The following is a 72,089-nucleotide window of genomic DNA, read 5'->3' on the forward strand; positions in this document are numbered from 1 at the left end:
CATCCATTCATCCAACAAAGCTTTATCGCACATCACAACTCTGCTGGGAAGCAGCACATTTAAAGGTTATTGATAGTGTCGGTGGCATTAGAGCACAGAAAGGCTGAACACTCAAGTGCAGCTCTCCTCCACAGTACCACCAGTGTTGCCTCCTAGTGGCTTCCTTGCTGGTTTCATGCCTCTCGCTCAGGCAGTAGGGAGTCTAGAGAAGTGACCTCCTGTCTCAAGATGTGGTTTATAATTCCTTGAAATGACAAATTCATGCTCTCTTTCAGGGTGCCTCGGAGGCAGTGGGATGCTTCAGGATGAAGATGAACATCTCTTTCCCAGCTACTGGCTGCCAGAAACTCACTGAAGTGGATGATGAACACAAACTTCCTACCTTTTATGAGAAATGTATGCCCACAGAAGTTGCTGCTGACGCTCTGGGTGAAGAATGGAGGGTTATGTGGTCTGAGTCAGTGGTGGCAATGAAAAACAAGGCTTCTCCATGAAGCAGGGTGTCTTGACCCTTGGCTATGTCCACCTGCTGCTGACTTCTACAGAGCAAGGAGGACTGGAGAAAAAAATGTAAATCTGTTCAGGGTTGCATTGTGGATGCCCATCTCAATGTTCTCAACTTGGTCATTGTAAAAAAGGGGAGAAGGATATTCCTGGGTTCACTAATACTACTGTGTCTCGTCACCTGGGGCTCAAAAGAGCTAGCAGAATCTGCAAACTTTTCAATCTCTCTAAAGAAGATGATGTCCACCAGTATGTTGTGAGGAAGCCGCTACACAGAGAAGGTAAGAAACCTAGAACCAAAGTGCCCAAGATTCAGTCTTGTTACCCCATGTGTCCCCCAACACAGGTGTTGGCATATTGCTCTAAAGAAACAGTGTACTAGGAAGAATAAGGAAGACGTTGCAGAGTATACTAAATTTTTGGTCAAGAGAATGAAGGAGGCCAAACAAACCCACCAGGAACAGATTGCCAAGAGATGGAGGCTGTCTTCTCTGAGATTTTCTACCTCTGAATCAAGTCAAAAATGAGATTTTCTGGGGCACCTCAGTGGCTAGGTTGGTCAAGCATCTGACTCTTGATTTCGGCTCAGGTCATGATCTCACGGTTCATGAGTTCAAGCCCCACATCAGGGTCTATGCTGACAGCACGGGATTCTCTCTCTCCCTGTCTCTCTTCCCCTCCCCTGCTTTTGCTCACATGCTCTGTCTCTCTCTCTCTCTCTCTCTCTCTCTCTCTCTCTCTCAAATAAATAAATAAATAAATAATAAAAAATGTTAAAAATGAGATTTTCTAAGAGTAACAAATAAGTTAGATATTAAAAAATGACAAATTCATCTTATTTGGTACCTTGCAACTTAATTAAGGAGTATTTTCCACTATGGTGAAACAAACCAGAACCCACATTTGAAAGAAAAATTCTCTACCCGATGTGCAATATTTAAAAAGTCATATATAGAAATGCCTGACCTTGACCACTCAGTCCCTCATTTCTCACTTCACTGTCTTTATCTTATGCATTACCATATTTATGCTTCCATTTGAGTCTCTGTGGCTTAAGGCTGCATTTGATTTTTTTCTTAGCTCCCTTTCCTGCATAATGTTTTTTTTTTCATACTTCTCTAGGCTATGTGATTCTGAGTTAACACCTTCCATATAACATTCCTCTCCAGACACAACCCAAACTCTCATCTTGGAGGGCAGTTCCTGCTCAGACTGCCAATATCACTGGGGTAAGTTCCACACACATTCCACACCACTCTAACAGCTTTTATCACTTGTCCAGTATGATAGTATTTGTATTTTTGTCCGCCCATCACTCTTACTCTCCCTGCTTCTTCTGGTAACAGAATCCTACATAGGAATTACCAAATGATGCAATAAGCTTTATGGTCACAATGGACCAGAGTTTACAATCTATTTTTTAATGTCTGCCAGAGTCATGTGAAAAAAGATAAGAAAGGATCTTATTTATTTTCTGAATATCTCAACCAGTTGTATGCTTCCTTCATTTAAAAGAAAAGCATAAATGGAAATATATAACACACTGAGTTTTTCTCTTTTTTTTGCTAGAGAAATATCTACAATGTTCTATGTGCATACTGTGACTTCAGGGCAAGTGATCCTCAAGTAGTTGGGTTTTTTTTGTTTTTTTTTTCCTACAAAAAAGTGTACATAGTTCACAACATTTTCTCTTTTTTTTTTTTAATTTTTTTTTTTTTTAACGTTTATTTTTGAGACAGAGAGAGACAGATCATGAGCGGGGGAAGGGCAGAGAGAGAGGGAGACACAGAATCGGAAGCAGGCTCCAGGCTCTGAGTCATCAGCCCAGAGCCCGATGCGGGGCTCAAACTCATGAACCGTGAGATCATGACCTGAGCCCATCTATTGTCCTGGCATAATTTTAACAATGCCACTTTCAATCTCAGAAGAGTTCCAAAGTAGTTACTTCAACTAGATTAGATACAAAAGGGATCTTGTGAAAATAGAAGATAATTAGAGGTGCCTGGTGTCTCACTCGGTTAAGTGTCTAACTCTTGGTTTTGGCTCAGGTCATGATTTCCCAGTTTTGTGGGTTGGAGCCCCATGTCGGGCTCTGCAGTAATAGTGTGGAGCCTGCTTGGGATTTCCCTCTCACTCTCTCTCTCTGCCCCTCCCCGGCTTACTCTCCCCCCCTCTCCCGCTCTCCCTCCCCCTCAATTAAATAAATAAATAAATATTAAAAACTACAGGATAATTAAATGTTGAAATGGGGTGGGGATATCAGAAAAGGTTCTGTAATTTTCTTTACTGGACACTCCTAAAATTAATAGTCAGCTGAAGGTTCTAAGAAAATTTGTCTATCCAGAGGGTGGACAATGAATTATGTTTCTGATGCTGTCAGAAACACATAAATTTCAATAGAGGTCCTGGGTAAACTGATAGTCATAGGGATATAAGTTCATGTTAAATAATTCCAGAAGTTCCTAATTTATGCTAGAATTATCTTAACATTTGGCCTAATGTCTTCCTTAGTTATGTTCTTGATTTTTTTTACATTTATTTTCTCAAACCGCAGGTAGGTATCAGAATCTACCCAGTGTCTCTAAAAGTCTCTGAGTTGTTCTCACTTACCTGTCATATTTTCAGGACCCCCAGGAACAAGTCACAGAGGTTGTTCAGGCAAAACGATCCAGGAGTTAAAAACAACATGGAAGGCTTTCACCGCCCCTTGGCTTCTGATCCAACAGCTTTTCGCTAAAACTATCTTCACGGGTGTCAGAATAACACCTAGCTCATACATCCTACTTCTTGGTGCTTCATTTCATCCTATTGCTTAAATAGAAGCTCCTGCCTTCTTGGTTTTTGTGGTGCAGGCTGCTAACTGTTCCCCAGTATCCGGTCTCTCCCTTCCCCATGGTGATCGCGCCTTTCCCCTCTATTCCACACTTTGTTGCTGGTAATGTGGCTGCCAGCTAGAGATTAAGCACATTTGCTAGCCGCCCAGGCTTTAACTTTTTAATGTAAACAGAAGGTGTGTATATTATTTCCACATTGTTTGCTGAAAGGAAACTTCTTGCCCTGGACTTGTCCTCTTTTTCCTTCCTGAGAACTGTAAACAAGATGTGCCAGCCACCCAGCTTTGACCACGCAGATAATGACAGTGCTCTAGGGCTCTGCTACCCAAAGTATAGTCCTTGGACTAGCACCATCAGCATCACCTGGATCCTTTTTATTTCTTTATGATGATTTTTTAAGTTTTTTTTAAATTTTAGTAACCCCCCCCAACGTGGGGTTCAAACTCATGATCCTGAGATCAAGAGTCACATGCTCTTCCAACTGAGCCAGCGGGTACCCCCCTCACCTGGATGCTTTTTAGAAATACAGAATCTTGGGCCCCATTCTAGGCCCACTGAATCTGCATTTAGCAAGATCCTCAGGTGATTTAAATGCACATTAACATTTGAAAAGTACTGCTCTAGTAGAGGATGATGAATCAACAGGATAGAAGGAAAGTAGGTCTCAATTATTTTGTTAGAGCACAGCTGTCTCCTCACCTGGTCTGCCTACCTGTAGACTATTATGAGAGAGCAGATAAAATTGTATCTTATTTAAGCCATTGAATTTGCGGGTCCCTTTTTGACCTCTACCCTAACTTATATGGTTATTATTCCTTGTAAGAGCAAACCTCCTTTTTAAGCCTGGGCTGAAGTCTTATGGAGAAAGAGATAAGAAAGGATATTTCTTGGGGCGCCCGGGGGCTCAGTTGGTTGAGCGTCTGGCTTCATTCAGCTCGGGTCATGATGTCACCCTCCGTGAGTTCATACCCCGCGTCGGGCTCCGTGCTGACACCTCAGAGCCCAGAGCCTGCTTCAGATTCTGTGTCCCCCTCCCCTGCTCGCGCTGTCTCCCTCTCTCTCAAAAAAATGAATAAATGTTAAAAAAAAAAATTAAAAAGAAAAGAAAGGATATTTCTTTTCTGAATATCTGGAGTACTCACTCCACCCCTTAGGAGAGTACCTATATTTAACTCAATCTACGGTTGATTTATCTGGGACTGGGAGAGTGGGGAGTGCTCTTACCCCATCCTCCAGAGTATCACTCTGCACATTGCAATGATCATTTTTGGTCTCCTTGAGGATGCTGAGTTAAGAAGTTCAATATAAATATTAAATGAACTGAATACACAATGTCTCCGGAGATGGTTTCATTATTTTTTTTCCAGAAGACCCAAATTCTAACTAGCAGCATTAATCAAATAGACCACATTCATCTTAAAGTACATTAGGGCAAGCATGCTCTCATTTTAATATATAGACTCTCAGACACTATTTAATTTAACAACCACCATTTCTTCTTACTTCTTCCTTTCCATCTCTAGTTTGGTAAATGTGTTCTCTAGACTTGCAATTCTCCTGCTTTAATCCAACAAATATTTACTTAATGCCTCTGAAGTGCTAAGCATTATATTAAATGCTGGAAAAACAGTAGTGAATTAGATAAAACAGATCTGGTCATGTATAGCTTACAGTCTAATTGGGCAGAAGACCAATGAACAAGTAATTACACAGCTGAAGAATGTTAAGAAATGGAAAGTACTTAAAATACTTGCAGTAATGTTCATTGACTGAATAAATGAAGAGATAAATTAACCATTAACACCTTCACTCCATGACTCCATGGAGATAAAGAGCACAGTTCCTTTATTTTTCCATTTCTTGCCTCCCTCATTGCTTTGGGTTCATATTGGTCTTTGGGCCTGTGCAAGAGAAGTTGGATAATTAACCAGCTAAAAATAAGGGCTTACAGTTAATGGGCATGGAAAATGACTGGAAAGGAACTTGGCAAATGGAGATAGTTGATTGTGGCTTATTTTATTCTTTTCCTTGTCATTAAAATATTGATTGTACAATACATTAAAACTGGGAATAAAAAGGGCATGTTTGTGTGTGTGTTAATCTTCTTTATCATTTTATAAGGGAAGTGTGGTTGTATTTCCTGTGCAATACCAATATCTCATTGGGGGCTACTGAGACTGACTAATGTCATTTTCCTTCTTCTTTCCTTCCTTCTTGCCTAATGCAAGCAAGCCACTGTGATATCCGATTTCTAGTATTTGGTCTATAAAGGGCCCGTCTTTTCATTTCTCTATTGCCAAACAAAGGAGTTTTACATGTTATCTCCACCTACCTAATATTCACATCTGGTAGTCTTCTCTGAGGGCATTAAGGTCTTTTGTACAACATCACTGATCTTCCTTGAAAATCCATGGATAATAGTGGGGTGCCTGGGTGGCTCAATCAGTTAAGCATTCAACTCTTGATTTTGGCTCAAGTGGTGGGGTCGAGCCCCACATCGGGCTCTGAGCTGATAGTGCAGAGCTTGCTTGGGATTCTCTCTCTCCCTCTCTCTTTGCCCCTCCCCTGTGTACTCTCTGTCTCTCAAAATAAAAATACAAACTTAAAAAAAAAAAGAAAACCCATGGATAGCAGATAGGACAGGTAGTGGAGTGGCAATTGACAAAATAAAGAGGAAGTTGCTCAGGACATGAGATAAAAACTGAGACAAAACTGTCTCTATTGGATAGCCCCTTCTGAGGCTAGAGTTCTGCCCAGGGAAAACCACCCTGTTGATCAATTGCAGACTAGGGAACATCCCCCAAATTAGTGGCTTAAAATAACAATAACCATATTTTTGCTAATGACTCTCCAATTTGGGCAGGACTTGGTGGCAGCAGCTTTATCTCTGCTCCATATGGTTTTTGCTGGGATGGCTCACCTGGGCTGGATGATTTCAGCTAGCTTCACTCACATGTCTGAAGCTCCAGCTGGGGTGGCTGGAATGGCCAGGGATGGCCAGGCCGATTTCTTTCCATATGGCTTCTCTTTCTTGTAGGGTACATGGACTCCTTTACATGGTGTCTCAGGACTCCCAGAGAGTGAGAATACAAGCTTCAATGCTTCACAAAACTTGGTGCAGTGTTATTTCTGTTTCATTCTCTTGGTCAAAGCAAGTCACAAGCCCTCCCAGATTTAAGAGAAAGGAAAACAGACGGCTTCTAGATGAGAGACCCAGCAGATGTGTGGGAACAGGAAGTGTTGTTGCTGGCCGTGTTTGCAGATAATCTACAACACAGTGTCACCCTCAGTACTGAAAACCCACTGAGCATCTACAACCATTGTGAAGATTACAGTGGAAAGGGGAGATCAACGCCACCAATGGTGTGGTGTGTAAGTAGAAACATGAAGTTACGCTACTCACCTTTAAGATTACGATTATGACTACAACAGCTAAAAGGTTTAAAATGTGTTAACCTTGAGGTGCCTCGGTGGCTAGGTAGGTTGAGCATCCGACTTTGGCTCAGGTTATGATCTCATGATTTATGAGTTCGCGCCCCATATCGGGCTCACTGTTCTCAGTGCAGAGCCTGCTTCTGATCCTGTGTCCCCCTCTCTCTCTGCCCCTCCCCCGCTTGTGCTCTTCCTCTCAAAAAAAAAGAATTGTGTTAACCTTAACAAGTTAATATCACATGCGATACTCACATCAACCTGTGTGGCTGGTGTCATTTCTTAACTTACAAATGAAAAAACTGAGGCTTTTTTCTTTATCATAGCTTCTCATCTAACCTATATTTTCTTAGTACTTATGTGTATGAATATGTTTTGGTTCATTTTATGTATTCTTATAAGCTGTCCTAACCATGAGATGGATATATAAATAAATCAATAGTTTGGTACATAAATGTGTTACTATTTATCTATTTTAAATCAGGTTCAGGTTTAATGACTTGATGAATATTGCATACGTAATGCGAGACAGAACCTAACTCAGTATGTATCTGGACCCAAAGACCTAAAATAAGAAAATCCTAAGTGTATTCTCCATTTTAGATTTTCTTAAACTCCTGGGTTACACAAGGCTCACATGATTATTAAACACAGAGAATATGGAATATACTAAGTAATTTTATAAAGTAATATCTTCTTTCAACTTCAGTTTAATTGAATTATATTCAGTAGATATTTATTAAGTGATTGTGCAGGGATCTGTGTGCTTGGAGCACATCGGTGCACAAAACAGATATTTTTGCTCTTGAAGAACTGAGTTTCTAAAAATGGCATCTTGTAAATAGAAAAAAAAAATCATTTCGTTGTGTGAAAAAGGATTTGCAAATGCACTTGTGTAGGAGATTGAGTATGAGTTTACAATGATGATTTTATTGTATTATTTTTTTGTTAAAAAAATGATGTCAAAGGAAATTGAACTTTGGCCTGTGTTCCCAGGGATCAGTGTGAGCTTTACTCTTGGCAATAGTTCTCTCAGCCTTGAACTCCTCTGGACATTTGAGTCATAGCAATGATTTTTACGCATACTGACAATTCATAACCTAAAGATTTCTTCATGTCTCCTACCACCACTCTGTCCATTTTGGCAGAGCCTGAGAAGAGATTCCCAATGTTTCATGATAACCTTGCATTTTATTCTTATCCTCCAAAGTTGAATGCAGATATAGGCTGAAGTTCAATGAACATTCAGTTGAGGATATAGATCTGCCATTTAGGTGATGTCTTTTATCATCTCACCATCTTATTTATCACTTTTTTTGTCACTGTTTTGCACTTGATATAAAATTAGAAGGACAAATGCAATAAACTATGCATATAAGAGAATAAACAAAAATGGTCGTCATCCTAGCAAGAGACACCACCATTTGAGAGTTCAAGTCCTTGCTCATTGGGTGATGTGTAGAAGTCTAAAATTAGCTTAGAACTATCATTTTCGGAGTGTCAATGTGTAGTGTATCCAGTTTCATACATTGAAAAAAATACCAATTTGAAAATTTGAGGACCACCTTCATAAGAACTGCTCGTGATCCCAGAGTTCCTACAATTTGGCTAAGAAGGCCAGACAGATACTGTAAACTGAGAGGTAACAATGCAGGGCAGCATAGGACAAAAGCCAAATAAATGATATAAGGGCTAATGGATGGGGCAGGAAACAGGATATTTTGATGCAGATGTAGTACTAGGTGCTTGAAAACATTGTATCATCTAATCCTCCTTACAATGGTTTTACTGATTAGAGAAACACAAGAGACATTAGAAATGCTTATGGAGACATGATTAGAAAAAAATAAATCCAATCAATCTAACTTTAAAGCTGAAATTATTAACATTTGAATTGATCAACAATTCAAAATGCACTGAATTCCATTGAATTGAACATTTTCCAGGTCTAACTTTTTCATAAGGCTTTGAAGATACCATAAAGGAATGTACTTGGAATTAGAAACACCTGAGCTTAAACCCTGATTCTGCCATTTCCCAGCCCTTTGGGGAAGTAGGTTTTCATATCTTTAAATAGAAAGGATGATTGATACTCATCACATATAGAGCCTATGGGCTTAACGAGACACCTTGGTGAATGAGACGTACAAAGTGCTTGGTAAAGAGAAGGTCCTGAGTAAATGAATACAAAGAGGAACCTGGCATGATTGTTATTCCCATTCCATCTGAGTCTGGAAACAATAGAAGAAAATGAATAGTTATCCCAGTCTGGTTCTTACATGTTCACAGGCTCAAGAAGGAGCTTGAAATAGTTTTCTAAATGAGGTTTGGGAATTCTTTGTGGATTTTAATTACCCATCCTATTGCTGGACCTCATTAGCGGACATAATTGAAAACTGACTCCGTGTAATAAGGACGACTGGAATCCCCAGCTCCAAGGCAGTTACTTTGGTGTTCCACATTCCCCATTCTCTCAGAACACACCCGCAGCCACCCCTCAAACACATCACCTTAGAAGTGGGGGAGAAAAAAACTGAAATTCTTCCAATGCTGTATTTCCTGTGATTTCAGCCCAGGTAGGAGCTTTTGTTTCATTTCATGTTTTTGTAACAGGTGGATAAACAGTGGAAATATAAAAGGCCTTGAGAAATTCTTGATATCGGCTTCCTTAGAACCTGTATTCTTAGCAGAGGACATTATTGCCAAGGAGGTAAAAATTGGTTCTTGGAGAATGAGACAACCAGATACTACAATGGTTTGTGTCCCTGCCCAGTACATAAATAGGTAAACAGTATATCTGTAGTATTAAAAGTTTCCAGGGGGGCACCTGGGTGACTCAGTCAGTTAAGCATCCGACTTCCACTTAGGTCATGATCTCACAGTTTGTGAGTTCAAGCCCCGCATCAGGCTCTGTGCTGACAGCTCAGAGCCTGGAGCCTGCTTCACATTCTGTGTCTCCCTCTCTCTCTGCCCCTCCCCCACTAGCGCTCAGTCTCTCAAAAATAAAACAAAAACATTAAAAAAACTTCTTAATTAAAAAAAAGTTTACAGGGAGGGGGAAATTAGGAAATAAAAAAAGTCTAAAAAGGCTCCTTAAGGGACATGATAATGAAAAAAACAAATGTTCAGAAACACTGCCTTTGAGAAAACATAAAAATTCTCTAGCTCAGCTCTGATTCCAGGAAGAAGACAGGAGACAGGACTATGCTAGGTACTCTATTCAATGATGGCAATTTCCGTGGTTCCAGTTCATCATGATAGTAGTTAAAGAGGAGGGCTGTGGGATGCGTTGCTTGGTTTGAAGCCCTATTCAGTATATACAGCTGTGTGATCTTGAGCTAGCTAACTTTTCTGCACCTCATTTATTGGTTTCATTTGTAAAATGACTATTATAATACCTGACACTTAAGGTTGTTGTGAGGGATATAGGACCCAGGCTATATTTTAAAAAAGAGCCAGCAGATGAATGAATGAATGAATGAATGAATGAATGAATGAATGAATCAGCAGAAGCCACTTCTGCCTTTATGAAAGAATTCTGGTGCCCTTTAGTCCAGATTCTCTAGATGAACAAATCTAGGCAACATCCTCTTTGTTTAATTTTGAGAATTTTTTGAAAAATATAGAATATAGAAAAGAACAGACATAATATATATTTCCACAACATGAAAATATACGTTAGCATTTTGTCATATTTCCTTTTGTCTTTTTTATGCGTAAAAATTTTCAATTACATAAAGAATATATATATATATATGTATATACATACACACACACACACACACACACACACACACACACACACACATACACACACATGTTCCCTCTGGCCCTACCATTGTGAATCAAACCTTTAAAAAGTGCCTACTACCTGCCAGGTATAATTTCTTTACAGGTTTTCTTTCTAAACAGGTAGCCTGAGAGTCTATCTGGCCAAGCATGATCTTCTACCTAGATAGGTAAATATCTTCATTCAGGTTAAGACCCCAATGACATTTTCTTCATTAATTGAAACTGTTTCTTGTGTATCTACTGTGTGGGTGATGTTTTTGAACTGGGAGAACTGTAGCATCAGGCCCAGAAGTCAGCTTTTCAAAATGAAAATCCGGGTAGCCATAAGACAGGGACCACGGGAACAAGCGCAAACTGAAAAACATTATGCACCTAAGGCACTGTCTGATGGCTGTTATTGTTTAAACCCCTTCTTTTACATAGCAGAACGAGAAAGAGGCCAGAATGGGACCCTATACATCAGCTGGACTTCATACAGAGGACCCAGATATTGACCAATCAGAACGAGGCCCTTCCAACCAATCAAGACAAGGTTTTTTTCTTTTTCTTTCCCTCATTGGCATATTGTGCGGGAATGGGAACCTAAGGGAAGTTTCTTTACATAGGTAGGACATCCCTGCTGTTCTAGGAGGCCAGCATAACTATTTTGTTATTGTTGTGTGTCCCTTCAGCTCAAGCTCTAACGCCAATAAAACCTTGCATGTGCCTTTGATTTTGGGGTCCAGCCTCATTTCTAACGTTGTTGTTGGTGACAGTTGGAGTGAGGGGGTAAAATCAAGTCTTCCAGTTTGAGGTGGCAGTCCAGATGTTTCTCACAAATGCTAATAAATAATCCACTTCCCATACTAATAACAAATCCAACGGTGGCATTTGCAGATGACTCAGACTTTGCCTTTACAGTGTAATCTCAGCAAAGGAAGATGTGAGCTGCTGGTTTAGGATCAGACCTGGGAACCACACTGGTTTGCACACTGGCCAGGAGACCTGGCAGTGGGGAATTCTGTGGTTAGCAATTGCCTGGGAGGCAAAGGAGTCAAAGTCGTGAGTCCTGAGTGAGGCAGCCCTTGGAAACACTGGGTTTGCTTGGGTTCCTCAGGCACTAGGCTGTGACCCAAGGGACTGGAATCTTTTGTAAATAGCAGAGGGCCTGACTGCCCTGTCCTCAGGTGTGGTTATTTACTAATCCAAACGTGGAGCCAAGGAGACAATTTGTTTAGATAACAGAGGTTTGCAAGATAATGGCCACTGCCTGGAAAGGCGTGCTCTCTCCTGGGGGTAACTCTTAGATCTTGGAATTTGGCTAAAAGGAGGAAACAATATGTAGTGCTCTTGCAGAGGTCTGGAAAACAGAGCTGTGGAGTGCCCCACATGGTTTTAATTATGGCCTGAATGGTTTTTCTTTCTTTTTCTCTCTCTTTACTGTAAAAGCAAAAATAAATATTTTAAATGTTTTCGTATAATCCACTAAACTGTTAAGTATTGATATTAACAATACCACCTACCATGTATGAAGTGCTTCTCAAGGCCAGGCTCATGGTAAGGCTACTCTCACAATAGCACCGAGAATGAGAAGGAGGTATCTCCCGTCTCCAAATGAAACCATTTCACTAATTTACAACATTCGGACTACGTTTTCTGAGGCTTTCCTGTGTGCTAGGTCCTGTGCCAGTGCCTCGGAGTCTACAATCTACCACAACTGACAAGGGGAAATGCTGTAACTCAAAGACATTTTTATTTTGCTTGCTGGAAATTGGTGGAGGAAAAGAGAGGAAAGAGCCAGTACATAGTACTGGCTTTTTAGCACATGTCAAAAGGCAGGGGAGGGGGGTGCGGGTGGGTGAAGGTCTCACTAAGTTTGTTTCTATTTCCAAATGAATTCCTGGGGTGGGGAGGGGTTGAGAAGGGGAATATATGAAGCTAAATGTATTTGTAGAACCTGCAGAGAAAAAACTCCCTGTTTAGAACTTCTTTCTTTTCCTGGGTAAGTTTCCTAGTGCTTGGTGCTAACTTCTCATAGAACAAGACCTGCAAAGCATTTACTCCTTTGTCTCCAACAGAGTGTAAACAAATTGTAGTCAGACTCTTACAGGTGGAGGATCTCTTATTTATCTTCCCCCTCCCCCACTGCCAGAACTTGGGGCATTTTAAAAAGCTCATTTAATTTGATGAATATGAACAGAAGAATGAATGCATGAGTGCATGGATTTCTCTTGTGCGATTCACCTGCACACATGAACATGGACTCACAGGTTCACGTAGAGGCCAAAATCACATACTTCATGTATATTCCCAGAGAAACCAGGTCACTGTTCTCATTACCATAGACCTCCCTTTGGTGGCGTAGCCGACTGGTATGGTGACCTCTTCCATCCCTCCTTTCCCCAGCCCCACTGTACCAGCTCAACCCATTCTACCACCCCCACCACCATTCCAGTCCCCTCTCTTGGCTGACCCAGGAGACACTAAGGTAACTGATAAGCTAATATAACAGTATGCCCAGAACAAGAGCTCGGCAGTTTCCAGAAGTCCTGACATTTTGACTGTTTATGGCCTTGGAAGGGATTTTGCCTATCATCCATTGCCTATTAAGAAAAACTCTTATTTGGGGAATTTTCACTTGGGTAGGAGAGAGGGTGGTTGGATCCAGATGTGAGGACAGCTGAGCTTCCTCACTGTTCAGGTGCATGCTCAGGAGGTGGGAGGGATCAGAGGAACTAACTTTACAGCATGTCTTTGATGTCCTAGACTTTCTGCTAGATGCCTAAATGGGATGGCTCTTCTAATCGCTGGGTTTTCCACGCAAGTGCTAGGATTCTTATTTTGCAAAGGAGAAAGCTGAGGCTGAGAATGAAAAGGGACTTGTCCAAGCTAATAGTTAAGAACTGACCACCTTAAGAACTACTCCAATTCATAATGCTAGGGCCCTTAGGTAAGTTTTCTTCCTACCTGATCTCTATTATATACACAAAATACTGTCTTGGTATTACTTGTCACCCAAAGATAGGCTAGATCTAGTTTTTGTCTTTATTTAAAAAATTTTTTTAAGTTTATTTATCTATCTATCTATGTCTATATCTATATCTATATCTATATCTATATCTATATCTATATCTATAGAGAGAGAAAGTGCAAGCAAGGGAGGGACAAAGAGAGAGGGAGAGAGAATCCCAAGCAGGCCCTGCACTGTCAGTGGAGAGCCCAGCCTGGGGCTTGAACTCAGGAATCTGATCATGACCTGGGCCAAAATCAAGAGCTGGACACCTAAGTAACTGAGCCAGCTAGGTGCCCCTCCTAGTCTTTGCGCTTAAAATACATAGATTATAATATGAGGGGGTAATACAAGTGTATACATAATTATGGAAAATAAATGACTTTTAGGAAAGATAAATGGGCCCTTATGAGAATAGATAGGGGATAAGACAGTTCTATGACAATATCTGTTTAGATGTGGTTCTGATTTCTATTCACCAGTCATTAGAGTCATGTTTTCCCCAGTGCCTGGCTGGCTCAGTCAGAAGAGCATGCAACTCCTGATCTCAGGGTCTTGAGTTTGAACCCCACGTGGCATGTAAAGATTACTTAAATACAACTTAAACAACAACAACAAAAAAGAGTCAAGCTTTCCTGGTTGCTCCCAAGGGTTAGGGGATTTATGACAACTGAGTCCTCTTGTGTTCTTTTGGGAGGCTCTGCTCTTAGTCACATAAGGGAGTTAAGGAAAAAGGCCTTCTCAAATGACTTCAGTTCAACATAATTTTTATGCCATAGTGAAGTCTTCTAGGCCCCTTCAACGTAAAGAAAGGCGATAATGTCTTAATACTTAATTTTACTTTATGAAAACTGTGCCAGGGACACACCTTACCTTAAATTAAGCAGGATGTTTTCACAGGGCACTTTTGGCTCCCTGGCATTTGGAGACCTGAAAAAGTTAACCACTAAGTTCATAGCTTCTTCTTCTCCTTCTGTTTATCATCTTCACCGTCATCATCTTGCTCACTCTTCTCTGAGCCTGAGGTCAGAAGAGAACTGAGTGTGAGAAACAGCATAAGGGCCAGCATTGGGTTTGCAGATGATTACTGGCACATTACTTGATTTTTATTTATTTTTTATTTAAAAAAATTTTTTTTTGAAGATTTTATTTTTTAAAGTAATCTCTACTCCCAACATGGGGCTCGAACTCATGACCCCAAGATCAGGAGTTGCATGCTCCACTGACTGAGACAGCCAGGTGCCCCTGTCTTCCAGAGATTCTGACCTAAATGTAACATCCCCAAACAGAGTGGCAGGACCATTTAAAATAAAATTCTGCAGCACCTGGGTGGCTCAGTTGGTTAAGTGACTGACTCTTGATCAGCTCGGGTCATGATCTCACTGTTGCATGATCGAGCCCTGTGTTGGGCTTTGCACTGAATGTGGAGACTGCTTGGGATTCTCTCTCTCTGCCCCTTCCCTGCTCGTTCTCTGTCCTCTCTCTCTCTCTCTCTCAAAATAAATAAATAAACTTAAAAAAAGTTCTTAGAGGGATGTATCTAAGGTTTATAATCTAGATAGGTTTATAAAATAAATATAGGTGGTTGGATATAAGAATGAATGTCTGGGTTCTCATATCCAGGAGCCATGGTCCTGGCTTCCAAATCTCAGGCTCCAAAGTGGAATGATGAATTTTCTAAGAAGAAACACAGGTTTAGATTTAACTATTGGAAATGAGGGCAGAAATACATCAAAAGGGACCCCTGGAGTGAGAAGCATTAAAAATAAATTTTTTTCCGAAACTGTAAGAATCTTGGATTTTGACATGTTCTGCAACTGACACCCAATGAGCCCTTAGGGTAGGGAGATAGTACTTTTTCCCCTCAAATGTCCTAGACTAATTTGGGGAAAAGAAAAATGTTTAATTATTAAATTAACATTTTTTTATATTTAATAAACTCTAAAAGAATAATAACCATTATAATAAGTATGATCATTGATATTTTCATCATTTCTGAAGCCTTTTCATGGATATTTTATTTGAAAACAGTAACATCAGCTTAGTATATCATATCCACGGATGACTTCTAAATTGGCAAGTCTAGGGGCGCCTGGGTGGTTCAGTCGGTTAAGCATCTGACTTCAGCTCAGGTTTGTGGGTTTGAGCCCCGCATCAGGCTCTGTGCTGACAGGTTGGAGCATGGAGCCTGCTTCGGATTCTGCGTCTCCCTCTCTCTTTGCCCTGACCCCACTCACGCTTTGTCGCTCTCTCAAAAATAAATAAATGTTAAAAAACAAATTAAAAAAAAAAAAAAAAACAAATTGGCAAGTCTAAAGAAATAGGCCAGTTTGGGATGAGCACTGGGTGTTGTATGGAAACCAATTTGACAATAAATTTCATATATTGAAAAAAAAAAAAAAAAAAGAAATAGGCCAGTGCTTGAAAACAGGTTTTGCAAATTAATCTTTCTCCCCCAATGACAGTGTTTAAACATGGATTTGTAACACAAGCTCTTTCTTGTAATAGTGCAAAGTGAAGAAAACAACAAAAATATTTTACAACAAAGTGAAAATTAAAAATGAAATAAAAATACACACTAGGACCACTGCTAGCCTCAAAGGAGCATTTGTGGAAATTTGAAGAAAGCCTGTTTCTTTAGGATGTACAGAGCAGGACCACAGAGCATACAGCTTGGCCAGGGAAGCACAGTTGGATTCCAGCCCCCCAAAAAACACCCTTTCCACTGGGTGCCCTTGGTTAAGGCACAACCTGCCCAACATGATGTGCCCACCCTGCAAAATAACATGAAAGTATACTGCCATTTGTGTACATACACACACACACACACACACACACACTCACACACACACACATATCCACACTTATACAGACTATCTCTGAAAAGATATGCAAAGAATTGGTAACATTGGGTGCCTCTGGGGAGGATAACTGGTGAGGAGGGTAGGAAGCAGACATGTTTCCTCAAATATCCTTTGGTGACTTCTGAACTGCATGATTATTGTATGTATGCATTACTTATTAAAAATATAAAAAATTTAAAGGAGTTTTTATTTTGAAGTAGGGGATAAAGCAAGTACACAAATGAATCTTGGAAACCATGGGACAGAGTAATGAGGCTGTGGCCATCAAGAGAAGAGTGGGCACTTCTATTTGGGAGGATCAAGAAAGGGGAGTGACATTGGTCATCTGTTTTGGGGCCTGGATAAGATTTCAGTTAACAGACAGGAGGGAAACTGAAGGAGGTATTTTAAGGGGAGAGAGAATGGTAAGGGTAAAAACCGGAGGTAGCAAGGAGACTCATCCCCAGAACTCAGTAGGCCAGTTTGTAGTGTAGTGGGTCTGTGTAGGGAGGGGGGGTGGATAAAACTGGCAGGAGTCTGGAATCATATGTGGAAGACTTTGGTTTCTAGGCTGAGACATATAAAACTTGCATAATAAATGAATTAAAGATTTGTAGTTAGAGATGACATCAGATCTCTTCCTAACAGGTGTGTGTATATATATATATATATATATATATATATATATATAAATTTTTCTTGGAAAAGGGAATTTTTTTAAGTGTTTATTGATTAGCAAATGCTGGCAACATTGTATCAGTTATCTGAAGTTGTATTCTTTTTTTTAAATGTTTATTTTTGAGAGAGAGAGAGAGAGAGAGAGAGAGCAAGCATGAACGGGGGAAGGACAGAGAGAGAGAGAGAGGGAGACACAGAATCCAAAGCAGGCTCCAGGCTCTGAGCTGTCAGCACAAGAGCCTGACATGGGGCTTGAACCCAAGAGAAGTGAGATCATGACCTGAGCCAAAGTCGGACACTGAACTGACTGAGTCACCCAGGCGCCCCTGAGGTTGTATTCTTTAAAAAAACTTTTCCCCCAATTTTTCTACACTAAGTATTTACTAAAGTATTATTAAATTTTAAGTGTACTAGAACCTAAAAAAGTTTTAATCCCATCTATGCTAAGTAAGAAAACTGCAGTATAACAATAAATGAGATCAAGAAAGGGGAGAAAAAAACCCACCCAATAATGACCCCAAAAAACCAAAATCAGAAAACATGACTTTCTAGATTACAGGTCAGGTTTTGAGTGAGTATGAGGCAAATAAAAATAGAATTCCAATTCTGAGATTATGACTTTCTGTATTGCAGGAGTGTCTCTCTCTTTTTAAACCTTTAAACATATTAATTTAAAATTTTGTGTGCATAAATGCTTTTTGTAGGTTAAGTCCAGAAAATGAACTGCAGATATCATATCCAAATTCTGGAGGAATGGAAAATGTATTTAAATTAAAATAAAAAGCTTAAATTGGATAGATGTGAATGAAATGCTTCATCGAAGGTATCCATAGAAACCACTTAAAATAAAGAGAAATGTTAATTCTCTTTGTAAATTGAGCTCCCAGAATCAAAATGAGAGTGAGACATTTAGTATAGGTATGAATACACTTTGGCCTTATCTACATGAAACACACTAATTGACAATTATATTTTTTGGCCATGGTCTCAACTGATAATGACAACTTATGGCTATAAAACTGATGGGATTCAGCTAGTAAAATAGCTAAGATACATTGGCCTAACTTGTTGATTTAGTCAGCCATGTGATCCGAGAACCATGGCTTTAAGTGTCCCAACCTTTCAGCAGTTTTTCAACAGACAAGAAATTAAACTTTACCACTTTATAGTGATTATATAAGCCATGTGGGGACACCATTAAAAGTAATTTGTAAAAGAACAAATTTTCCTATGCAAACTTCCCAAGCCAAGTCTCCTTTTTTCACATTCCCATTTTAGGTGTGTGTACTAGCAGACATGTTTGACATTGCTGCAGTCGCAATGTTTGGAATTCAAAATTATTTCCCTGTTATACACACACACACACACACACACGCATATATATACGTATATATATATATACGTATATATATATACACACACACACACACACACACACACACACACACATATAACATTTTCTGGTTACTAGATTCTTAATCCCTTTTATTATTTTCTATTTATTTATCTATTCAATTTTAGAGAGATCAAGCGAATACAAGAGGGGACACGGACAAAGGGAGAGAGAAAGAGAATACTAAGCAGGCACCACACTCAGCACAGAGCCTGACTTGGGACTTGATCCCATGACCCTGGTATCATGACCTGAGCCGAAATCAAGACTTGAACACTCAACTGACTGAGCCACTCAGGTGCCCTCTTCTTAATTTCTTAATTTTCCCTTGTCACAATCAGAAATGATTTCCCTGAGTTGATCATTTGAGAAGTGCTAACTGTTCATTATTACTAAATATAATAATTCATTATTGCTAACTGCATGGCTCTTTCTTATTCCTCCCCATTATGGGTAATTCTATAATGAACTACTTTTGACTTCACTCATTTCATATTCCAGCTGATGTACACGAGGCCTGCTGTTTTTAATGGCCTCAGACATTCCCAACCATTTTTGCTACAGGACATCTTTCTACTCTTAAGAATTACTGAGCTTCTAAAGAGCTTTTGTTTATGTGAATTCTATCTACCAGTGTTTACTGCATGAGAAGTTAAATTGGTACATTTAAAAATACTTGTCTTAAAATGACGCATTCATTATATGTTAACGTAAATAACTTCATTTTTATGAAAAATGACTGTTTTCCCAAATAAATTCAGTGAGAAGAATGGCATTGTTTAGCATTCTGCAAATCTTTTTAATATTTGTGTCAATGGAAGACAGCTGGATTCTCATGTCTACTTCTGCATTCCATCTGTTGTAGTATCTCACTTCACGTAGCCTCTGGGAAACTTAGTGAAAAAGGCATGAACATCTTAGTATTATCATGAAAATAGTTGTGGGGCACCTGGGTGGCTTAGTTGGTTAAGCGTCCAACTTCATGATCTCATGGTTCGTGAGTTCGAGCCCCATGTCAAACTCTGTGCTGACAGCCCGGAGCCTGCTTTGGGTTCTATGTCTCATTCTCTCTCTCTGTCCTTCCCCTGCTCGCACTCTGTCTCTCTCTCAAAAATAAATAATAAAAACACTAAAAACAAAGTTTGAAAATAGTTTTGACCTGAAAGGATGTTGGTTATCTCCAGGGACTTCGACCACACTTTGAAAACTTACTGGTGCATACCCTAGCAAATACACAAAATTCTTACATGGCTATGGGGTGATATACTTTGTAGTCCTCGAAGACACTTCCCAAAGAAAAGTCTTCATTTATTTTGCTGTTTAAAGAAATTGATAACAGTGATTGTTTATTGTCAAGATCTCTTTCTATTTTCCTTTCTCTGCAGGTCGGTGAGTACTCACTGAATGCTAGTGAATTAAGTTTCAAATTTAATAGGCATTAATCTTAACTTTTCTAATTAGAATTGAAGTGTTTCAGAGCTGGAAATACTCAGAGAGAAACACAGTATCTATCATCTGCTCACATACAGATGGGGACTTCTGGTTGTATGTAAAACAATTTTAGGTGAGATAACTTGAGGTAGTACCATAGCCAAGATGTTAAGTAACATTGAGTAAGGTAGTGAGAAAGGTGTGTCCAGTTGGAGTCTCTTCCCACCTGGTTACATTGAGGAGAAAGTCTCAGAGTGTATTTGTTAATATGTCTTCAATATACTTTAACTAACTGCAGTGTCTTTAACTAACTTGCATATTTTCCAATTTAACATAAGGTTAGCCTAAGTCTTAGAGCTAGCCTACGGCTGGCAAGAGTGTCTAGCTAGAATTTAACGTTATTATTTTTAATCATCTCATTTTTATTATTACCATCTATTTAGAGCAAGTCATGTTGGTTTTTAAGTTTAACTTATTTAAAAATATTTAGTTTTTAAAAGTACATTGATTTAAGGAAGAATAGTTATTAAATAATAATATGAGTGGTATGAGTAATAAAGTGAATGACTGAGGTTTGGAAAAAAACTGATTTAATTCTATCTTCAATTTGCTGGTAGTGAAATCAAGGCATAGAGAAAATGGACTTGATGGAAGTGGCCACAGAGACGCTGGCCTCTTTACTGTCCGTCAAGAGCTCTTTCTACTACAGCCTAAGGAGTGCTAACGTCTAACATTTAACATTTCAGCATTAGGGCCTGCCCCGGAGGCCAGACAAATCCAGGTTAAAACCCCTGCACCATTCCAGGCTGGCAGGGTAATCTTGGACAGAAAGCTTAGCTTCTAACTCCTATGTTTCTTTACTTAGGAAGTCAACATAATTCCTATTTCACCTTAATACTTTGCCAATATTAAATGAGATAATATTTTCAATGATTTAAAATGGCTCCTGGCAACTTAGTCGACAAAGCTATTTTTATTAGCCGAAGTTACTCTTAGTGAACTGCAGAGCATTTGGAGCAAAAGAATCTTCTTAGCCAGGGCTTGGCTCCAGTGTGTGTGAACTGCATCTGCCACTTGGATCCTTAATTAATTAAAGACTGGAAATCATTGCATTTCTCCGGAGGAGATGAACACGTCAATGGTTGCAGGGAATGAAAGGTAAAAAGGGTTAACTGGAAAACTTGTGCAACCAAGGGTTAAAATAGCCTTGAAGCAAAAGCAGAAGAGTTCTGGCCTCTGGCTTATGATGCAAAGCCAAGTGTGTTTGCCTTTGTGAGACCAGGAATGCTTCTGGTGAGCCTTGTTTGTTGTGGAAACTGACATGATCAAAGTGGAAAGAATTAAAACAATCCATCAGAATAATAGCCAAGGCTGTATATGGACTCCCCAGACAGAGACTTGAACCTGAAAGTTCCCACTGAGGACAGACAAGCCGGCTGACAGCAAGCAGCTGGAAAGGACGGGAAAGTGTCTCTCTAGGCAGACGTGTGCAGCTGGGCAATAAAAACCCTGCGTCTGAAACTAGATGAGAGTTCATTCAGATTTGGGGAGACGAAATGGTGAGATGGAGTGTGGACCTCGTGTTTTAGGAACCTTGGCAACACCTAGGCTGTGGTTTTCAGGTGTCAGCTTGTTGAGTGGAGTTACTAAGTGAAGCAGGCACTTTGTATTAAAGCATTTGGGGTAAGAAAACTGCTAATTGTGATGGAGATTCTGTGCCAATGGCACAGCTCTAAGTGTTGGAGGCATTATGTCATGCTTTTCCCCAGAGCAGTCTCCAAATGTTGAAAAATTCTCATTATGATTAAGTAGAATTAAGAGTCCCTAAGTGGCTGGCATGATTTTGTATTGTTTGCTCACTTAGTCCTTTATCCCAGGATGAGGATTAGTTAAACTCTTTGATATTCTATCAAGTATGAAATGACCTTGGAGCCCCAACTGTTGCTAAGTTAGGATGCCTACTGGAGGCATCCAAGGAATTACAAGACAGAAGAGTGGGATAAGGTCTTAAAGAAGCCCGGTGCTACTTACATATTTTAGAGGTGGGGAAACTGAGGCCTGGAGAGGAGAAACAACTTGCTCAATATTACAGAGTCTTCTGCTTTTCAGGCCAAGGTTTGTCTGTTGCTATGTTAAGGAACCCCCAGAAAATGGACTATTGGCTTAGAATAACACCCACAAGAGGTAGTGTCACATTGTGGGCATATGTAATTTGAGATACTGAAAGGTTATCACGCTGTTTTTATTTTCAAAAATAATAATGATCTTGCTTTTTGTCTGGGTTTTTCTTTGTATACATTGGTATAGCATTTTAATCTTTCTCCCTCCCAGGGCACATTTTACCAGGATTCTCCTGGACAGAGGCAGGTAGATGCAGAGTGAGGCTTTTACAAAGATCACTAACATGCCCAATACTGGGCCCAATGAGATAATTTAATAATCATAATACCTTACACTGAGCGCTTTACAAATCACTTTTTAATCTCTTCTTTCATTAATCCATACACAATCCTAAGAGGGAGGCAGAGCAGTTATTACCACCATCCATCTTATGGATGCACTAAGCAGGAGCCTGGGCGCTTCCCTGGGGTCATAGGCCCCAGAATAGGTGAACAGAGTCCAGCTGGGGGCTCCAGCCTCCCAGGACTGTCAGGTTGGGCACCTCTCCCAGTAAGCAGCGGCCTGGATGCCTGGATTCCCTAGGGTGCACGCTCTGAGCTCTTGACTTGATGGGAGTTTCAGGAAATTCTTTTTTGCAGAATTCACTTTTTTTTTTTTTTCTCCCAGAGGGAGGGACTAGAAGTGAAGAGAGGTGCTCAGAAGGAGCTAGAGCAGGTTGGTGGTGGAAAGGGCGAGGGGGGGGGTGGGTCGAGGGGGTGGGTGAGTGGAGAAGGCAGCCTGGAAGTCTTGGCATTTAAAAAAATAAGAACCGGGAAAAGGTTTGAGTCTGTAGACTTCAGATGTGAAATCCCAGGAAAAGGCTCCTCCTTGTCCTTTCTGTGGGCTCCCAGCATTTGCTAACTTGAGGAAAAGGTTTGACGTTTGCATTTCTTGTTATCTGCCCTCCTCCAGGAGGGTACCCGAGGAGTTAGGGTTCACAGACTTCTAGGCACTGGGCCCCATTCGGCAGGGAGGTGGGGGAGAGCCCACAGGCCTCCTGTGGAGCAGCCTGGGGATGGGAGGAGAAAGTCGGCCTGGAATCAAAGCAGTAAGAGAAACCCTGGGGAGGGGAGGGGGGCGGGCGGGAGCGGCTATTGGGCTGCCTCTAAGCTCTCAGCCAAGGCTTTGCCCAAGCTAATTTCCTGCCAGGCCCTAACACAGGTACCACCCCTTTCCCACCCTTCTTCCAGATCCACTCCATCTCTAACATCGCTAAGGGAGGGAACCCAGAAAAAGAAAGCTGGGCCTTCTAGGTTTCTGTTTGCTTTGAAACCACTTATGGGACAAGAATTAGGGCCCACAAATGTGGCCCCTCAGGAATGGCCCCCACCCCCACCTCCCGACTCTAGTTGAGTTACCAAATGAGGCCAATTCATTCTCTGGAATGTTGCAGCCCAGGCAATGATGATTGATACTGACAGGGAAGCTTTCATGTAGCAATATCCCCGGCCACCGGCTGTGAGGCAAAGAGAAAGAACTCTCTGGAATTCACAACATTCCCCCTCCAATTAATCCCCAGCCACCCCGCTGTGTGTGAATGGGTTGTGCTGGGGATTCGTAGCTCTGATGCGGGGGATTTGCTGATTCCTTTGAGCCCCCTGAGGAGAGGTGATATGGAGAGCAAATAATCAGCATGCAGCACGGAGGCGAGGTAATGAATTGGCTCGGCTGGGCCTGGCTTCACTATTTGTACACTTTTAGGCACCTCGGAAACTGGGTTTGCAGACAAAAACCTGTGCTGAGGGGCCCTCAACCCCCGACCTTTTGTGGGCCTGGACCCCTGCGGACTCTCCTGCTAGTTTAAGATTGGAGCCCTGTCTCAGAAAGGAGGAGCCAGAGGTAAAGTGCCCAGTGCCCGGATTCTGACTCTCCCCACCCCCACCCCACCGGCGCCGTCAGACACTCACCCCAGTCAGGACCAGCTTCGCTCTGTTTGCCTTCGACTGAGTTGCAGTTTTCAGTCTAAGTCCACTGCCTTTCAGAATGCGGTTTACTTTTCACTCAGGGCTCCAGGTGCATCTCTGCGAAGCCTTCGCCGCTGGCAAGATTAAGCTGTGGCTTTTTCGTGTTTGCAGAGCATTGTGACAGGCCCACAGTATTTTGTTTTGCTGGATGAGGGGTCTGTCTCGGTCCGCTTCGGTGCCTCCCATGGTACTCAAAAATAATAATAGTACCTGACTAAAATAGTAACTAACGTTTGTTGAGCACTTACTATGCAGGCACTAAGAGTTTACATGCATTATCACATTAAATCCTCACAGGGATCTCTGAAGTTCGTGCCATTCTCTGCTTTATTTTATAGAGAGGACAAAGAGGCTTAGAAATTCCTAACCAGCACGGGGTCACAGACTGGAAGTGGTAACTGGTAAGTAGGAGGAGTCAGATTCCCACAAGGGTCTGTCCCTCCGTACAACCTCCGGTTCCCACCAACCCCTTGCTTCTGTTTAGGCTCTCTAGGCTCTCTGTTGCTTCTCGCCTGGAGAGCCTGCCACATATCTTCCAGCTTCCAACCGGCAGAGCTTCAACCCCCCATCCACACTGCAGCCAGGAGGAGGGCTCTAGGAGAGACACCCCAATGGGTCACTCCCCTCTTAAACTCTTCAGAGTTTCCCCAAACCACCTAGAAGAAAGTTCAAATGCCTCAGCTTAGCACACAAGCCCCGTTATGATTGGGCACCTGGAAAGAATTAAATAAAGATTGAGGAGATAATCCTAATAACCCCTTGAAGGAGTCTGCTGGGTGGGGCTGTGAAGGGAATATGGGTCCCTTTTTCTGAGGCTCCAGAGTCTCCTTCTGGGCCTGGCTCCCCAGGGCAGTTTCCACTCTGACCCTGCCCTCATCTTGTCATTCTTGACAGTTGCTACTATTTACTTGCCTTCCTGTGTCCCTCCTCCTCCATTCAGGATCGAAGGTGTTGGATGCAGATTTTACTTTTGGTTCCATGATATCTGAAGAGAATTCACACTGAACACTTTTATTTTTAAGGATTTTTGTTGTCAGGAACCACAGGGCACTAGACAAAAACTATGACAGTGTCCCTAACTATTTGATGCTCATTGTCAACCACTCTGAGGTTTCATATTTTACGGGCCAAGAAATTGCATTTTTGTACACTGAATTTGGGTTTTCCTCGATTGACTGACAAATGAGCCGCTCAGGCTCTCCCACGGGTCCTGCCTGCCAGTCCCTGTGCGGTGTTAGCCACAGCATCTTTGTTTTCACAGCAGTGCTACTATAATTATTTAAGCATTTCATTATAAGCTGTCCTTATTTTATACAAACACGTGTAAAACTGAAATAGTCAATAGTCTATCAACCGTACTTATTGAGATGCTGTTATAAGTGGCAGAATGTGGCAAACAGAACAGCTAAGATCCCTGCATTATGTAATTTACGTAAGGAGGGCTGAGAAAGATCATGTACAAATAAATAAATATGCAAGATCATGGTTAGCAGCATAAGGAAATAAAACAGGGTAATGTGATAGAGAAGTGGTGATGCTGCTTTAGATTAGTGACAGGACGGGCTTTCTTTTTTTTTTTTTTTTAATGTTTATTTATTTATTGAGAGAGAGACAGAGAGAAGAGGGGCAGAGAGAGGGAGAGAGAATCCCAAGAAGGCTCCACACTGTTAACCCAGAGCCTGACCATCAGTTGCAGAGCTTGACCTGGGGCTCAGTCCCACTAACCGTGAGATTGTGACCTCAGCCAAGAGTCAGATGCTCAACTGACTGAACCACCAAGGTGCCCCTAGAGGATGGGCTTTCAGAGCAGGTGATATGTGAATGGTAACCTGAATGGTAAGAAGGAACCATCCATGCAAATAATAGGAAGTAAGGCATTCCAGGCAAGTGCTAAGGACCCGAGATGGGAAGAAGCTTCTCTTTGAAGGCACAATAAAGAGGCTGGAAGCGATGGAGTATGTTGAATGAGCAGAAAGTGGGATGGGAGATTAGGCAGGAGATGTGAGCCAGGAGATCTTTAAGATCTTGTAGGCCAGTGGCTTTCAAACGTATTTCCCAGAGAAAATACATTTGACATTGCATTCCACTACACACACACACACACACACACACACACACACATCTGAAAGAGAAGTTTCATGAGATAATATTTATTCTTACTACATACAATAAACTCTGATATTTTCTATTTTATTTTATTTTAAAATGCTGATCCTTCCCCAGAACATTGGTTTCACACCTTACTAAATGGCTTGGTTTGGACTGCTCTGTTCTAGACCATAGCAAGGAGTTTGGATTTTATTCTTGGTATAATTGGAAACCTCTGGGAAGTTGTAAGCGGAGAGTAATATGGTCTGATTTATGTTTTTAGCTTTGCTGTCTAGAGAGCAAATTATGTGAAGGTGGGTGAGAACAACAGCAGGGAGATGAGTTAGGAAGCTATTGCATTGCATCTAGTGGAGAAATAATGGTGGCTTAGACTAGAGTGGTAGCAGAGGAGACTGAGAGAAGTGGATGAATATTATAACATTTGGAGGTAAAGCCAACATTGGATGTGTGTGAAATGTGAAGAACAGAGAGGAGGCAAGGATAACTCCAAGAGCTGTTTGTTTTTAGCAATATGTGGTGTAGTCATTTCCTGAGATGAAAAATTGCAGAGTGATCAAATTTTGGGGAATGAGAACATTGCTTTGGATATTTCAAGTTTAGGATTCATACTATACATCTTATTGGAGATGTTAGGTAGGGATTTAGAAATACCAGTAAAGGTGCTTTGGTGAAATATCAGGGTTAGCAATGAAGCTCTAAGAGTCAAGGGCATATGGATATGATTTAAAGCCATAGGTCTACAGGAATTTATCTAGAGAGAATGTGTGGCTAGAAAGGAGCAGTAAATCATTAGATTTAGTAAATCTAAGTCATTAGATATACTGAAAGTCTCAGGTAGTCATCCATTGGACATAAGGAGGGCAACTGTTAAATTACAGAGGAAAAACCAAATCTAAGAATATATGTGAAATGTTAGCAGTATATCATCTAAAGTGTCCTTAGGAATTGTCTAATACATTTAATTTTCTGTGGATTGACCTCCTCTCACATTGTTTGCATGACTTCTTGTTGAACTTTTACTCATACAACTTTAGTGTGCTTTTCTAGAAGTTCTTTACAAAAGTGGAAGACTATCTGTATACAAGATCTTATTCTTTGTTTAAAACATTGCTCTTATTCTCTCACATCTATGTAGATATTCTAGCTGAAGAAGTTTATATTCTCATTCAACCTAACTTTCTTTCTGGGGCTGGAACACATCTATTTTCACCTTTCTTGCTAAGGAGACGCCATTCTTTGTCTACTATTTCCCATCTCTTTCTGTCACATAGGGTGTCAGGATGACTTAATTGTGTAAGCCATTCCAAGAAAAAAAAAGATTCTTCCCTCCTTTCCTTTCCTTTCCAGTCCTTTCCAGTCCTTTTCCTTCCTTTCCCTTCCTTTCCTTTCCTTTCCTTTCCTTTCCTTTCCTTTCCTTTCCTTTCCTTTCCTTTCCTTTCCTTTCCTTCCCTTCCCTTCCCTTCCCTTCCCTTCCCTTCCCTTCCCTTCCCTTCCCTTCCTTTCCTTTCTCCTCTCCCTTTCCTTCCTTTCCTTTATCCTCTCCCTTTCCTTCCTTCCTTCCTTCCTTCCTTCCTTCCTTCCTTCCTTCCTTCCTTCTTTCCTTCCTTCCTTCCTTCCTTCCTTCCTTCCTTCCTTCCTTCCTTCTTTCCCTCTTCTTTTTTTTTTCCTTTCTCTTTTTCTCAAGGGCAGTGGTTTTCAAGCTTCAAATGAAATCTTAAGTTAAAGCTCCAGAGAGAAAATGAGCAATGGAATAATGGTACCTTCTTCTTTCCTTTGTGGAGACCTTATCAGCAACTTTATGAAATCTAGGTTTCCTCAAATCATTACTGAAGTGGATTCATTTCCTCTTTGAGGAGTCTTCAGGTAAGAGGAATCTCTAATGTCTATGAGCCAGTTGTTTACCCAGAGAAGGTAAGTAAAGATGGTTTCCTGTGACAGCATCACTGATAGTATTTCACCCTCGAGGAATAGTGGAGAGCCAGAGAGCTTATACAGATTGCATCTTAAAAAGAGAATCATATTTTGTGAGTTGGTCAGAAAATACGGTATGCCCAATGATTTAAATAATTTAATACAAATACGTCGGTGTGATTTCTTTTTTCCAAAAGGCAATACAGTATAGTTTAAATAATGCTCCCTCTGGAATCAGAAGCCTTGAGTTCAGTCTCTGCTTTATCTCTTATCAGCTGTAAGCCTGGCATCAGAGCAAATAATGTAACGTCTCTGAGCTTCAGGTTCTTCGTCTATCGGTTGGGCAAAGAATCTTCCTCATTTGTTGCAAAGATTAACCAAGAAAAGAACACACAGAGCACCTAGTACCAGCAGTACTTGTCATACAGTAGGCTCTTAACATAAGACAAATAGTTATTATGATTATATTGTTGCATTGCCTACTTTGGTGACAAACATGAAGACCTGGATCAGATATGACCTCCAACCCTGTAAATGCTGATGAGACATCTGGCTGATATTGAGATGGAGCATGACATGTGTCTAAGGGCTAAGTGAAATGGATTTTGTAATATATGGTCATACCTTGGATGACTTCTCAGAAACTCAAGTCTGTTATATACCTAAGGAAATGAAAAAGCCAAAAACTTCTGGCACCTGGCCTAACGGCCTGGGTTCTTTTGAGTCAATATGGTTTGTCCTCTTTGTTCTTATTTAATAGGAGTTAGGTCCTGACCACAGCTCATTTCTACATGACTTCATCACTGGGATGCCTCCCTAAGTTTTCAGAATAGCAGACCACAGAGGATAAACATAACTAAGACATAATTTCTATGGAAATGGAGGCCTGCAAAATGAAAACTGAGATTCATTTATTCGTTCTTTCATTCACTCCATAAATATCTACTGAACTTTGTGTACTGAGGACACATATGTATAGAGACTGTATCGTGATAGTGACAAGACAAAACCTTGCCCTCATGTGAGGTCAGGCAATAAATAAATACATAAACAAAAAAAGATAATTACAGGTTGTGGTAAGCGTGGTGGGGAAAGTAAGCATGGTGCTGTGACAGAGACTCTAATAGTTAGGAAGGGCTTCCCATAGGAGACGGGGTTCAAGATGAGACCAAAAAACCAGCCACATGAATAGTCAAAAGAGAAGCTCTCCGGACAGAGGCAGCACCAAGGGTGCTGAGGTGCGAAAGAACTGGAAAGTTTAAGAGCTTCTAGAAAGCCAGCATGACTGGAGTATAATGAAGGAAAGAAGGGGAAACTTGAAAATTTGCTGCATCTATGGGAAGTCACTGGGGGCTTTGAAATAAGGGGAGTGACATAAGCTAGTTTTTATTTTCAAAAAAATCAATGTAAAAAAGAGCTGATGGGAGAAGGCTAAGAGTTGGCACAGTAGGAGAGCTAGGAGGTGACATAGATGAAAATGGATAGTGGCTTAGGGCAGAGAGGACTAGAGAGTCTCAGGATATAGTTTGGAGACAGAGCAATAGCATTTGCTGATAGTGAGAGAAAGGAAAAAATCATAATTTCTGGCTTAACAACTGGTGGTCTGTCATTTTCAGAGAAAGGGAAGACTGTGATATGATCAGTTTAGGAGTTGAGTGAAGAGGGACTCATATGTTTTCATTTCAGAAACGTTTAGTTTGAGATGCTGGTGAAACCAGCAGGCAGATATGCCAGAAAGTCATTGGATGTGGAAGAAACTCTAGAGCTCAGATGAACTGCTAAGCTGGAGACAGAAGTTTAAGGATCTTTAGAAACTGTTTATATTTGAATCCAAGGGGATGGGTAAAACCATCTAGGGAGAGGAAGAATGAAAAAGGGCCCAGAATCTGCCCCTGGGGACTCCAAAATTAAGATGATTATAGAGGAAAAGGAATTAGTAGTAGAAACTAAAAAGCCATGGCCTTGAGGTAGGAGGAAAATCTTAAGTGATGTCTCTAGGGGGAAAAAATAAAAAAGCTTGGAGAGGTAAGTGTGGTAAGAGTGAAGAAGTGGTTAACTGTGTCAAAATCCATTTGTAAACCCAAACTTCTCTATATGACACTCAACAGCACCCACTGGGGCAAGGTTGATCCTGGCTAAATCTCCCAAAAGTATCAGAAGGGCAATTTATTTAACCTTTTTTTTTGAAGTCAATATAAGAACTTTATTATTTTTTAATTTCAGCTTTATTGAGGTATAATTGAATTACTTAAACTTTCTGAGTGTTTCTTCATTTATAAAATAGGGGAAATACATGCATCTCATAGGCATTTGTAAATAGTGAATAAGATAATTTATATAAACTATTCATAGAACATTAGGTATACAGTGTTCAATAGATGGCAGTTGTTATTATTAAATAGCATTATGTGTAGAAACCAGAAGACCCACATTCTAGTGATTTTAACATAGACTCTGCATTTAACAGTGGTTTTATTGGGCAATAGTAGTAATTTGAATTTCAGTTTCCTTACTAGTCAATTGGGGACAATAGTTCCTGTCCTGCCTTCTTTTCTTATAAGGCTGTCAGAAGGATTCAATGGTGTAGTGACTATGGGAGGGCTTTATAAGCCATCCAGTACTGAGGAGATATGAGGACTTTCTATTTGTTCAGTAGAATTTCTATTTGTCTAGCTTTCAAATCAGCCCACTGCCTACACTTTAGGAGTGCTGGGAATAGGTTTGAGGGAAGCAATAGACAAAAGTGGAAAATGACGTTTTTTAACTCGACCCAAACCTATCAGATTTAAGGTTCAGCTTGGCCACACTCTGTTTCCTTCATTTTCTTTTGAAGGGATCCACAAGAATCAAGATATTAATGCAAGTGCGGAGCCAGAATCTCTCTGATATTCCTTTGATGGAAGCAGAATGTTCCTACCTCAGGCCCTTTGTACTTGATGGTTTCCTCTGCCTGAAACATAATCACATATATCTATATTGGCTCATTCCTTATTCTTTCAGTTCTGCTCAAAATTCAGCTTATCTGAACCTTTTCCAGACCAGCTGCTTTAAATTAGCACACACACTCAGCCCCCCATCCCCCCACTTCATTTTCCTTCTGACATGGTCCACTCACTAGAATAGAAATTCCACAAGGAAAGAGATTTGTTGGTTCTTTGAGTCCTTTATTTCTAATATCTGGTGCTTATTAGGCACTGAAAAAAATGTTTGCTGAATGAATGAATAAATTAATCAGAACCTGATGACTCCATAAAGGAGCAAAGACATTAGGAGTTTAAAAAGACCTGGAGACAACCCTTAATTCTGTCATTCACCACAATGATAAACTGATCAGTGTCAGTTCCTTTGGTCTATTATGTGAGGATACCTGACTATATTCCTTAGAAAGCTGTGAGGATTAAAGGAGACATGGAATTTAACTGTAATCAGAGTAGAGAATTAACATTTATTGAGCATCCACTACAGGCTGGACCCTTTACATAAAACCATTCTCATAATACTATTGTAAGGCAAGTATCATTTTTTTCCCTATTTAACTGAGATCAGTCTGAAGCTCAGAGAGTTGTTACCCAAACAGTAAATGGTGGAGTTACTGTTTTCATCTAGCACCTTTCATACCCTTTTCACCATGGGCCACTTTTCACATGTCAGTTGTTATTTTCAGGAGCCAAATGTGGAAGCCAATGCTGCATATTGAGTTGTCATCAAATCTTGATAAAAGGACAGCAGTGTGAAAGAAGAGATTTTGGCAAGTGAAACTTGTCTCCTTGTTGTGGTTAAATCTTGCAAAGGAAACTGCAGCCAACTCTTCTGAAAGTGCTGTAGTCAATTTGTAGGGTCAATAACAGCTTCCTCAGTCTCTGCCTGACCAGGGGGCTTGACTTGTTTCAGAGCCTCTCTGGAGCGTTTGGTGGCTCATTTCACCTCTGCTCTTCAGCAAATGTGGGATCTACTGAAGAAAGGCTCTACACTCTGCAGACTCCCTTCATGTGCTACAAAATAGAGACAGAAGGGCCAGGTCAAAGCAAAATCCTGGCTTTCTTCTTTCGAAGCCTGTTCTGGCCCTTTCTTTAAAAAGATTTTTTTTTTTTATATTTATTTTTGAGAGGGAGAGATAGAGAGTGAGCAAGAGCGAGCATGCAAGCTGGAGAGGGGCAGAGAGACAAAGGGAGAGAGATATCCCAAGCAGGCTCTGCACTTTTAGCACAGAGCCTCAATGCCAGGCTTGAACTCAGAACTGTGAGACCATGATGCAAGCTGGAACCAAGAGTCAGACATTTAACTGACTGAGCCACCCAGGTGTGCCTGTTCTGGCCCTTTCTTTATTTAAAAACAGTTTTTAATGCTTATTTATTTTTGAGAGAGAGAGAGAGAGAGAGAGAGAGAGAGAGAAAGCACAAACAGGGGAGGGGCAGAGAGATAGAGAGAGAGGGAGACGTGGAATCTGAAGCAAGCTCCAGGCTCCCAGCTGTCAGCACAGAGCCTGATGCAGGACTCAAACTCATGAACCATAAGATCATGACCTGAGCCAAAGTCAGAGGCTTAACTGACTGAGCCACCCAGGAGCCCCTGTTCTGGCCCTTTCTAATGTATGTTGTAACTGCTGCCCAGGTCTCAGAGAATTTCATTTTTAGATTTTCTACGTCCCAAATATATTTTTAGTGAATGGTGTCTTCTGCCCTTCAGGGTTTCTGGGCCACTTGGACCCAGGTGAGTCACCTGTCTCAAAAGAATGCTGCTGATTCTGACAGAAAGCTCCATGAATGTAGATTTCTGTCTCACTAGTCGTCGTCGTCTTCTTCTTCTTCTTCTTCTTCTTCTTCTTCTTCTTCTTTTTTAAGTTTAGTTTACTTATTTTGAGAAAGATAGTGCACAGGAGAGGCAGAGAGAGAGAGAGAGAGACTCCCACACAGGCTCTGCTCTGTCAGCACAGAGCCCGACGCAGGGCTTGAACTCACGAACCTCAAGATGATGACCTGAGCCCAAATCAGGAGTGGGTCTCCTAACCAACTGAGCCACCCAAGTGCCCCTTATTTTTCTTTTGGTTGTACTAGTGGGGAAAGGTGGTTTTTGAACACAATAAATTGCTTTAACAAGCCGGGTTTCCCATTTGTTTCTCAGTTTAGGTGAGGTGGCAAGTCTGGTTACATAAATAGGTTTCTTAGAACAGTAATTCTCACACTTTTCATGTTCCTGGTATTTTTAGTTGCAGGACTTAAAAGGATTAAAAGATTCATCCAACAGCAGTAAACAAGTTGGCAGTCATTATTGATCAGTCTGAACTACAGAGAGTAATATTGTCTTACATTTTAATTTTTTTTCAGTATTCCCTTGATCTTCCAGCATTGCTGTTGCTGTTTGCTAGAAAATTTGAATATCCTAACTACTCTTTTTTATATACACAGAGGACAATGTTCTCAAGTGTTCCAGCAAACACTTCTTTCTTTAGTACCTGCTTGAATCTGTGATACAAATCTTTCTGGTTCAGAGCAAGTTTTGCTCTGACTACATCATGTTACATAAGCCACTGAATGCAATGCTTAATCAGTGGGCTTGGCTAAACAGAATATCTTTAGTGATAGCCAAAGTGTATTGAGCATGTTGATAAAAAAAATTAGTCACACATAGAGATTGTTGGATACATAGGTGTTCTGTGTCACACTATTGGTAAACTATTGATCTGGACAAATGCAGTCTAAGCTTCTGACTTTCTCTGTTCTCTTTTATTTTCCTCTTTTACATATAACTGTATTTAACTTCTGCTTTTGCCAAGATAGTTGTGGGAGGTTTTTTTTTTTTTCTTCCCCAAATACCAGCCTTCTTTTTCTCTGAGTCAAATAAGGTCACAAAACAGAGTATCTTAACACAACTCTGGTCCTCAATAAAATAATCCAGTTTGTAGAAATTACATTAGTGGGAAAAAAAATATGAGTTTGATATTCAGCCACTTGGTAATTGGGGGGTGTTGGTCTGCACTCCTATTCCTTCTTCTGTAAAATAGAGATAATAATACCTCCTACTTGTGAAAAGTGGATAATATATGGAGTATATGTGGCACAGTGCTTAGTCAGTATTCATTTCCTTTTCTTTATGACCTTCTCCTCTTCTGGGGACCTCTGTGTGTTTGCTGGTGCTGCCATTTGAAAAATTTGGGTGAGGTCTGAAGGATAGATGAGTTGGAATTGACAGACAATGAGTAAGCAAGAGTTGAGGCTGCCTCCCTGAAGTGGACAGATGCATATTAACATTATTCTTCATAGGATGTTTAAACATAGCCCCCTGTTTTCTTGCATCTGGTGTGTGTGTGTGTGTGTGTGTGTGTGTGTGTGTGTGTATGTATGTACTGTGTACACATACATACACACACACCCAGAAAATCTCAGTAATTCCATTCTCCCTTGGCTTGGGTTCTCCTAATCCTAGACAGCAGGGCTGAAGAAGGAGGAGAGCAAGATAGGGATATTGGGGGAAGAGCTGATGAAAAGGTGCATTATTAAGCTGGTTGTATGTGGTATCAAGTGTGTCTGTTACCTAATCTCATGGGACTTTCTGAGAGACCATAAAAACAATTGCTTCTTAAGTCAATCCTTCCTGGGCAGAAAAGAGGGAGAATTTATCCATGTGCTTCCATTTCTTAGTGGTCCGAAGTTTGCTTCCTAGGACATTAATTCTTTTGCACTTCCAGGTTGTGCTTTGTGGTACCTAGCAGGTCCCACGTCATCTCATCCTTCAGCATCAACTGGAGTAGGAGGCAAGATGTGCATTGTGTGGGCATGTGTAAAATTCTGTTAGGTGGTGCCCACATTAGGTTTGTCAGAGTCCAACCAGAGTTTGTCAATATGTTAGCTATTGGTGCTGGAATAGTTTTGTAACTACAGAGGTTGAGAGAATCTGAAGCAACCATAAGTGGTATATGAAACAATCCACCCCCTTGCACTATTCACGTCAACCCATGTGCTGTCATGATACCTGTCTACCACATACAGTGATCTCTTTCTTTTGTTTGGTGAGAACAGCATGCTGTCAGCTTCAATTGATTCCAAGAGTATAATAAATATCATCTCCCTTCTTCTCCATCTATTCTAGAATTCCATCACCTTCAGTTGCTTGCCTGCTGGAATGACATGGATTCTCATCCCTGAGGGTATGTATCCATAGTTGCCTTGCCTTTGTCAAGCTATGGTTGCTACAATTGATTATTTGCTCAGCATAAAACCACCAAGAGATCCCATACTGAATTCCTGGGTTCCTGACACATCATTTTTTTATCCCTATTACATAGAAGTAATTCTGGATTCCTTCTCATGATAATGAAGATCAGTTACCCTTGACAAGACAATAACTCCTTTCTTGCCTATTGTTTCCTGGTATAAGGAGCTCAAAGTGAACAGGTAGGTCACACTTTTAAGTTCAGCAGGAACCTTTCTGTGTCATGCAATAGAAACATTCTCCCATCCCACCCTACCCCATCTGGTCCCCAAGGTCTCTAACTTTGTAGAACCTATGATTGGAAAGTACAAATTCTATGAGTTTTAGAAATATGGTAAAAGAACCCATTTTATTTTCACCCTGTGCTTCTCATACCCATGTATTCATGCTACTTATAATTTTTTTAAACGTTTATTTATTTTTGAGACAGAGAGAGACAGAGCATGAACGGGGGAGGGTCAGAGAGAGGGAGACACAGAATCTGAAACAGGCTCCAGGCTCTGAGCTGTCAGCACAGAGCCCGACGCGGGGCTCGAACTCACGGACCACGAAATCATGACCTGAGCCGAAGTCGGCCGCTTAACCGACTGAACCACCCAGGTGCCCCAATATTCATGCTATTTAAAATAAAGCATCACTGTGTATATGCCATTAATCAGCACATACTCTCCATCCTAGAGGACAGCAACCAATCCTGACCTGGCAACCTTAGCTACATGGGGCTCTCCAGTGTTCCATCAGACAGCTTCTCCTGGTGAAGGTCTATGTAGTTAGATGAGTGATTCATGTAACTGCATCCACTGCAACACTTCTTTTGGCATAAATAGTGATCTTGCTCCAAAAAGTGGTGTATAGAACAAGATGCTAATAGAGCAGGTATCCTGTGAGCTGGTGGATGGTGATGCTGAGGGAAGTGCAAGGGAAGGCAAATTGACATCCTAACTAGATTTCTATTTCAGTGAGACAAAATCATTATCCTTTTCATGGTAGAGGCGGCCCATTGTATTTGTCTACTGCCAACCTTTAGGTTGCCTCAAGGGATGGTGCCATAATGTCCGCTCAGAGTTAGTCTCTTTTCCTGGGAAACTGGATATTCACCATGGCAGCAGCTGTATCTGTCTCGATGAGAGGATGTCCATGCTGTTAGGACCATCTAGTGTCTTTAGTCCTACTGTGTGGCCATTCTGTTGATTGGCCCATTTCATGAGTTTTGAGATTGCTAAGGCATGGGGCAAATGATGATATCTATAGGAAGTCATCCTGTTCCCTTAATTGTTGAGAGCCTCCTCTGCAGTGAACACTCTCTAATGAGCATTGTGGTGAGACACAAAGGTCTGCATGCTTCATCCTCGCTTCTATTAATTCATTTGCATACATCTTCCCCAGAACTAGTTGTGCTAAATCTTCCAGTGTTGTTCGTTTGAGGCCCCTCGACAGCTAGCCAAGTCATGCAACCTCTTAACAGGAGTCTAAGTATCTCATGTTACATCTCCCTCCATTAGAATTCGGTGACCAAGTGTACTGCTAGCAGCTCTGCCCCCTGGGAGTATTTCTCTTCACTGTTGTCCTCTAGAAATACCTCTGAGTGGAACTGTAATGGTAGTTGGCCATTTTCAGTCAGCACCAGCATATTATACTAACCCATCTGTGAACTAAGCCCAGATTCTTTCCTCTTTGACAATTGGTTGTAGGGAATCCCACTATGAGCTATAGGTTTGAGTTTTAGGAGAGATAATTATACAATAAAGATAGGTGAGTGGGAGTCTGAGCCACTTGCAATTTACTTGTGCCTTGTTGAATTAGTTGGGCCCAATCCCCAATGTACTGTTTCCATAGATTGTGTTGCACTTGCTTGAACTTACAACACAGTGGGTCAAACAATATCCAGCATATGATGGGAAGCTCTGGTCACATAGTCCTTGATATCAGTACTTAGTCCCTCTTAGGGTCTGGGTAGAATGTCGGGTGTTGATTTTCAAACAGATAGTTGTTCAGTGCTACAGATGACATGGCTTTACCCTCAAGTTCTAGGAGATTATGTTGCGACTCTCCTATTGGGACTTGCCTGATCCTCCACCCAGCATTCTCACCTGCCACTGCAACCTTCAGTTTATAGTCAGAGTGGGAGAGCAAGTGGGCCCAGAGTCTCAACTTCCTGCAAACTCCTCTCTTGCTTTGGGTCCTATATGAAGCCGGCAGCCATCTGAGTCATCTTATAAATGGCTCCCCATTTATATCATACATAAAAAATGTTCCCCATTATCTTATGTTTCTTCAGAACCTAAAGAGGCCAACTCAGTGTTTGAAGGCACAACTGTGTGTTTGAAGGCACAACTCTTTGTTTGTTTCTAATTTATTTTTATTTTATTTTATTTTTAATTTTTTAATGTTTATTTATTTTTGAGAGAGACACACACAGAGTGTGAGCAGGGAAGGGGCAGAGAGAGAGGGAGACATAGAATCCGAAGCAGGCTCCAGGCTCTGAACTGTCAGCACAGAGCCTGACGTGGGGCTCGAACCCACGAACCGTGAGATCATGACCTAAGCCAAAGTCGGACACTTAACCGACTGAGCCACCCAGACACCCCTCTAATGTTTTTTAAAAGATTTTTATTTTTAGGTAATCTCTACACCCAATGTGGGGCTCAAACTTACAACCCCGAGATCAAGAGTTGCATGCTCCACTAACTGAGCCAGCCAGGCTCCCTGGCGCAAGTCTTTCTTAATGGGAGGAGGTACAAGATGCAACAGCTTGTTTTTATCTTAGAGATGTGCTTTCCAAAAGAGTAGCTGCTAAACCCATGTGGCTTTTTAATTTAAATGAATTAAAATAAAAAATACGTAAAAATTCAGTGTTACAGTTTCATTAGCCACATTTCAAGTGCTCAATAGCTACATGTAGTTAGTGGCTATTCTACCAGACGGCAAAGATACAGAAACATCACTGTGTTGGCAGAAGTTCTATGGCACGGCACTGCCTTTGAGGCCATGTCTGTACATGGCAGGTTAAGATTTGAACACAGGCCTGATATGATGTTAAAGGCCCATGCTTTTAAGACTTCAGTAGGTTGCAGAGGGGCTGAGTCTAAGCAGATGCTTCCCTGCAACTGTGTTCAACGGCAACATGAGCTCTCCAATTAGATTTTTGGGCAACTGAGTTTTGGTTCATGCGAACATTCTCTGCATTTCAACAAATGAAAAAGGCACTTTATGTAAAGGCCAGGTCTGCTGTGGCAGCTCCCCACTTCTAACCTCTATTTCTGGGCAATAGTCAACTCAGAAAGCAGTTTTCTTTTTAAAGGAAGTTTTCATAACAGCTCGGAAATATTAAGCCTTTCCAAAGAGAAGGGCTGACTAGAATTGTTGGCAGACAGCAGAATCTCTCTGAATGCCGCACTTCTGCATTTCCATCTGCACTCCATGAAAGGCAAGGATCATTGTCCCCACAGAATGCAGCTAAATGGCAGCTGGAGCATGAATGGACAGGAAAAACACTCTCCTCCCTCTAATAACACCACTTAGGGCAGACAGGCGAGGTTCTCTTCTGAATGTGCTAAAGAGATGCTGTTATGATAAGAGTAATTATTGTACATTAGTTAAAATCCCATTTAGGGAGCATTATATTGCTGCTATTTTAAAAGAGGTTTGCTAACCTTCCAAGTTGTAGGGAGAGATTAATTAGTGTCAATGGAAGGATCTCCAAGATAAAAACAAATTAAGCCTCCTCATCCAGCCTTGCCTGCATGTCCTTGAGTTGCTGCTTCCTTTGTGACAGAGATAGTATTTGGTCTGATCTATTCTGGTTGGAAAGAAAGGAAGGGGACGCACACTCGCTGAACGGAATCTGATGTGTCAGACACCATGATAGGTACTTTAAAAGAAGAAGGCACCTTTGAACTAGGCTTTCCCATTGTTCCCACCCAGCCCACTGGAGAACATTGCTAAACTGAGGCATTTGTACCCTACGTACTACTGTGTTTATAGCATAAATGGAATCATCTATTTTGGATGGCCCCTCCCAAGCCATTCCAGATGATTTACTTCTGCTTCATTCCAATAGGCAAAAGAAAATAGGGATTAAAAAAACCACGTTAGTTATTTGTTTCTTTTAAGTGTTTCCATGAATACTGAAGACATTTCCTTTGTGATTGATGGCTCAGAGAATATTTTAAAAATATGGCAGGACCAATACCTACCTGAAATAAGTGTCATTAACTTTTATCCTTTGTCCAGTCTCACTGGCTATAATATCTCATCATCCTTCCCATCAAATATTTTGAACTTGTAACCCAGATTTGCTGAAACAGACCTCATTTCATGTACTGCAACTATTGCCAGGTAAGGCAAATTACTACATGTGTACTAACAAGGATTTTGATTTTTTTAAAGTTTATTTTGAGAGAGAGAGAGAGCGAGCATGTGAGTGGGGGAAGGGCAGAGAGAGAGGGAGAGAGAGAGAATCCCAAGCAGGCTTTGGGCTGTCAGCTCAGAGCCCAGTGCAGGGCTCAGTCTCATGAACCATGAGATCATGACCTGAACCAAAATCAAGAGTTGGATGCTTTACCGACTGAGCCACCCAGGCACGACCATTTTGATTTTTTTAATTGTTTTGAGATTTATTATGTAAATAATCTCATGGCATGTGCCTAATTTTAGTTTCAGAAAACTGATGCACCTATCACCCAATCTTGACCTTTCCATGTACTTCAGTTAGTTTTACTAACTGTGTAACTTTAGGCCAATTATGCAGCCTCTCTGAGACTCAGTATTTTGATTAAAAAAAAAAAAAGGATAATAAGAGTCACCTTGTGAGGGTTCCTCTGAGGAACAAATGAAATGATGTATAAAAGCATTTTTGACTTTCCTTTCAGATTAAGATTGGGATAACAGGGACCAGATTTACCCTCCTGGCCAAAACAAACCAAAACTGGCTAAAATATGCGACGCAATAGTTTTTAAGACACTGAACAACAGGCAACGAAAGGCAGTAATTCTTGAGATGGGAAACACATGAGGCAAGCCATGTAATTGTCCCATCTTCCTGCCTTTAAAGAGTTTCCAGGCAGTGGAGCAGGGAGGCAAAGTCAGTTTCAGAGAAAAGAATATTACCATGAATAATCAATGTCATTTCATTATGATAAAGGGGTCATTGCATCAGGAGTACATTATAATCTTAAACACATGTGCACCTAATGATAGAGCTTCAAAATACATGTGGCAAAAACTGAAAGAAGTGCAAGGAGAAATAGATCAATCTACAGACAGCTTTCTTAAACAGCTTTCAGTCTTAACTGCGATGAAACATTCGTCAATAATGTGACAGATTAGAAAACTCAACATGTTTTGCAAGTTATGTCATAGAAAACAACAAACGCAAACACAAATGAAGAACAGCTCAGCCGCACTTAGGAGAGAGGAGGTTTGGATAAGAGAGCATTAGGAAGCTGTGGAAGGGCTGGATAGGGAGCAGCAGGTGAGGTGCTGAAAGTGCCCGTGGATGACTGGCAAACTAGGGCGACCATGTGTAAGATGGCAGGATAAGGTGTTAGGGGTGTCACAGCAGAAGTCCTCATACTTACCATTTTGTGAGAATGCCTTCCTTCAGGGTTGAACCAGATGTTCACTAAAATGCAATTTCACTTGGATAAAAATCTAAAAGGATGATGTATTGGTCAGGGTAGGCTGTTGCCCAAAATTCAGTAGTTTAACACAATAGGTATTTTCTTTTCCCTTTCATGTGACCACCCAATAGCATTCTGCTCTACATAGTCATTCGGCAGCAAACTTCTTTTTGTCTTAGTTCTGTATTCCTTCACTACCTTCCAGATTCTGTCTATTTAGCTAGTGGTTGGGGAAGTGGTTGGGGAAGGAGGACCAGGAATACGTGAAGGAGGTTTTTATATTTCAGCCTGGAACTGGCTCATGCCACATAGGTTCACATCCCATTGGTGGACGTTCAGACACATGGCCTCAGCTAACTGCAGGATGTGGTCCAGCTCTGTGTCCAGAAGAAAAGCAGAACCCTGGCATTTGTAAACACCAGTAATCTCTGTATCAGATGTCCTGATCTCATCTATTTGTTGATGCTCTGAGAACCGCATGACTTTGTTGGGCACAAATCCTAATTCCCAGTTTCTTTTATTTTTTTAAAGTTTGTTTATTTATTTATTTGGGGGGGGGTGAAGGGGGGCAGAGAGAGAGGAAGAGAGAATCCCAGGCAGGTTCTGTGCTGTTAACACAGAGCCTAACGCAGCGACTTTATCTCACAAACAATGAGATCATGACCTGAGCCAAAATCAAGAGTCAGACACGAAACCAACTGAACTGTCCAGGCACCCCACTACCCCAGTTTATTTTCTAAGTGAATTCAGTGGTTTTTATTATAGTAAATACTCATGGAAAAAATTTGAACTGGAGTCAAGCATGAATATTTTCTAACATAACTGAATGAAAATAAACCATTATACAAAGATATAAAAAGGCTTAATACATCATCAAATTTCAGAATGATAGAGGAGAGCAAAAGAGTCTTAAAAACAATCCATTTCGGTCTCCTAATTTTGCAGTGACAAAGTAAATTGAGACCAATAGAGGCTAAATGATGTGTTAAAATCTATGTAGACAATTAGCAAGAGATCTGGGGTCAAAACCTAATTGGTGTGGCCTCATGCTTTAAACTACCAACAAGAATTTAACACATCAAGATAAAAAGTCTCTGTGTGATACTTTCATAAGACACAGAATAGTTAAACAGTTTTGAATTTAGTAAATCTTTTGATTACATGGTTGCATAAAGGAATCTTTTATTTTTGATAGGCATTTTGCTATTTCAATTGATGAGATGGTAAGGGTCTACCAGAGAAGTACCTGTTGCCCACAGACTGACAATGACTTGAATTGGTATAACACTCAGAGTGGGTTTTCTTTAGGCAATAGTTGACCAATTTTCTTGGTTTTCATAGTTATAAATTTAGATCAAGTCAGAAATCTGATAAGGTACAGCCCTGTGCTCTTCGGATAGTTGCATTTTTCAGTTCTACACATAGACTTGCTTTGCAGTAAATGTCCTTTTTTTTTTGTTTATTTATTTATGTATTTATTTATTTATTTATTTATTTTTTTGTGAGAGGGATAGAGAGTGAGCAGAAGAGGGGCAGAGAGAGAGGGAGACAGAGAGTACCAAGCAGGCTCCACACTGTCAGTGCAGAGCCCAGTGCGGGGCTCAAACTCATGAACATGAGATCACGACCTGAGCCGAAACCAAGAGTCAGATGCTTAACCAACTGCAACACCCAGGTGCCCCTCAACAAATGTTCTTTTTCTTAATCTGATCTAAATGCTGCCATTTCCCCCTTCTTCATCTTTTGTATACACTGCAATGCCTCACTTACTTGCATTTGTCACTAGGGATTCTGCATGAATGGATTTTCCAGACAAATTAAAGTTTACCCACATTTACCAGAACACAATAATTTTACAAGGAGATCTCTCCAGACTGTATCATGTACATATCTATCACCTTTAAAAAAGCCTTGATGTCTTCCCTTTAATGTAGAACTAAGAGCGGGGGTCTGAAGCCATACTGCTTAGGTTTAAGACCTGGTTCTGACTCTTACCAGCTGTGTGACCCCTAGCATGTTACTCAATTTCCCCATGTCTGAGTTCCTCATTTGTAAAATGAGAATAATATTAGGACATTCATCTTAAAGTGGTTGTGAAGATTAAGAGTTGATATATGTAAGACACTTAAACCAGTGTCTGCGATATAATCCGTACTAAGTAAATATTAGCTCAAAGCATCACAGCCTATACTGTGGAGGAGGGAGAGGGAGAGCAGAATTAATTACTGGAAAAGACAAATACATTTTCTAACTTATGACAAGTTATAGGAAGGCAAAGTACTAAGTGCCATTAGAGTGTTAACAGGGAAACCAGATTTAGCCTGGCATTGTATTATAGAATTCTTTACATTTTAGTTTTTCCTGCTGATGTGTGAATTTTTTGAAAGCGAGAAGCATGTCTTAATCTTCCTTATGTAACTGTCAGTAAGCACAGAATCTGGTGCATAGCAGGGGCTCGAGACTACTATGGAAAGAGAGATTAAAGGAAAGAAAGAAAGAAAAAAATCGTGATTCTACAGGTATCACGATGAGAATATAAAGATGTTGGAGGCAAGTATTCCACAGAGGGTAGACAATTATGCTCCCTGGTGACCCCCACCCACAGAGGGGCAGCACCTCCTGAGTGAGGGTCACCGTCCTGGTGATTCCAGGCATCTGCAGCTTAATGAGGATGTATCCATTTATGCATTAAGGCTTATTCACTTTATTCAAAGCAATCCCTCAGGTCTTCCCGGAGGACTGGTTTGCTTATTTTATACAGGATTCTTAGAATACTGCTGACATGTTTGATAATCAGGGAGCCTTGGTTGGGGGCGGTGCTTATCTTGGGGAAAGGCAGTAAGCTATGTTTGAAGGCAGGTTTTCCTCCTCTCTTGAGAATTGAACAGTTTGAAAATAGGCTGCTTTCAGTCTTGCCTGGAATCAAGGGTGAAGGAGAAATACAGGGATTCAGTATCAAAGGGGCCCTGCCATTCTCCTGGTCTGAAGGTGAATTGATGCCACAGATCACCTGCTACGAGTGAGCTATGGAGGATAAAAGGGAGGAGCAGGTGGCCAGGTGCCTTGCCCCAGGTCACACAGTGGCTGAGCCTGAAGACCTCAGACCTGTAGGCTCCCAGTCTACTCCCACAGGGTGCAGTCACCCTGCACCACAACAAATGGGATTTTGAACAAATGAAACAACTTTTTAAAATCTATAAATAAGGAGAGAGAAGGGAGAGACTGAATTGTTTGAACCTTCAGTTTTAAATTGTGTTAACCTAGATGGAAGCCTATTTCATTTTATTAAAAGATTTTATTTTTAAGAAGTCTCTACACCCAAGCTTGAGCTTACAACCCTGAGATCAAGAGTTGCATGCTCCGCTGACTGAGCCAGCCAGGTGCCCTACAACCCAATTTCAAAAAAAAAAAAAAAGCAATTAAAATAGTGAATAATGACAATAATACCAACAAACCCTTATATGTTATTTATTATTTTCTGGGCATCATTCTGAGTTTTATATGTATAGCTCATCAAATTTCTGTAACAACCCCATGCATGACCTAGCTTCTATTATTATCCCTATTTTACAGATGAGAAAACTGAGGCATAAGAGGTTAAGCAGCTTGCCCCCGGTCATACATTTGGTAGGCTGAAGAACTAGTAAAGATTTAGTTAGAGGAAGCAGGGTCATTATTAAATGCCTACTATGTGTTAGGTGCTTCCCATCTTGGTCAGGGTGCACCTCTCTGTCCCTTTAAATTGGTCCCATTCTCACCCATGGTAGGGACAGATCTTTCAATGTTATTGTACATCCAAGCTATGCTAAGGAGACAATCAGGATCAGCAAGAGTCTTGTTTCATTTCAGGAGCTCCACTCAGAAGGTGCCTGGAATATGGCTTGTCTCAGGCTCAGCCACGAGGGACAGACCCTGCCTGTGGCTGGGACCCAGGGCAGAGGCTAGAAAGGAAAAAGGAAGTAAAGAGGAAATAGAGATTGCAGATTCTTTGTGGACTGAAAGACAACCTGTTATGAACAGTAGCAAAAAATGTTTGCAACATCCTCTGAATTCCAAGTGTGTTTGTGATCCAGCTACAAGAAAACCAGGCTCTTTCTGGTAATGGTCGATATCTGCATTCCTTCCCAGATGCTGTATAGCATAAAGGTAAAACCTCATTTCGTCCAACTGTCAAAGTTGTCCTCTAAGCTAAATAGTTTATTCCCATTTAAAGAACTAAGCAGGCTGAGATCTAGATAGCTACCCAACATCAGACAGCTAGTATAAGGCCAAGCAGGCCTGAGACCCAGGTATGCAGTTTTAAAACTGATACACTTTCCTATAATCCAGATGCTGCTTAAATATCCAGCCCAGTCCATAAATGCTTCCCCTTTTCTCATAAGCTAGCTGAGTTAGGGTACTAGCTGTTTAAGTCTAAGTCCTGGATCCCTCTTCTGCGCTCCTCCCCCCCCAGCCTCCGAACCCCAGCAGCTCAGGATCCTGATGCTGCCCAGAGCCAGTAAAATCAGGGCCAGGTTGGGAAGTCCGAGGAGAGTAAATGGGTTGTGCCAGGAGGTGTCAGTGGAGGAACACAGGGGTGTCAGTGGGCTCCCAGGGGCCCTTTCCATCACCCAGGTGCTCAGTAACAGACTATCGATAACATCTTAAAAGAGAGAGCATCTAACAGCCCACCGACCCAGATGGCCAGCACCAGGAGCATTAGCACATTTTGTTCTTCTAGGAAGAAAAGAACCGCAACTGTGTCCTTGAGTCTGTTAAACAATGTTAACTAGAGGGAGGGGTCAGGAGAGAGGTACGTGTGGTGGTTTATGGGCAGGAGATGAGAGAAACCACACGGCTCATTTGCCCGGCGCTAATGGATCTGAAGTGAGGAGCCCTGATGCCAAGGGGACTGCTGTCTTGAAATGAGAAGAACTGAGAACAAGGGAAGTCCATTAGTGTCATGTTTGTATTTCTCCTCCTCTGAAGCTGGATTCCAGGCACACGGGGAGAAAAGACCAACAATTTCCACCCTCAATAGTTTTGCCCATTAGTGTCAAATTATCCCAGGAGGGAGGAGGAAAAGAAAAAACTCCAGCCGTGTAAACAGAAAATTTGGAAGCTTACTAGGAGGCCTCTCTCAGGCCCAGGCCATAGTCTGATGTCTTGGGGAGATGACTCGTTGGTAATTGGGGCAGGGGCTTGTTCCTTCCACCCTCTCCACCTACAGATTCTCAGCAAGAGATCGCCTTAACCTATAACAGGGCGTGAATCGAGTTCCACTGCCTAAGTTAAGCCATCATTAAATTTGCCAAAACAAAATGGTTTTGATCTATGGAAACCAAACATAAAGAAGTAAAATAGAAATATCTAATATTTATTAGCACTTACTTTGGGCTGGGTATTGTTTTAAGTGCTTTATAAATTCTAACCTGTTTAACTTTTATCGTAGTGCCAAGAGCTGGAAACTGTTCTTATCTTCATTTTTAGTCAAGAACACTGAGGCCCAGTAGTGTTTCATCATCTATTACCTCTTAACAAACTACTCCAACACTTATTGGCCTAGAACAACAATAATACTGTTACCTCTTGCTTCTTTAGGTCATGGATTTGGACAGGGCATAGCAGAGTCAGGCTTGTTATGGTGGGGATGACTTATTGTCTGGGTGCTGCTCAGGCATCTCTTTCTCTGCATGGTCTCTCTGCATGGCCAGCTTGAGTTTCCTCATAGCATGGTGGACTCAGGGTAGGTGGGCCTCTTGCATGGTGCCCCAGGACTCTGAGAACAAGGATTTCAGAGGCCTGAGCTGAAGCTGCAAGTCTTCTTATGATATAGCCTCAGAACCCCCAGAAGGTGACTTTACCACAGGCAAGTCTTTAAGACCAGCCAAGATTCAAGGAGAAAGGAATAGGAGGGACATCAAGGAATTTAGAATCATTTAAGATTTACCATAGGAAGTAATTAATCAAGTCATATAGACACTAAGTTGGAAGACAGCATTTTAATCCTGACACTTACCCACTACACCAAGTTTAGTAATCTGGAAATTGAATTTATATATCATTAAGACAAATCCAGTGGATGATGGATGTTCTGGCATTCATTTGTAATTTGTAATTCATTTGTAATTCAATTGTAATTCATTTGGAATACAGATTATATTTTCTTCTAAAGATGTGATGTTTCTTTCTCTCCCTCTTCCTTAGACCTTTGTTAAACACCAACTTTGTGCCAGGTGCTGTCCTAGGTGTTAGGTGTATAAAACAAACAAACTACTGTCCTTGCTTTTAAGACTCTTGTGGACTGACAAGGAGGGGACAAATATGTATTTAATCATTGTTCAATGGGATCAGCACTGCATGATAGGAACTAATGTGGAAACTGAAGGGGAGACATCTAATTCTCAAGTCTGGGAAGGCTTTCCAAAAGGAGATGAAGTTTTGTTATATCTTAGAGGATTAAGAGGAGATTTCCAGGTGTTATAAACTGAATGTTTGTGTCCTCCCCAAATCCACATGTTGAAGCCCTAACTCCCAATGTGGCTGTATTTGGAGGTAGGGCTTTTACCAAAATACTTGAGGTTAGATAACACCATCAAAGTGGAGTCCTGATCCAAAAGGATTAGTGTCCCTATGAGGAGAGACACCAGAGAGCTAACTCCCTTTTCTCCTGCCACCCCATGCACTAAGGAAAGACCATGTGAGGACATAAGGAGAAGGTGGCCTTCTGCAAGCCAGGAAGAGAGTCCTCACCAGAAACTGAATTGGCCAGAACCTTGATCTTGGGCTTCTAGAAACTGTGAGAAAATAAATTTGTGTTAAGTTACTCAGTCTGTGCAACTTTATTATGGCAGCCTGAGCTGATTAAGACACCAGCTAAAAAGGGAAGGAAGAGTATTCCAAGGAGAAGCCACAGTGTATTTAAGCGAAAGGAGACTTAAAAGAGCATGGCGTATTTAGAGAACCAGCAGTAGTTCATCAGGCCTGAAGTATAAGGTGTTGTGGAGAAGCAGTGGGAAATAGGCCAGAAAGATGCCCAAATCTGGGTGCTTGGACCTCCCTAAATTGCTGAATTAACCAGTCTTGGGGCTGCCTGACTTCTGGATTTCTCCTTATGTGAGATAAGCTTCCATATTCTTTGGACCATTGCAACGTAAGTTTTCTGTTCTTTGTATTCCAAGGCACTGAATCATTTAGGATGAATCTTGACTGCATGTTACAAAAATCCTAGAATAATCATGACTTAAACAATACAGAATTGTCATTCTCTCTTGACAAAAATGTACTGGTGTTGGCAGTCCAGGGTAGGCATACACAGTGGCAAAGGCCTGGCCTCCCTCTGTCATGTTGTTAGGCCATCCTCAGTGGATGACTTAGGGATCGTGTTGTAAGAACCAGCTATCGTGTCTATGTTCCAACCAGGAAGACAGAAGGATACTGATCACACATGTTCCCTTTTAGAGAAACCACATTCAACACTTCTACTTGCCTGCCACTGGTCAGAACTTAATCACACAGGAGCTCATATGTGGAAGCTGGAAAGTCTGTCTTCACTTTGGGAGGTTATGCCTCCAGATAAAATTTACAGGCTAACTAAAAAAAGAAGAGTAGATATACTGAGGAGCACTTACCGGAATTTGCCAAGAGAGACTTCCTCTAACTCATCTAGATGATGATGCAGTTGTTTGAAGGGTGGTGAGGGGAAAGGGGAAATGAATTCTCAGAGGGGATTTTGTGTGTTACTGTTAGGGTAATTCTGGCGTAATAGAACTTTTGCCATGGTACCACTTTCCTGGAGTTTTATAGGATTTTCATACAGCTGTCTTTGTAGATAAGGAAGAGACATAAAATAGAATATTTTTTATCAGTGGGATATATGTTCTTGTTATTTCTTAGTATTTCACAGTCTTTAGGGTGCTTCTGTATCATATAGCCCACTTGGACAGTAAAAATAAAAGCCATATTAAAGAGACATTCTCATTTAAAGAGGAATTCTGGCTTTGACTACTGCAGCTACTGGAATCGAGACTGTAATACTCAGGTAGAAGACACCAAGTCCAGATATTTAGAATAGATGCTAGAGAGCTTCCAACTCAGGGCTGGATGGACTGAATTTATATTGGAGCTTGAGAACCTATACACTGTACAAAAACAGTATGATAAGATAATTTATAAGCAATAAGAATGTGTACTTATCAATGAGGTTCTGTCACTTTCTATTCTCCTTTTCCCTGAGGAATTGATAAACGTCCTTAGATAGTATATTGCTGTTCTGTGGATGCCATAAATAAATACCATAAACTAGGTGGCTTAAGCAACAGAAATTTAGGGTAGAGGTCCGAAATCAAGGAGTTGGAAGGGTTAGTTCCTTCTGAAGGATTTAAGGGAGAATCGGTTCCAAGTCTCTCTAAATTCTGGTAGTTTGCGGGCCATCTTTGGCTGGTGGATGTCATTCCCTCTGTGTCTTCACATCATCTTCCTTCTATGTGCGCCTGTATCAGTGTCCAAATTTCCTCTTTTTATAAGACTGCCTGTTGTATTGGATTATATAAGCACACCCTAATGATCTTATGTTAACTTGATACTTCTGTGAAGACCTTATTATTTTTTAAAGTTTCTTTTGAGAGAGAGAGAGAGAGAGCGCAAACAGGGGAGGAGCAAGAGAGAGGGAGAGAGAAAATCTCAAGTAGGCTTTGCACTGTCGGCACAGAGCCTGATGCAGGGCTTGAACTCACAAATCATGAGATCATGACCTGAACCAAAATCCAGAGTCAGACACTCAAGTGACTGAGCCACCTAGGCATCCCAGACCTTATTTTAAAATAAGGTCACATTCTGAGGTACTGAGGGACTGGGAGTTAGTACCAACATATCTTTTTGTGGGGAAGCACAATTCAATTCATAGCAGACAGGTATTGTTGAGGAGGTTAGGTTTGATTTTGATACAGTTTAGTTTTATCTTCTTCCAGCTTCCTCTGATTTTCCTCTGGTGTCCCACACTCTTTGTTCCCAAGTTACTCTGTGCATATTTGTTAGGGCACTTAGTAGGAATTACTTATGGTATTACTCAGGATTCCCATTGAGTATCAAATTTTATCATCGGTATTGCTGAGGAGACTGGAATCCCCCAAACCTGCTGCAAAATGCTGGCTGCCTGCCTTTGTGCTGTGGGAATGGTTGCGGGGTGTTTCATCTGTGTTTCCCTCATTTCATCTCTATACTCTGGGTGCTGAGTTTATATATGGTACTTGCCTCCTCTGTTCTCTCCCATCCCCTCCCCCCCATACATGTTAACTTTCTTTTTTTTCTCTATTTGCTGCAATGAAGGGAAACTTTAAGCAAGGAAAATTATTTTCTGACTGGAACCTAACCTCTTTTTCCCTAAGCCATGGCACCTTCTGTGGGACACCATTAAATATACCCTCAGAGTACTCAGGGGGCAGTTTCTATTTACTGCTTCTTTCTCAACACAGTGTACTCTGTGTTCCTGACTTATTTTGGAAATGTCAGTGATGTTTCCTGCCACATACAGTATCCCTTGGCCCATCTACAGCCCCTTAATCAGAAGAGTAGTGCTCGACTGTTCTTTGAGCAGGAGTGGCCATGGATTGAGCCAGTGTGGGCTTGTTTAGAGACAATCTTGTGTGGGGGCCTCTGTTTCATGGAGGCCATAATGATTTGCTAACTTACCCAGATTGGTTTGCTTCAGGATTCCATCTAGATTATACAGTGAGCACTAACCAGATAGGTGGAGAGAAACAGATGCAATGAGAAAGAATTTGAAAGAATTGTCTGGTTCTCAGAGGGGTCTTAAGTCCTGTCACCTTCTTGTTCCTCCTCCAGACAATATAAATCCTGAAAATAAATGTTCTCTCTTTTTTAAAGATGGCCCTTGCAACCAAAAACCTACCTATCTACTTTCCTTTTCCCCCTCCTCCCTTACTCCTTCCCTTCTGTCCTTCCTCCTTTCCTTCCTAACCTAATTCCTCTCAATAATCTCTTGAAGCCCAGAGACTTTGAGAGATTTGCCCAATGCTGCACGGCTATTAAATGGTAGAGCTGGGACTTAAACCTGATTTTTTGGTACCAAACGTCACACATAAAGTACTACATAAGTGTTACCAAAAATGTGCTTAGAAGCAAGGCACAGGGATGACATTATGTGCTAGAGGGCTACAGCGGTGCTGGACACGGCATAATAATAGCAGTTCCCCAGGGGTTTCCTTCCTTTTATCTCACTAATTTCATTGTATTTTCAAAGCAAATCTGGAGTAGAGGCATGGAGGGCAACTTTATCTTCAGTTTTAAATGCAGAAATTGACCTTCTAGAAGTTAATGTACTTGGTACTTGAGTAAGGCCATGGAATCGGGAAATAGTGTGGCAGAAATTAGCACTGTCCTTTTAATTTTTAAAAATTTTATTTATTTATTTATTTATTTATTTATTTATTTATTTATTTATTTATTTTTGAGGAGGTTCCATGCCCTATATGGGGGCTTGAACTCACAACCCTGAGATTAAGAGTCACATCCTCTATTGACTGAGTCAGCCAGGCACCCTGGGACTGTCTTTTTAAATAAACAGCCCAGTGAGTGGCACATTCGATAAGTGTTTTTAAGAAAGAAGAACATAGGGGCACCTGGGTGGCTCAGTCGGTTAAGCATTTGTCTCTTGATCTTGGCTCACTGTTCGCCGGATTGAGCCCTGCATTGGGCCCTGCACTTACAGTGCAGAGCCTGCTTGGAATTCTCTCTCCCCCTCTCTACCCCTCCCCACTCACACACTCTCTTTCTTTCTCTCTCAAAATAAACATGAAAGAGAGAGAGAGAGAGAAAGAAAGAAAGAAAAGAAAGAAAGAACAAATGGACATAAGGCAAGGAAGGAAGGAAGAGAAGGGAGAGTCTCTTCATAACTTCAAGCTATGGTCAACATGCAATGAGCAGACCCAGCTCTTGTTATCATTCCTTCAACCTAGGCACCACCTAAGCCATGCTAGCAGTCCCCAAGCTTATTTCTTGTAAGCCCTGTTGGGGACACCTAAGGCCTCAGTAATTCTGCACTCCGTGAGTCATCCTCTCCTCCATCTGTTTATGTAACAAGTCTAACCACAGCCATTGTTGCTGATTACATGCTGGAAATGACCTAACAATGTTGTATTTAATGATCTCCAATCATTTCCATCTGGTCCGTGGGTGGCTGCATAGTCATTATTCATCAATGAAACTTTGCAAACACAAACACATATGTATGTATATAATAAAACCTCGATAATTTGCACTAATTGGAGGGCAGGCCTATCTGAATTAACAAAAAGTAAGAAATGCTGTTTTATTACTTTCAAGCTCATGATGTAATTAACCACCTAATGAGAATGAGGCATGGTGGAAAGGGCACTGTAATGGGAGTTTTGTGAACTGGATGCTGTAAAGGAGAGAGATGAGATGAACAGAGCAGATACTTAGTCTGGATCACACAAATGCAACACGGGAGCATGGTGGCCACGTTTTACGGTCTGGCCCTTAGATCTGTAGGTTCAGAAACGTGAAATTGTTGGTATTGCTAGAAATGACCACTTAGAGAGTCTAGAAGACACATCCCACACAATAAGTAAATGAATCATGTTAAACAAAGTCATATATGACCTCAACATAAAACTTAATGCTAATTTGTTAGTTTTGTTTGAAAGCGATCTTTCAGTTGGACCAAATATGTATGCTGGCTGATTGGTACATTGTCTCTTCTGTGGGAAAGTCCTGACGATAATCCAATGCTGACTCATTAGGTTGCATTTTGTTGTAAGTAACAGGAACTGCATTTCAAAATGCGTGACATGAATGGTGGCAGTGGTGGTGGGGGTTGATGGTTTCTATGTTTGGAAATCCAAAGCAGAATGTAATGGGGAGTTCTACTGACTTAGGTACTCAGCCATTTTATCAAGTTCTGGTTTTACTTGTTTGTTTGTTGTGTGTGTGTATATGTGTGCATGCTTGTGTGCCTTACCTCTGCCTCCTACAGTGTTGTATTCATTCTGAGGCTGATTTCCTCTTAGGGTAGCCAAATGAATGCATTGGTTTTACATCTGCATACCACATGGTCCTGAATAGAGTGGGTCTGAGGAGGGTAAGGGAGGAAGATAAGGGGAGAGGAGGGGAGAGGAAGCCAGAGGAGAGGAGAGAGAAGGGGAGGGGAGGGAAAGAGGGGAGAACTAGAGGTTGAGAAGGCAAGGATATTGTTCTAACATTTATTACTCTCAGGTGCTTAGAAAGCACAGAATCAGAAAAGAAAGCATTCCCTGGATGAATGTAACAACCAATATCATCCAGCTCATGGCATCACCTCTCTTGGACAAAATTGGAGGCAACATGGCCAGTTTATGTTCTTTTCTGGCCCTTTTTTTAGTTCCTCTGCAGATCCCCTTCCATTGTCATCTTTCCTTAGGAAGATTAAAATAAAATTCATTAGGCCACAGCTCTTTTCCCACCATCAATTGTATTCTGGTTATACCTTCCTGAGACTTCACCTCAATTATTTTACCTAGACTTTGAAAATATCCATGTTTATTAGGCTCTCAGGATGGTTGGCTTTTTCTAACTTTGTGTAGATTCCAACAGGGCCCTCTGTTAGAGAGGATACTAGTCAACAAGTTCGGGGTGGGGGGAGCATTAAGTTCATTTAGTAAGCTTTTCCTGTGTGGCAGCCACTGAAATAAATGTAAACTTCAAGCAACCTCCATATATTATCTCATGTAATCCACAGAAGGTATTAGTTCCATTTAGAAAGGCTAAGGATCTGACCCAGTAACCAACAGCTCTGAAGGATACAGCCGGTTCTTCCTCCATGTCCTCCAATTCTCTGAGAAGTAGAGGTTTTAGTTCTAGCTCTGCCATTATCATCTATGGTTGTGGCCTTGGTGTCTTCACCTGTGAAATGGCAGGAGGGGACTACATAATCTTCAAGATGGTGTCTAATTGTAAGATGTGCTGCATTACATATGGAACTATGGTCTTACTTAGTCTGCTTTACCTAAATAGATAAACTCAAGAGTGGTTAGCAATGTGTAATGTGAAAATAAACACGGCAAAGGGACTTGAAAACTCTTTATTCTTTTTTACTGGTTAGATATTGCCCTCAAAAAATCCTAAAAGGCCACATGATGAGCTCCAGCCCCACTGTGGTGGAATGTGGGTGCCAGAATCAGGTTGACTTCCCCTGGGGATAGGCAAGATCTTCTCCCATTAACAGTAGTGTCTTCTTGGGGTGCCTGTCTGGCTCAGTTGTTAGAGCATGCAACTCCTGCTCTGTGTTGTAAATTCAAGCCCCATGTTGGGTGTAGAGATTAGGTAAAGGTAAAACCTTAAAAAAAATAGTGTCTTGTCTTTCTTTAATGCCTCTTAGGTCTTTCATGGATCAAGAAGGTCTCGATACCATCTGAGTAGTTCCTGAACTGAAGCACAGTTAATGAACTTTCATTATATACGTTTGTCTGAAAAACAAAACAAACCAAAGGGTGAATATTCTCAACAAGAAAGAAACTAAGCAAATTCACCTGGGTGTGGTTAGAGTTACACTTGTGTAGCAGTGGTTGGTACTCTGTTTCTTTTCCTAGTACCCTCTACTTTGATTGTCAGAGATTATGCACGTCAGTGGCTACTAAGCCTTGATCCCCACAGTGCAGTGTAAGCAGAAGATAGTTCTGATATATTCAGGGAAATTTTTAAAATGCTACTTGCATGTGTGAACCAATTGGTTTAATTAAGAAAATGGTGCTTGATTTGCCTTCTGTGATCAGTCTTCTTTGCTACAAAACTGTTCCAGTAATGAGCAGCACAACTTGGAGTCCATCCAGGGGTGTAATCTCAGGTCTGCCACTTACTGGTTGAGTGACCTTTCATCTCAGAGATTGCCATTGCTTGTTTTCTATCGTTGAGGTCTTTTTCATATCCTTAATTTCTTATCATGCTTATGCTTTGCTCCACCATTTTGAACATATGGAGTATATTTATAGAAGCTGTCTTAACCTCCTTGTTTATTATTTACATCATCTGTGGTATTTCTGTATCTGTTTTTATTGACTGATTTTTTTCCCCTCAGGTTTTGGGGCATATTTTCCTGCTTCTTTGAATGCATGTTAATTTTTTGTTGGGTGGAAGACATTGTGAATTGTATGTTGCTGGTTGCAGATTTGTTTTTCAATCCTTTAGATATTTTTTAGGCTTTTTTTTTTCTTTTTTTTTTTTTTTGTGGGAATGCAAAATTCCAAGTTACTTGGAAACAAATTGATCCTTTTGATTTACTTTTAATTTTTCTTAGGCGGGTCCAGAACAGCCTTTAGTGTAGGGTTGATACAACCCTACTACTAAGGTGATATTTTTTTGAGGAGGCAAATACTAGGAGATCTTTTTACTCTGGCTGGAAGGAACATAAAATATTCCCAACCCTGGGTGAGCCTGGGAAGTGCTCCTCTTTGATCATTCTGTCTCTGGGTCAGCAGTTTCCTTACACACATGTGCTGATTAGTACTCAGCTAAAGATGCAAGGGGAATCCTCTGTATCTCTCTGGAGTTTCTTTCTGTGCAGCTCTCTCTTCTTCAGTTCCTTGCCTCAGAAACTTTAGCTGCTTTGGCCTCCAGGAACTCCATTCACGCTCTGTGTCCTCAAACCTCTTTCCTTTGGTATAGCCTGGAAATTCTGCAGCCAGTAAGCAGGGGCATCCTTGGGCTTACCTCTTGATTTGCCTTCTCATTGGGGTCATTGTCCTGCTCTGCCAGTTACTGAATGTCTGAAAACCATTATTTCATGGATTGTGTTCAGTGTTTTAGTTGTTTAAGGTGGGAAGGTAAATCTCATCTCACGATGGCTGGAAGCAGAAGTCCACATTCTGCTTTATGAACCACAGCCCCACTGCTCACCAACTGAGTGGGCCTAAGCAAGTTACTGAACCTCCCAATTCCTCAATTCCCTTAGATCTGAAGTGAAAATTCTGGTGATATCAGTATATAGTGTGCTTGTGAGAGTTAAGTAAACTAATTCATATGGTATTTTTAGTATATTGCTTGATGTATAACAATTACAGTTGATGCTTGAGCAAAATGGGTTTGAACTGCGCAGGTCCACTTAAAAGTGGATTTCTTTTTAATAAATATACATATAGTACTATAAATGTATTTTCTCTTCCTTATAATTTTCCTAATGACATTTTTTTTACTCTAGCTTACTTTACTGAAAAGGATACAGTATTAATATATGGAACATACAAAATATGTGTTAATTGACCATTAATGTTGTAGGTAAAGCTTCCAGTCAACGCTAGGCTATTACCAGTTAAGTTTTAGGGGAGTCAAAAGTTATATGTGGATTTCCAAACCCACAGAGGGTTGGCATCCCTAACTCCTACATTGTTTGAGGGTCAACTATCATCATAAAGTTCTAGCAATGATGATGATAATGATGCTCAGAAAACATCTGTTTAAGCTGGACTCAAAACCACACATTTCCATATGCCACAAATTTCACGTGTATAAAATGACCACAATCTATTTTTATTGCCGAGTCCGATCTGGGTTTTATAAGGTTCTCCTCTCTGCTTTTTAGAGTACCGCTTGGCAAACCGTGTCTTGTGAACCAAATCTAGGCTTCTGCCTATTTTTGTAAATGAAGTTTCAGGGGAACACAGCTGCATCCATTTGTTTATATATTATCTGTGGCTGTTTTTGCGCTACAATGCCAGCATTGAGTAGTCGTGACAGAGATCATGTGGCCCACAAAGCCTAGAAAGTTTGTTATCTGGCCCCTTACAGAAAAAGTTTGCCAACCCTTCTCTAGAGGTTGGGTCAGAAAAATCTGAAAGATGTTAGCAGATTCCTGCCTCTTTAAATGCATGTCTCTGGCTTGGAAGGCTGGGAGTGAAGAAAGAGGCTGCATATATCAGGTCATACAAGGGCCCTGTCTGGAAGAGGTGGGAGTTCCTAAACCAAGCCTTCTGTGGGCCTTAACTCATCTTGACCACCTGGCCCTTCTCCATGGCTTATCCCTACTTCTTGCTTCTTGCTGGCAATTCCCAAAGTGCTAGGAGAACTGAAATGTCACAGACAAAAAAAAAAAAAAAAGGTCACAATAAAATTTGAGAAATGATGTGGGCTTGCACCTTTTTTTTTTCAACTTTTTTTTTTTTTTTTTTTTTTTTTGGGACAGAGAGAGAGACAGAGCATGAACGGGGGAGGGGCAGAGAGAGAGGGAGACACAGAATTGGAAGCAGGCTCCAGGCTCCGAGCCATCAGCCCAGAGCCTGACGCGGGGCTCGAACTCACGGACCGCGAGATCGTGACCTGGCTGAAGTCGGACGCTTAACCGACTGCGCCACCCAGGCGCCCCATTGCACCTTTTATTTTGGTTCATTAAAACTATTTTTTATTTTATAAAAGAAAGGACATTTAATCCCTTATGGTAGTTCCCATGTGGAGTAAATTTGGCTTTATAAAAAACTCAGGAGAACGTTCTTATTTTTCTCTTTTCACTGCTGATTAGCTATCATTTGCCCATAGACAGATGTTTAGGACAACCTGCTCTATGTGTTCCTTTTAGCCCCTGGTCTGTCTCCCTCTGCAGTTCCTGACATATCAGTTCAGCATCTGGCTCTGTGTTTACTGCACTCCTTAGTTTTAGATCCTTCTATGACACTTCCTGTGGTCCTCTCTTCCATCAGTGATACTCGTTAGGCTGTGTCTCTTTTACTCACTTCTTCATGAAGAGTAACTTGATCACACGCATGCAGAACGGCTTCCTTCCACATGCCTTACATATTTATTGAATTGATTTCATTTTAATTTTGGGCTGACTTTCCTTTGGAAAATGTCTCTCTTAAAAAAAAATTATTTATTGTGAGAGAGAGTGAGCAGGGGAGGGGCAGAGAGAGAAGGAAGCAGAGACAGGGAGCCTGCTGCTCCACACTGTTGGCACAGAGCTCCATGTGGGGCTCGATCCCACAAACCATGAGATTATGATTGGAGCTAGAACCAATACTTGGACGCTTAACTGACTGAGCCACCCAGATGCCTCTGGAAACTTTCTCTTATTAAATGCTATCTTGTCAGGTAGCTGTGGTCTTTCTGATTTATTACACCTTCTCTTCTCCTGATTGAACTCAGGGACAAGAAGGCTTTTTTCAAACTGTCCCCAGACCCATCCCCTTGGTAGAGGAAAATTGAAGGAAGGAGAACGAATGGCATCTCTTGGGAAATACAGGGGCGTAGATCAAAGATGCCCACCCAATATGGGAAATTTCTTTGAGGTCTCATGGTTTAACTTGAAAATTTATATGAATGTTATATTCTACTCCATAATATATCCATTTGTTTAGTAGAAAAATATTTTTTTTAAGTTTCTTAACAACATGAAAGGATGCTCCATTTCACGAATCTTTAGGGAAATGCAAATCAGCACATTGGGTAAATGCAACAGCCATAATGAGATACCACTACCCACCATTAGGGTGGCTATTATTAAAAAAAAAATAGGAACGTAAAATTATGAAGCCACTGTGGAAAACAGTATGGCCATTCCTCAAAAAATTCAATGTAGAATTACCATATGACCTAGCAATTCTGCTTCTGGGTATGTAACAAAAAGACTGAAAGCAGGGATTTGAACCAATATTTGCATACCAGTGTTCACCTTATTCGCAATAGCCAGAAAGTGGAAGTAATCCAAATATCTATTGATGAATAAATGGATAAACAAAATGTGATATATCTCTAGAATGGAACACTACTCAGCCTTAAAAAAGAGGGATATTCTGATACATGCTACAACGTGGATGAACATTGACAACATCATGCTAAGTGAAATAAGAAGTAAGCCAGACAAAAAAAGGACAAATATTGTATGATTCCACTTATATGAAGTGTCTAGCTAGAATAGTCAAATTCGTAGAGACAAAGCAGAATGGTAGTTTCTAGGGACAGGGTAAAGGGATTGTGGGGGTTGTAATTTAATGGGTACGGATTTTGAGTGTGGAATGATAAGAGGGGTCTAGAGATGGATGGTGGCATGGCAGGTGGTTGCACAACAGTGGGAATGTACATCATCCTATAGAACTGTATACTTAAAAATGGTTAAAATGGTTGATTTTATGTTACATGTATTTTACCACAATAAAAAAAAAACAAGTGACAACAGTAATAATGGTTCATTTTAGAAAACTGAGAAATGACAGAGGGGTACACACTGGAAGTCAATACTAACTGTTTGATATATGTGTTTTGATTTTATCCTTTCTATGCATGTGTATAAATTTTTAATGATTATGGAACCATGCTGTTTTGTATTTTTATAATCAGGGATGAGATCTAACATTATTGAGCCTCTATATGTGCCATTGTCCTGACTCTATTTGATTTCATTCTCAGAAAGCACTGTGAAATAAAAGGTTTTCTATCTCCATTTTGTAGATGAGGAAACTTAGAAGACTTTTTTGGGTTCATATAAATGACAAGAACAGGATTTGAAGCAAGTCTGTGTATTCATAAAGCCCATATTCTTTCTAGGATTCTGCACTGCCTGCAGCCCTGGGAGACAGAGCAAGTTCAGAAACCTGGTTTATGCTAGTTTTACAAAGGAGAAAACAGGATTGGAGAAATTAAAGTGAGTTACCTACACATTTGGACATTATAAATCCAAATCTCACCTTTTCACAAGTATCTTATAAGGCATGCAAAGTGGTTTCTGAGGGACTCAGCGTCAAATTCTTCAAAGGGTGCCCTGGTGTTGGCCTGGGTCACCTGTAGCTCTTTACAAGGGCATCTGTCATGTAGTAGATGGGCTGGAGAGATGTCACTTGACTCTTGGAGTCCTAGTTGCTCCTCTGGGCTTGAGACAAATCAGTGTCTTCTTTGCAGAAAGGTGCTAGAGACTTTGCTTTCCCATCTCCTTTTATAGCCTGATAAGACTCCATTTCAAAGTCTTGGCTACTGCCAGGCTGGAATATTCTGTTTGTTTTGGTCCCGAATTCTGAAGGCAAGTTCTTCCTGGAGATGGGGATGGAAATAGGGAGTGGCCAAGCAACCATGTGGCAATCCTGCCGGCTAGTGGCGACACAAAGTATGGGCCTAAACTAAGGACCCTGCAGCCTTGGGACGAACTACCACCAGGTTGACTCAGAGTCAGAGGACACAGGTTTTATCACCTTGATTTACACATGATGGGAGGGAAGGATGCCTAGAGAGAAGAAGTGAATTGTTCAAGGTGTTGACGGAGTTGGGATTAGAATCTGGTCTCTCTTGGATCCCAGCTCATCTGAGACATTTATTAAGCATGTTCAGCAACAGTGACAAACAGGCTACCATGTGTAAGATTATTTCTATTTTCCACAACAATTCTCCAAAGAAGATATTTTTTATGTCTCTTTTATTGATGATAAGCATAGGCCAAAGAGATTACTTGTTCAAGGCTATTTGATAGCGAAATTAGGGTCCACCAAAAATGACTTGGGTCTATTGAGGCTAAAGTATCAAGCCCTCACAATATATTATCAGGTGCCAATTATTTTACTCCTGGTCCCAGTTTCTTCCAAATTCTAGATAAGTAAGTGTTTTTTTTTTTTTTTTTGATAAATACATACAGAAAAAAACAACTTTTTCTTTTCCCTAACTAAAACCAGTGTAAGTTAAAAAAAAAAAAGCCATCATGGAGAAAGTAGTACTGAGGATGGATCTTGAAGGACCAATAGGCTTTCGAAAGGCAAGTGATCTGATAATAAAAGACATCCAGGAAGAGTGAACCGCATGAAAGAAAAAGTATGAGAACAATTTGGGAAATAGCAGATAATCCATTTTGGGTAGAATTAAGGTATAGGCTGTAATTTGGGGAACCATGAGACATATGAGCTAGTTTGGGACCTGGGTGCAAAGGGCTTGGAAGAAGAATTTGTTTATTTTCTTTGAACAGTTGGAAGTGAAGGAAAGTTTTGATGGATAGGAGCATGGCATGTGTGAAGTTACACTTTAGGAAGATTTTTTTGGAGAGCTGTATATGGGACAGTTTATACAGTGGCACAACCCTAAAGGAGAAGCAATAAGAAAGGAGGTAATATGTTCTATCAAGAAGGGTGCTGATAGGTATCTGGGGAGAGAGAGGGCCAGGACGTGGCTATCCTGTTTGTTACAGAATAATAAAAATAGCAAAGGTTTTAAAAATATGCCTTACTGGAAGTATATATAAAATTGACCAAAATATCAACTGTCCATATAAAATTATCATTTTCAAAAATTTAGGTGTGGTGGGTGTGCTGATGGGGATTTGGGGGAAAGTTAGGGGCCCCCACCCCAAGCTACCCTTTAGCACTGCTTACTGACTGTAATTGATTACCTACAAGTGAGGTCAGTCTTTAACCACTTACCATCTTCTCTCTTTAGAAATGTGATCCAGTATAGTTACTGGGATTTGACCAACTCTGTTCCTTGAGGTTTGGGGTTAAAGGAGGGTGAAAAGAGATTCTGGAGTTTTCTAGAGACACCAATTTATGGTCAAAATATATTGACCATACAGGTCTTGGAAAGTATCTGGGGGTGACGTGGGGATCTATATACATAGAGTTCTATGTGCCAAAGCTGGGCACTTTGCAAAATCTCCTTCTTTTAATCTTCATAAAAGCCTTGCAGAGTATGTATTGTTATTCTCCTGTTTAAGGATGAGGAAACTAGTACTCCAAGAGGTGAGGTAATTGTCCTGATATCACAACTACATAGAAGAGCTGAGATTGATTTCGAGTCTGTGGAGCTCCACATCTTGTGTCCTTTCTACTTTGCTTGAGAGATGGGGTGCTAGGAAGTGGGGGAAAAAAAGGAGATGAAGATTAAATCCAAAGTTTTGAAATTGAATAAGGCTAAAAGAATAGGAATAAGGCAGAAGGATGGACAGGCTTGTTGAAGAAAAATTAAGTTTTGGATATATTGATCTCCTGCCTTGATGGGGTATCAAGCACATAGTTCTTAATATGAAAATTGGGTCTGGAAGGTATGGAGTGAAGGGTAGATTTGGGAGTTATCGAAGAAGACACTTAGGGGCAGGGCATAGAATAATGGTTCTCAATCCTTTCGGGGGTTAGGATTGGAAATAAATTCTGAACTCTTCTTAGTAGTTTTGTTTATTATAGTACTATTGGAGAAGAAATTCTGAAACTATTGAGGATGTACTATTGGACTCAACAATTGAATAAATATGATGTTGGAAATCAGGATTCTCTTTGTGGAAGAAGGGACATACAACTGTGGAATATAGAAAAGCAAGAAAAAACACTGTAGGCATGAGTTACTGGAAATTTCAGTGTGGACCCTTGAGTTCTTAAAAAATGGATGTATGCATATCATTATATGTCCATGTATTTTAATATATTTATGTATATATGCATATTTGTATGCCTGTGTATGCATAGGTTTTTTGGCTCTGGTTGAAAAAGCCAGGAAGTAAAGACCCTCTCTCCCCCAATGTTAGGAGTTAGCACACATATTACCCAAATCTTGATTTCTAATATGATTCCCCACCAAAAGGAAGTAGGGCTCCTTAGAAAAATGGCTGATTGCAGAATTGGAGCAAGTTAGGATCAAGATGGTTCTGGAACATCTTATTATACCAGGTAGTAAGGAAATGCTACCAAAAAAAGAATCATAAGGACGCAGGAGCTAGCTTTGAAGGGCTCCTACTGGCCAAATCTGGGATAATTTAAACAATAAAATAATTAAGTACAGTAATGAATTCTAAACTACTGAAAAGCATAGAAATTCATGAGTCCATACTGGTGGTAGATAAATGGAGGAAAAAGAAGGATTCTTGCTTATAGTAGAATGCCAAGGACTGACTGTTCTGTAGTGAAAAAATCATAAATTTTATAGCTATCATAGTGAAGATTGAATGAGGCAAGCATCATCAACAGATGCTAAATTCAGAAGGAAATTTTGCTTAGCAGCAGGATATTTGTATGGATTTTTAGTGTCTTCTCGCATATTGCTTATTGTAAGGAGCAATTTAAATAGCAGTAAGTACATAGCAGAGAAGTCAGATAACACCTTGACCAGATGATCAAAATTATTTCCAGTGAGGGACAGACGGAAGTGATTGGGCTCCAATTGTGATACCCTCAGAAGGACATAACATAGCCTATGCATGCTCTGGCTGAGAATATATTTAATCACATGGACACATTAGACAATCATAAAATGAGAAAAAAAAGGGAGATGGGGCTATATTCTTCAGTAATGTTAAGTTCATGAAAAGCAAAGAATGTGGAACTATTCTAGACCAAGGGAGACTGAGGCAACATTACAACTAAAAACAGTACTTGACCCTAGACTGGGTCCTCTATTGGAGAAATGGCATAAAAGACATTAGTAGATTAACTAATAATATTGGAATTTGGACAGTATAATTGATTGACAATATAATTGATTATTTGATAGGCTATCCCTATTCTTGGGAAATACACTTTGAATTATTTAGGGGTAAAGAGTCACTAACTGCAACCATATATAACGGTAAAATGTTAGCAATGGGCAGATCTCAATAATGAGTGCATGGGTATTCATTTGTACTATTTATTTTTGCAACTTAAACAAATTTTTTTTAAACATTTATTTATTTATTATTGAGAGATAGAGAGAGACAGAGCATGAGTAGGGGAGGGGCAGAGAGAGAGGGAGACACAGAATCTGAAGCAGGGTCCAGGCTCTGAGCTGTGAGCACAGAGCCCGACGTGGGGCTCAAACCCACAAACCGCGAGATTATGACCTGAGCCGAAGTCAGACGCTTAACCAACTGAGCCACCCAAGTGCCCCATTATTTTTTCAACTTTTTGGAGGCATGGAATTACTTCCAAATAAAAAGCTATTTAAATTAACATGTGAAGTGTTAAAAATGAACAGAAGAGGATCTAGAACAAGTGTTATCTAACAGGTAGAATAAATGGGTGAAAATTATTATGGCAGTTAGACAAATCCTTCTATACAAAATTGGCTTGATTTATTAAGTGGACAAATGTAAAACAAGCTTGTAGTATTGTGCAATAGTTGTTTAAAGACACAGCTTAACTGTCTTCTTGTTATAGTCTATCTGTTTCTAATGCCACAGTAAAAGTTACAAATATTTCAAAATGAATCAACTTGAAAACAACTCAAAAGTTCTCATTCTTAAAAAAATAACTCTGTTTATTCAATCACAATATGGCATTTATTTGGCAAAGGAAATAACATTAATTCGGGGATAAATAACAAAACTGATTTCTTAACAAGTCTAATGCAATCTGTTTTCAACTAATAAGTACCTAAGGGGGTGCCTAGGTGGCTCAGTCAGTTAAGCATCCAACTTTGACTCAGGTCATGATGTCACAGTTTGTGGGTTCGAGCCCCATGTCAGGCTCTGTGCTGACAACTCAGAGCCTGGAGCCTGCTTTGGATTCTCTGTCCCCCGCCCCTCTCTCTCTCTGCCCCTCCCCCACTTGTTCTCTCTCTCTCTCTCTCTCTCTCTCTCTCTGTCTCTCAAAAATAAACATTAAAAAAATACCTGAGAAACAACTAACTGTCTTGTTAAACGGGAAGTGTAATTAATGTTTACTGTCAAAGGACATTCTCCAGCTGCTGTTTGCATGGCATTAAATCTTTGGTAAGGTATTTATTTTCCCTTTCAGTTGTGTATTGTTTATTTTGAGCATTGTTCATCATGTCAGACACCTTTTGTGTGCTTCTTGCTTGTCTCTGAGGCCTACGGCCACTTGTTCCAGACGTAGGCACTGAATACCTAGCTGTGCATGAACTGGGACCAATTCCACAGAATAATCTGACATCATTTTTCCTTTTTCCGTTTCTGTGTATCTCTCACCTTCTGTTCTGTAGTCACTGGCATGAGACACTGAAAATATGCTCAGTGTCCACAAACATGCAACTCAGACATATGGAGTGAATTAGTGCCCACTGGGTGAAACTTTGACAATGGAAGATTGAACCAGTCTGGATAGTCAGTTCTATGAAGCAGCTTTTATATGGCTTTGTAGTGGAAGGTACCATAAGATCTAGGAATCAGTGTGTTCAAGAGGTGACCTGTGCAGTAATGTATCTTCTTGGATTGATTCTTTTTCCCAGCCTTCTTCTCCTTTTCCCTCATTCTTGCTCCCTGGGAGTACATTCTATAATAAAGTAGTAGCACATAAGCTTTGCCTCAGGCTCTGCTTTCTGGGGAATCCAGCTAATACAATTATTAGTTGCTCAATGAATATTGAAAAGTATGGGAAAATCGAAAGTACTGTACTTGGTTTGTATTTTTATTTTGAGACTTAGCACCCTCTAGTGGAAACTATTTTTCATTTTCAGTCATTCCACGACAGCCCCCAAAAGGGTTTTTTTGTGTACCAGTTAGTTTTCCCAGATAGAAATAGGTTTGGCTGATACAACAGGAAATAAAGAAGCTGCACTCCCTCCTGCTTTTGTCCATTTTAGGTTATATTTCTATTGCTATCTGGAGGAATACTTAAAAAATTGAAAAAGTAAGACAGACTGACTGAACCCATATTGTGTAATGTGAATCAAACATAAATAGAAAGAAAATCAATTCTGATTATGCCACAGCAAGATACCTGATGGATCTTCCAGAGAATCTTTATTAAAAAATGGATTTTCTTGGTTGTATCTTATGTCGCTTTTGCCCCTTGCAGTCTGTGTTCCTGTATCAAGACAGTTGTCACTGAAAGCCCATAGTCTTGACCTCTGCCAAAGCTCAGAGCTGATTTTAACTACACCTTGTTTATCAGTGAGGTTTAGATTTTCTTAAATGTCCACCATATCCTGACTGTTATTAACCTCAGAAATCATATTTACCTATAAAAGATAGTTATCTTTTGGTTTCACTACTTATGTCCACTACCCTTTTTGTGGCAATAATGCCTGATTTTGTTTTGGGATATATAACCCTCCTCCATTTTTAGCCATGAACTTCTTTTTGAGGATGACTTAGCAGGATCCAATGAGCACATATTATCATCCTAGCAATAGTGATTGGTCCAGGGTTAGATCTCTGCCCAAATCAAGACCATAAAGGATAAACAGACTTGATTTTGGAATTTTTTGTTTAACTTTTTGGAAAGAGAATTTCCTCTTGCACCGAATGAAGTCTTGTGATGATGTGCACCTGAAGCTGCCGGGAGACACCATGCAATATTTGAAAATATAGCCAATCTAGAGGAAATAGAATTGAGAGATGGATCCTGGTGATATCACTGTATTCTTAAATGAGGCCACTGGTAATGCTAGCCGTACTTATTAAATTATGTTTAATGTTTGTTTATTTTTGAGAGAGAGAGAGAGACAGAACGCAAGCAGGGTAGGGGCAAAGGGAGAGGGATACACAGAATCTAAAACAGGCTCTAGGCTCTGAGCTGTCAGCATGGAGCCCAACGCGGGGCTTGAACTCATGAGCCATGAGATCATGACTTGGGCTGAAGTCAGATGCTTTATGGACTGAGCCACCCAGGTGCCCCCTAGCCAGCCGTACTTATAAATTTTACAATTATATGAGTTACCACATTTTTTTCTTTCTTCAAGTGAGGTTGACTTTGGTTTTTTAGTCACTATCAACTAAAAGATTCCTAACTGGTAAACTGTTTAATTCTGAACTCATAGCCTTGTCCTCCATCTTGGTTCTCTTTTGTTATTTATTATTTTAGTGAATATCATTATCATTCCATCTATCTGGGCCTCTAGCTAGGAACCTATGAGTCATCTTGACACCTCTCTCTCTCTCTCTCTCTTTTTTTTTTTTTTGTTATTTATTTATTTTTGAGAAAGAGAGTATGTGAGCCAGCAGGGGAGGGCCAGAGAGAGAGAGGGAGAGAGAGAATCTTGAGCAGACTTCTTGCTGTCAGCACAGAACCTGAAGTGGGGCTCAATCCCATGAACTATGAGATCATAACCTGAGCTGAAATCAAGAGTTGGATGCTCGATGACTGAGCCACTCAGGTGCCCCGACACCCTTTTCTTTCTTAAGCCCCATATCTGGTCCACCAGTGAGTTTTGGATATTTTGCCAAGTAAATATTTCTTGAATCCATCTACTTCTCTTTGTCCAAGATAGTCTCATCTTTCACTTAAGCTCTAAAACAAAACAAAGCAAAACAAAATGAAACAAATAAACAAAATGTCCTAAGTATCTCTGAGTATCCCCTCGTGCATCCTCTAGTCTGTTCTCCATTCTTTATCCAGAGAGATTTTTTTCAAAGTACAAATTTGATAATATCATCCTTCTTCTATCCCATTCTTCTGATTAAAACCCTACCATTACTCTTAGGATAATGAAACTTATGTGAGAATGTCTGATTTTCAACTACCTTTCTAGTCTCATTTCATAACCCTACCTCAGTCACTCAGAGCCCCTGTACATGTAGATTCTTCTGCCTGGATTGTGTGCTTCCCTCCCCTTGTAAGATCTTAACTTTGAACTATTTCTTCAAATAAGCCTTCTCTGGCCCCTTTGATTAGGTTCAGTAATGCTATAATAGCCTCTCATATCTTGATTTGAGATCTATCCTAAGTTAGGGATGATTTCTCTTTCTTGGCCACGTTTAAAATTTTTTAAAACAAGAATGAGATGCTAAGACAAAAACTGATAAAAAAAAATTACATATCCTTTTATCAACTACTAAAAGCAACATCCAAGCTATACTTAAATTATTACTTGCACTGCCATCTGGCAGAATGTGGTCTTGATACCAGAGAAGGTGTTCTTAGGACAGGTATGTGGTTGAATGGTGAGAGGAGGCAGTGAGTGGGAGGAAATGAATATATAAAAGGATTGATATAGAGTAGATGTACCAGGTTTCCTAGTTCTTTCTTAAAACATGGTGAATGAAGAGGTTGCGAGTGGTCTTACTCCCCTAGTAAAATCTTTATAATTGGAGCAAAATCTTTATAATTTCACTCTAATGTCCAAGTTTGAAGCCCAATCCATCATCCCAGATTAGACATCATAGATCTTGTGGCAGCTAATGGTATATGTTGCTCATATCTTTCTTGATGTGAGAATATGCTGCAAAGAGAACAGTTAGCTGACAGCCTCCAGATGCCATACCTTTGGGATCCGTTGAGGTGTCTGTGTCAAGGAGCCTACATGCTCTTTGGGCTGCTCCAAGCCAACAACAACATGGCAGAAGTACTACAGCTGGGCCATTCCTACCCAACAGAGGGCTTCTCGAATGGGTAAACTTGGCTCTGGGGTGCCCCACTGGTCTGCTCAAGACTTTCTGAGATCTGTACTGTACTGAGATCTAGAACTACCTACCCAATCCTCCTTCTTTCCTCTCCTTTTACAACTGTCAGGTGGCATCATGGTCGGAAAGCTTTTTCCATTTACTATTCCTTCCCCTTTATTCTTCATAGTTGTCCCCCCCCCCCCCCCCAGTTAATTGTCTGTTTCCTGGAGGATCTGAACTGACACACACATTTGGTTGGGAGATAATAGTAGAAAAAAGAGGTGTGAAATATTATCCTCCTTCCTTTTATCATTTCTGGAAGAAGTAGTGTTGGGGGACAGATCCTTTCATGATCACCTAGATGTTGGTGTTGGCTAATGGACTGCACAGTCCTCAATTGGTTATCGCCATTGATCAAGCTCATTCCAAATCTCCTGTTGAGGGAGAACTTTAGGTCTGTACAGGTCTGGATGGTGATAGACTTGTCTCTGAGCAGCTATCTAGGCATCTGCGGTTTCCATTAAGTAATTGGTGGCATCTTCCATTTGACAGCCGTCTTACCTACATCTCTGGTGAACATGATCCATTAGGTAAAAACCTTCCCTTCCTGTCCATATTTTGATATCCTTGTCTTCCTGTTCTTGAGGTCACTGGGGGTGGTTGTGATCCCATTGTTCACATCTCTCAGGAAACATGGTGTATATGTGGTGGGAAGAAGTTGGGGCCTTGCCCTCTTCTGCCTGACCTCGCCAGTACTCATCCCTTCCTCCTCATATTCCTTTACCCAAGTTCTGGTAGCAAGCCCTAAGGCTCAGCTGACAAGAAATTGGCAAGCAAGGTACAAGTCCCCACTTCTTGCAGCCCCACAATAATATAGCTGTCTGTCTCATGGAGCCCCCAAACAAGCAGTGAGGGAGTAAAGGTTCATGTAGCAAATTCTAACACCTAGGAACTTGGATCTGACTTCAGCTTATTTTATCTTTATCTCTTATCCCCTAGTAAGGAAGGCTACGAGAATTGGGAAAATGAACCATTCTAATTTCCTCAGACTTTTGTGGTCTCACACAATAAGTTCTTTACTGAGTTTAATATTGGCATTTTTGAGTGGATATGAGGAAAGCCACGAAAATGAAGTAAAATCGATGTCTTAAGTGGCTGTCACATATATCTTGCAAATCAGTTATAGTGCCCACTTTATTGAGTTATGAGTACTAAATAAGATAATACACATACTATGTTTAGAATGGTGCCTGGACATTGTAAACAGTAAGTGATATCAACCATTATTTTGCATGATAAAATTTGATGATGAAAAATTTATCTGAAAATAAAAAACACTTTTACACTCTAAAAATTTTACAATTTTTTTGTTTCTATTTCTTGAGTTTTCCAAAAAAAAGAAAATGAAAATTTGTAAGACACACCCATTTTGTTCCAAATGGAAAAAGAAAGTATTATGTTGTATTTATAATAACAAAATCATGAAATTCTGATTTACCGGGAAATCTTTGTTTGTTTGAAGCTAGAGGTGTGATAAAATGACATGAATAACCTTTTATAATAGCAGGGGCAGAATCCAAAGGAAAGGGCACTGTGGTAAGCCTCCTTCAACATCATCTGCTTTCTAATGCTGTGCTTCCTTTGGGATTTCTTCTCTGCCTGTACATCAAGGTATCTCTTACTCAGAAGTGAATGACTTTCACTGTGTGAAAATAACAAAGTTTTTGCCACATGTAGTGCCTTCTGAAAGAGTCATTTTCACTCCATCTGTTAAGATCTGTATCAGCATGTGTACGTTGTTTAGCAGACTATTGCCTTAACCACTTAGTCACTTTATCCTTTATGAGTATATGGTTTAAATTGGGCCACTGTGACTCACTGGGTTGTATTTCCGAGGCTTTTATATTATCACAATGCCCAAGTGCTAGAGCATGTTTTTCCTCAGTTATCATATTGGCGTGAGTTTAAAAATGAGTGACCATTAAAATATCATTTTAGTATAGTTTCATTTCTTGAATGCTGCCAGTATTTGTACTTCTAGATAAGGGGTTACCAATTGTAGCCCACCAGCTGTTTTTGTAAGTAAAATTTTATTGCAACATAGCCATGCTCATTTGCGTATGCATTGTCTGTGGCTGCTTTTGCATTACAGCGGTAGAGTTTAGTAGTTTCAATACAAATCATATGGCCTTCAAATTTAAAATACTTGCTATCTGGACCTGTACAGAAGAAGCTTGCCCCCTTCTGTTCTTCCATGTGATTATTTCTGCATAAGGATGTTTACAACTGGTACACAAAAGATGGGCTTCTCACACCTTCTCTTAGGGGCAGATCTTTGGCCATTTCTGACAAGGAGGAAGGGTGGATATAATTATTTTCTAGATTGTTTTAATTGAGCAGGGTTTATATGAGCAGGGAGAATGAGCAACAATCAATGCTGCTTCCAGAAAACCTATCATCCCCTGTGCCATGGTCCCATTATAAGTTTATCCTTAGGCATGTGGCTTTTAGGACCCAGCTCCCCACTTCTTTTGGGATTGTATTAATATGACACTATTGATTTCAGTGAGAAGGGAGAAGAGGATGGTCAGACTTTCCCTTTCATCTATCTTTTGCCTCAAGTTGGCAGACTTTCCTCTCCGCTTTGGAACTCAGCAATTACCCATGCTCTTTTAATATTAATAATCTGCATAGCAGGGGGCAGCTTTTGAAGTCACCTGAATTTTGCAGTTGATAGAGCTCATATTCCCTTCAGAGTTTTCTTACCAATTCATTGAGTAAGGCAGACTTTCTCACTATCTCCTTCAGTTGTCTTATCCTCTACTTCATAGTTTCCTTTGTCTTTCTGGGTAGTGATTTGTAAATTTTTGTTTTAATATCTATCTTCCAATTCACTAACTCTCTCCACTGCTGAGTCTAATCTGCTGCTTCTTGATTTTGATTTTTTTTTTCTGTTTCTAGAATTTGTATGTGGTTCTATTTTAAATCTTGCTGTCCAATTCTTATAGTCTCTTGTGCCTTTGCAGTATTTCAATGCTTGTTTTTGTTTTTTGAAACATATTAAACATACTCATTTAATATTTGGGGCCTGGTTATTCCAACACCTAGTCTTTATTGTCTTATTCTATGTATTCTACCTGCTAACTTTTATTCATCATGGTTTGTTTCCTTCTCAGTTCAACAATTCAAAACATATGTTTTTTTTTTAATTAATGTTTACTTTTGAGAGAGAGAGAGAGAGAGAGAGAGAGAGAGACCGCGAGTGGGGAAGGGGCAGAGAGTGAGGTAGAGAATCTGAAGAAAGTTCTGTGCTGTCAGTGCAAAGCCTGATGTTGGGTTCAAACCCATGAACTGTGAGATCATAACCTGAGCCGAAGTGGGCGCTCAACCAACTGAGACACCCAGGTGCCTCTCAGTTCCATAACTTTTTATTGTGAACTTATGTATCTTAGAATTTTATCTCTGAGAATTTTCTTCGAGTCTGTGCCTAAAATTAATTTCTCTACAGTGGATTTAATTTTTCTGCCAGGTTTCTGGGAGCACTATTAACCAAGGGTCAATTTGCCTTTGGCTTAGGGTTTCAAATACATGCAGTGTAGATTTTCACCTTTAAACCATGAGAATGTACGTTTTATGAGGAATTCCCAGGGGAAGCATTACTTTTTCTTTTATTTTCATATTTTTCCTTTTCACACAAAGCTAAGGCTGAGAAAGGCAAGTATCACCAAGAGTCTCACTATAGGGAGAGAGAGACTCCCTATTTCTAGTTCACTCATTGAGGGTATTACCCTTTGGTGGTCCTGACTTTATGGAAGAGTCTTTGATTCAACCTCCCACTCTACTTAGGCCTCTGACTGTGTCTCCTGCTTGCAGAAACTCATTAAAATTCAGATTTTAGGCTGCCAGGAATCAGCAAGTACCCCAAGGAAAAGGTTGGCTCTTGCGTTAACTTAACTTTTTGTGCATTATTGGACTCCTTTGAGTAATTCTATTCCTTCCCGCCAGCTCTCTTATACATTAAAA

At 40.5% G+C, this 72,089-nt stretch overlaps 1 long non-coding RNA gene and 1 pseudogene across 2 annotated transcripts; both read left to right on the top strand.

Moving 5' to 3' along the window:
- Window positions 1-305: 305 nt before the first annotated feature.
- Window positions 306-1,031, top strand: LOC122241197 (annotated as a pseudogene).
- Window positions 1,032-9,257: 8,226 nt separating this feature from the next.
- Window positions 9,258-59,561, top strand: LOC122241439. Of its 2 annotated transcripts, none has more exons than XR_006221580.1 (6): window positions 9,258-9,343; window positions 10,983-11,091; window positions 24,356-24,418; window positions 35,124-35,181; window positions 35,320-35,428; window positions 59,390-59,561. It is a non-coding gene; the product is annotated as an uncharacterized LOC122241439 (long non-coding RNA). The 2 variants fall into 2 exon arrangements; XR_006221581.1 differs by lacking the exon at window positions 59,390-59,561 and adding an exon at window positions 44,717-44,803.
- The last annotated feature ends 12,528 nt before the right edge of the window (window positions 59,562-72,089 follow it).

Source organism: Panthera tigris, chromosome C1, assembly GCF_018350195.1.
Source record: "Panthera tigris isolate Pti1 chromosome C1, P.tigris_Pti1_mat1.1, whole genome shotgun sequence".
Classification (NCBI taxonomy): Eukaryota; Metazoa; Chordata; class Mammalia; order Carnivora; family Felidae; genus Panthera; species Panthera tigris.